We start from the raw sequence: 72,089 nt of genomic DNA, 5'->3' as shown, positions 1-72,089 counted from the left end.
CCTCGGAATCAATATCATGTAGTATCGGTGTTACACGGGCTGAAAATAGCCCTGGGCTATTCTTATAGCCTTGAGGTAAACAACAAAAGCGTTTCTGCAAGCCAAATGAGAATGCACTCAGGTCCCGACTTTCATGTGCTAAATTCTGGCAGAAGAATCCATTAGAGATGTCTAATGTTGTTTTATATTTTTTACGCACTATATTATTTATTAGTGCTGTGCTGTGTGACTTCTGTATAGCATATGTACGTGTATGACTATTTAAGTGTCTATAATCAATTACTATTCTATATGAATGGTCTGGCTTTGCAACGGGGAATAACGGATTATTCATTGCAGATGTACAGGGCTCAATTACTCCCTGGTACTCAAGTTCGGTGAGTATTTCCCTCACCGGAGCTTTCGCTTCATGTTTAACAGGATATTGTGGCTGCGGTTGGGGTGTCAACCTAACGGGAATAACATGACAAGGCGACTCCTTGTCCCAACCTACATGATTGCAGTATAACGCAGGTGCTTGCGCTAAAGCCCATTCAGAAGCATAGGCTTCTTTGTCTGCTTCCGGAACAAGATCGGAGAAAGAAGGCAAAATGACATCTTCCCCATGCAGGAGCTTGCGGACGTGTTCAGGTGGCCAGTCTCTTTCGGCCAATACGATATCACTAGTAAGTTCATCCCAAAATATCACACTAATAATGCGCTCCACGTCTCCTTCTATCTGAATTTTTAATTCATAAACCCTATCGGGGGAGTATGCGGCCATCCGCTGTTTCAACTGCGATGAAATCGCTAGTTGCTGTCAAATCCAGATGATCTTTCAGACTCTGGCGAAATGTTGTGACCTCTGCCGTGCTGTCTAACAGAGTCACTGCCCACGTCTTGTTCCTCAACAGTGTTCTCAAGTATACTGGCATTCTTAGCTGTCAGTGCTGCCACCTTCTTCTTTTTAAACTGTGGCTTTTGCCGAGGATTCTTTTCTTCTTTTTTAATGGTAGACTGCGGAGAAATCTTTATTTTCTTTCACGTATTCAGGACGTCGATCTTGACGGCCCCCTCTCTCGCTACATCTATCCGGTGCGTCCTGAAAGGAACGAGAGGGACGTGAATCAGTATATCTGTCTGGATTTTTAATGCTCTCCCTATTTCTAAGATTATGGGGGTCATTACAACCCTGGCGGTCGGTGTTAAAGCGGCGGTAAATCCGGCAACAGGCCGGCGGTAAAAAAAATTGAATCACGACTGTGGCGAAAACCGCCAACATAGACAGCCACTTTAACACTCCGACCGCCACGGCGGTACAAACAAACACCGTGGCGGTAACCGCCAACAGACAGACGGAACACAATGTACCGCCCACACTATTGCAACCCACCAATCCGCCACATTTTCCGGGGCGGATTCACCGCGAACAAAAACTCGGCAGAAGCAGGAATTGGAAGGCAAATCGCTCACCTCTACACACCCCACGAGGAATCAGGACGCCATGGAGCCCGAGCTCCAGATTCTGCCAGCCTTTATCTTCCTGCTCCTCTCCCAGGAGCACTAACGCTGGCGGCAAAGACAACGGTGAGTACTGCACCTACGACACAGGAGAGGGGGGAGGGAAAAAACAGTGACACACACACGCAACATGCAACACCCCCACCCCCCCTCTCACCCACTACAACACACACACAAATACATATTGACACATAACAGTTACACCCCCAATCCCCTCTTGAAGAATGCAAGGACAAAAGGAAATGAGTCGAATAATTGTGATATATTCAATTACATACATCAAAAATATTTACAAATATATACATTTATACTATATACAATTATATACACCAAGAACACAAGTCCAAGGGATTCCACCATCATAGTCCGTGGATCACTGGGCCCAAAAGGCATGGGCGAGGCACACACCCAATACCCGAACAAGACGGACAGACACTGCAGGGGCATCAGATAGAAATAAAACAGGTACCTCAGGGGGAAGGGGGGGCACCTCAGCCCGTTTAGTGCACGATACCAGATCCACGAGGGGGCTCCATGCCCACTGTTCAATCCTGGGGAGTGCAAAGCCACAGTCTCTCAAGTCTCTACAGTGGGTGGGTTGGCCACTGTTCAATCCTGGGGAGTGCAAAGCCACAGTCTCTCAAGTCTCTATAGTGGGTGGGTTGCCCACTGTTCAATCCTGGGGAGTGCAAAGCCACAGTCTCTCAAGTCTCTACAGCGGGTGGGTTGCCCACTGTTCAATCCTGGGGAGTGCAAAGCCACAGTCTCTCAAGTCTCTCCAGTGGGTGGTTTGCCCACTGTCCAATCCTGGGGAGTGGAAAGCCAGAGTCTCTCAAGTGGATAACATTCTCCACTGGTTTCTGGAGGGGGCCTTGTGCCCAGAGTGCTTCATCCTGCCAAGGTCTGAGGTAGTGGATGTACCTCTCCACTGGTTCTGGAGGGGGCTTTGTGCCCAGAGTGCTTCATCCTGCCAAGGACTGAGGTAGTGGATGTATCTCTCCACTGGTTCTGGAGGGGGCCTTGTGCCCAGAGTGCTTCATCCTGCCCGTGGCGGACTCAGTAGCGTCGGAATCATTGGCGCTCACTGGCCTGCGGTGCTGCTTGCGGCGTTGTCCTGGGCAGCGGTTCAGCTGGTGGCGGTCTTGTCCTGGCTGCGGTGCTGCTGGCGGCGGTGTCCTGGGCAGCGGTTCAGCTGGTGGCGGTGTCCTAGGCAGCGGTTCAGCTGCTGGCGGTTGCCTTCTGGGCAGCGGGGCTGCTGCTGGCGGTCCTGTCTTTGGCAGCGGGGCTGCTGCTGGCGGTCCTGTCTTTGGCAGCAGGGCTGCTGGCGGTCGCCTCCTGGGCAGCTGGGCTGCTGCTGGCGGTCCTGTCTTTGGCAGTAGGGCTGCTGCCGGTCCTGTCTTTGGCAGCGGGGCTGCTGGCGGTCATCTCCTGGGCAGCGGGGCTGCTGCTGGCGCTCCTGCCTTTAGCAGCGGGGCTGCTGGCAGGCCTGTCTTTGGCAGCGGGGCTGCTGGCGGTCATCTCCTGGGCAGCGGAGCTGCTGCTGGCGGTCCTGTCTTTGGCAGCGGGGCTGCTGGAGGTCGTCACCTGGACAGCGGGGCTGCTGCTGGAGGGCCTGTCTTTGGCAGTGAGGCTGCTGGCGGGCCTGTCTTTGGCAGCGGGGCTGCTGGCAGTCGTCTCCTGGGCAGCGGGGCTGCTGCTGGCGGTCCTGTCTTTGGCAGCGGGACTGCTGCTGGCGGTCTTCCCCTGGGCAGTGGGGCTGCTGGTGGTCTTGTCCGCCGTGCTGATCTTCCCAGACTTCCCAGTTTTACTGTGCCCCTTCCCCACCTTGGATGGTGTCGCAGCTGTCTCCACACTCCCAACTGGACCCCTGGGAGCGGATTTGGTGGCTGATTTCTTTCCCCTCTCCCGCCGGGCACTGGCCAAATTTTGATGCTTGACAGGTGGGGGACTGTCTGTGCTGTGGCTCCTTGCCACACTGGCTGCCCTGCTGCCTGGTGCACTCCATAATCCGGTGAATACTGGCACAACTGGTCCCGCCGATGTTGTGGCTGAGGTGCTAGGTTGGGACCTGGAGAGTCGGGCCCTAGGAGACTGAAGGGGTGGGGGAGGTGAGGGACAGAGGTCAAGGCTGGCCAGAAAAAGTTTCTTAGGAACACTGTGATGGGTATCTGGAGGGGGTTTGGGAGTGGAGGAAGAGGTAGTGGTTATAGGAGGTGTACGTTTGCTGACTTTGGGTGAAAGTGCATGGGCTGGAGGCTGTCGTGAGGTGGATGGCTGTTGGGTGGGTGTGTGGCTGCATTTGTGTACCTTGGGAGGTGGCCTCACAGACACACTGGGAGCGGACACAGGGGATGTGTGAATGGTAGTGGGGGTGGTGACTGCACGTGAGCAGGGTGTGGTGGTGTGTGTGTGCTGGTGATGGACGTAGTGGCTGAGGATGTAGTGCATGCAGGTGTGAGTGGAGACGAGACAGGGAGGGAGGAGGGAGACGAGGTGGAGGGGGACACAGTGGAGGCAGTGGATGTTGGTGTGTCTGCATGTGTGTGATGCTTGCGTGAATGCCTGTGGGATGTGTGGTGCTTATATTTGCCAGAGCTTCCCTTGTGTGTTGAGGTGTGTGCATGCTGGTCTGATGGTGTGCTTGGGATAGGCTGAGGTACAGGGGTGTGGGTCTGGGTGGAGAAAGTTGGAGGGGTGAGGCTAGAGACAGGGACAATGGCTGCCATCAGTGCTGAGGCCAGAGTTTGAAAAGCTTGCTGAAGGGCTGCCTGACCAGAGTGAATGCCCTCCAGGTATGCATTGGTTTGTTGCAACTGCCTCTCTACACCCTGGATGGCATTCAAAATGGTAGACTGCCCAACAGTGAGGGACCTGAGGAGGTCAATGGCCTCCTCGCTGAGGGCAGCAGAGGTGACTAGGGCAGGACCTGAGGTGCCTGGGGCAAAGGTGATGGGGAAAAAGCTGAGGGGCTGCTGGGTGGGTGGTGCTGGTAGGGGTGGTGGCGGCTGTACCTGTAGATGCGGGGGCAGAAATAGGGCCGCCACCTCAAAGGAGCCCCCATCAGAGGAGGAGTCCGTCTCGCTTGTCTCAGCTCCTGTCCCTGCCATGGAGCTCCCCTCGCCCTCAGTCCCACTGGTGAATTCGGAGTCCATAGTCTCGCCCTCCAGGGCCATGTGGGATGCAGCTCCCTCCTGCTCCGGTGCCACTGCTCCTCCGCCTGATGATGCTAATACACACAAGAATAGGGAGACCACAAAAAGGGGGGGAAGACAGAGGAAAGACATGTTCAGTGCATGCAATACCGCTACCGTTGGTGGACACGACAGACACAGAAGCCCCCTGCACTACGCTGTGCACTTGGGGTCCACTATTCAATCCCTGGGACATGGCTTACAAGGCTATGGCCGATTTCTGCACACATGGATGTCACAGGAGCCTGATTGGGTGTAGTTGGCACTGTACACAGGTGGGGTGGGGTGCCACAGGGCCTGCCTGAAGAAGGGAACTTAACTACCAAACTCGCCCTGGCCTTAGGGAACCCACAGCCCACCTCCCTGACCCAGACACCTACAATGCACGCTGAATCAGCAGAATGAGAGTGTACGCACCCCGTTGTTGCTGCTGTGATGCCCTCAAGCACCCATCCAACTCCGGGTACGCCAATGCCAGGATCCTGAACATCAGGGGGGTCATGGTGTGACGGGCATCCCTCCCACGTTGGAAGGCCATCCCCAACTGTCCTCCCATCTTTTCCGGCAGTGGGTGCTCTGTCTGTGGTAGACCCCCAGAGTCCGTACTTCCTTGGCGATGGCACGCCAGATGTCCTTCTGGTGGGCACTGACCTACAGGAATTGTACAGGGCAAAAAGAGTAGTAATTACCAACTGCACCGTCACAGTCATTGGCCTGCATCCCTACCCTTGCCATGACGCACATGCCCTCACTGTCGTTTCATGCACGCCTCATTCTCACCCCCCCCCTAACTTTCATCCACCCCACTCCACACAGGCATTGCCCATACAGCATGCTCACAGTGTACTTACCTGTTTGTCTGGAGGACAGTAGAGTAGCGTGTACTGGGGGAGGACCCCATCCACGAGTTTCTCCAACTCTTCTGTGCTGATGGCAGGGGCCCTTTCCCCAGACACACAAGCCATTGTCTCTTCCAGACTGAGGTCACAGCAGCACTTGCAGTGTAGATCCTCTCCTGTCGCAGATCAGGTATCGAGTGATTGAACAGAGAGAAAATGGCGGTCACGTCGGTGGAGGTGCGTACCGTCACCGCCGGCATACATCGTTATTGGCTCCTGGGACCCATAGGGTCCAATGTTAACCAATGCAGAATTGCGCCGCGGTCTTGGACCGCCTACTGCGACACTGTACAACGCCAGCGCAGTTACCTCATATCCCCTTGTCCCACCTTACAGGTCAGGCAGCTGCCATTTCATGGGCCCACATGGCTTTATTTTTGACTGCTTCACACATGCCTACGCCTTGCCTAAACACTATTACAGGGAAAATTAGATTTATGAATATTTTCAGAGTAAGCTGTGTTTACGTACCTCAGAGTTGGTTGACTCTCTGCTCGCTGTTCTCTCCCATAGGCACCGTCCGCTGGGGCATGTGAGGAGATGGCAGCATCCTCCGGTGTACTGACCGCTGGTGGACCTGTCGACAATGGAGGAAAGACATGTGATCATCACCTACAGGCTTGATCGTGCCACAATCCAGGAACTGTGTGCCCAGTTGGAGCCAGACCTGATGTCAGCTATCCACCATCCCACAGGAATCTCCCCTCAAGGGCAGGTGTTGTCAGTACTCCATTTCCTAGCAAGTGGGACTTTTGAAACAACAGTGGCCATAGCATCAGGGATGTCCCAGCCTATGTTTTCCAACGTGTTGTCCAGAGTGTTGTCTGCCCTGCTGAAACACATGTGGAGCTACATCATTTTCCCTCAGGTGGAGGATTTTCCTACAGTGAAAGGTGATTTCTATGCCCTGGGACATATCCCCAACATCATAGGTGCCATTGATGGGACACATGTGGCCTTGGTCCCTCCACGCAGGAGTGAACAGGTGTACAGAAACCGGAAGAGTTACCATTCCATGAATGTGCAGATGGCGTGTTTGCCAGACCAGTACATCTCCCATGTTAATGAAAAATTTCCTGGCTCAGTGCATGACGCTTACATCCTGTGGAATAGCAGCATCCCTTATGTGATGGGGCAACTCCAGAGGCACCGGGTGTGGCTATTAGGTGAGCACATGGACCCAAATCAGTGGGAATAGTTGTCAGGTTCTGTGGATGTCACTCTGAGTTAGTGTTTGTCTAACAGTTGTCCCTTGCCATTTGCAGGTGACTCTGGTTACCCCAACCTATCATTGCTACTGACCCCAGTGAGGAATCCCAGGACAAGGGCAGAGGAACGCTACAATGAGGCCCATGGGTGAACTAGGAGGATTATAGAGCGGCCCTTCGGCCTCCTGAAGGCCAGGTTCCGGTGCCTCCCTATGACAGGTGGTTCCCTATTCTACTCACCAAAGAAGGTATGCCAGATCATCGTGGGCTGCTGTATGCTTCACAACTTGGCTTTGCGACGACAGGTGCTTTTTCTGCAGGAGGATGGTCCAGATGGAGGTGTTGTGGTAGCTGTGGAGCCTGTGGACAGTGAAGACGAGGAAGCAGAAGAAGAGGACATCGACAACAGGAACACGGTGATCCTGCAATACTTCCAGTGAGACACAGATAAGAAGACAAACCTGCCTGCTACATCTAATTTAAATTTAATACCTCTCTACTGTCTGTCATTTTCACCCAGTGTATGGTCACTGAGTTGTCACTTTCCCTTACGATTTCACAGATGTGGGTCCCACTGCGTGATATCTGCTTTGTTTCCTCATGGACTTGAGCTGTGTGACATAGGTATGTTGACATTACATTTGAAAGAGCATTTTGGCACTGTAATTGCTAATACACTATTTCGAAATCACAGACAGACTCCAGATTGTTTTGTGCTGTACGGGTGTTTATTTAAGTGCTCAATATTGGAGGGAGTTGTAAAATGGTCAGTGGTGATGGTGGAGGAATGTCCATGGCAGAGTCCAGTCTATTAGTCTCACAGGTGCATTGTCCAAAGGGGCATAGGAAGTGGAGCTGGGCAGTTAAAGGATAGACAGGGTAACAAGGTGGGACAAATGGATGACAATCAGGGTGTTCTCATTTCTTGGTGGGGTTCTTGGCATCGTTCTTTGTCTTTGTCCTGGATCTCAGGGACCGTTTGCGGGGTGGTTCTCCCTCTGCAGGGGGTGGGGTGCTGGTGTGGTGGTCCTGTGGCGGTGCCTCCTTTCCACTAGCGCCGGCGGAGGTGGTGGGCAGTTCATCATCCAGGCTAGTGTCAGGGGCCCCTTGTTGTGCCACAGTGTCCCTCCTGGTGTTGACGAGTTCCTTCAGCACCCCTACAATGGTGCCCAGGGTGGAATTGATGGATTTGAGTTCCTCCCTGAAGCCCCAATACTGTTCCTCCTGCAGCAGCTGGGTCTCCTGAAACTTGGGAAGTACAGTTGCCATTGTCTCCTGGGAATGGTGGTAGGCTCCCATGATGTTGGATAGGGCCTCGTGGAGACTGGGTTCCCTGGGCCTGTCCTCCCCCTGTCGCACAGCATACCTCCCAGTTCCCCTGTGTTCCTGGGCCTCTGTCCCCTGAACCGTGTGCCCACTGCCACTGCCCCCAGGTCCCTGTTGTTGTTGGGGTGGTGGGTTAGCCTGGGTTACCTGTAGTGGTGGACACACTGCTGATTGGCGTGTCCTGGGGACAGAGGTATGGGCCCGCTGGGTGGGTGCTGTGCTGGTGTTTCCAGAGGGGGAAAGCCCTGTAGTGGCTTGTGCCAGTGTGAGCGGAACCGACTTTCCCGAGGTCCCAAATGTGCCGGGCTTGTCTTCTTGATCCAGTTGGACAGAGCTGCTGTCATCACAGTGGGCCTCTTCTGTGGGTGGACATGTCTGGACCCTCCTGTCCGGTGACATTGGGTAGGGGTCCTGCAGGGGTGTAAAAGCATGATTATTGCATCTGTGTGTGCCATGGTGTGCAATGGGTGGGTGACCGTGTACCCCAGTGCTTGCATTCCTGTGTAGGACCTTGTGTGATGATGGTTTAGGGGGGTGTATGGGTATGTGCAGTGGCCATGCTTTGGTGATGGGTGTCCCTACTTTGGTGTTGCATGCAGGGCTTGGGTTTGAGATGGGTGGTTTGTGATATTGGGACATGTGTGAGGAGTAGGAGTGATGCAGGTAGGGTGGGGGATATAGTATTAAAGATTTGACTTACCAGAGTCCATTCCTCCAGCTACTCCTGCGAGGCCCTCAGAATGCAGAATAGCCAACACCTGCTTCTCCCATGTTGTTAGTTGTGGGGGAGGAGGTGGGGGGTCCGCCGCCAGTCCTCTGTACCGTGATGTGGTGTTTTGAGACCACGGAACGCACCTTCCCCTGTAGGTCGTTTCACCTCTTCCTGATGTCATCCCGTGTTCTTGGGTGCTGTCCCACTGCGTTGACCCTGTCCATGATTCTTCGCCATAGATCCATCTTCCTAGCTATGGAGGTGTGCTGCACCTGTGATCCGAATCGCTGTGGCTCTATCCGAATGATTTCCTCCACCATGACCCTGAGCTCCTCCTCAGTGAACCTGGGGTGTCTTTGCGGTGCCATGGGGTGGTGTGTGAGGTGGTGTGTGTTGTGATGTTTGGGGTGATATTTAGTGGTGTGTTGTGTGAGGTGTGTGGATGTTATGTGTGTGATGGTGTTGAGTGCCTGTGGATGCTCGTTTATAGATGGTGGTGTCTCTCTCTGGCCGTCAGTCGCAACTGTTGTTGTAGGGGTTTGTGGGTGATGTGGGTGTGTGTTTTATATTGTATTGGGTGTGTGGGAGTGGTGTGTGTATGTGTATCAGGTGTGTGTATTTCGAATTGTGCAATGTGGATGTGTTTTGTATATGTGTGTGTATTTTGAGCACGCTTGGATTCGTGGGTCGTGATAGTGTGGGCGTATTCTTGTTGGCGTGACGGTGGAGGATTTCTTATCGCCAGTTTATCACTGACCTTTGTTGTGGCGGACTTGTGTGGGTGTCTAGATTTTAGCGGATTCCAGCCTTTGGGTCATAATGGCCGTGACGGAATTCCGCGGCCTTGGCGGTGTGTTGGCGGTCTTCTGCACGGTGGTAAGCGGCTTTTACCACCAATGTTGTAATGACCACCTATATCTCCTTTCGGAGTTCACCGGGTGTGGAGAATCAGCTCTCTTATTCCTTCTTTCTTTAAAATCTTTTTGTTTGTCCCAGCATTTCATAGAGCCTTCTTGTACCTGCTTTGTACCCTCATTATGGGCAGTACCTTGTCATTCTAATTTCTTTGGTTTGGCTCCCAAAACTATCCCGTCCTATACTGGTATAGGTATCAGAAATATTTTTCGGTAGCTGTCTCTCTTGTTCCTGGTGTGGAGTTTCCCAGAGACACTGGCGAATTGCCAGTTCTACCGCTTCCCCTTTAATGTTACTGAGTATTATCGAGGACACGGCGTCAAAGTTACGCATTAATTTCATCCCCAAGTCCAGGGCTGGTGCATCCCCATGCTCATTTTGTATTTGTTTTAACACTTCTGGTAAAGTGGCAAGTGTCGGGGAACCATGTGTGGTAGTATATATGGCAGCGAAGACTGTACCACATGTGGCACAGTCATCCACTGAGGGAACCATACCAAATGGCAAGCACATAGTGAGCAGTCTATGTTTTTCCTGTGGTCCCGTTTGGGGAAATACAGCTTCCATCTGATTAGTTTTCTGGGCAATCCAGAACGGTATTTTTTCCTGTTCCGCGGGTACTTTACCCATAATAATATGTACTGTTTGTGGATTAATCCCAGTAGCCAATTGATAATCACCAGGTGCTGGCGGTGCTGGACGCGCTCATGTTGTGTTCAATGTTCGCATTACGAACTGAACTAATCGTCTGTATAATGTTACTAATTCATTAAATAAATCTTGCAGATCTGCTAGTGGCATATTCTGTATGCCTGGGTGAGGTGTGTATGTGGCAAACATAGGCCATGTAGGAACGTTGTTACTTAAGGGACCTAACCTCACTCTTTGTAGTACATGTGGTAGGGCGCCTTCGAACCAGTTCTGAAGCTCTTGGTATGTGCGTGACATTTCATGATACTGGTATGCTCGGTACCGTGGAGGTACGTTTGCAATTTCATATGTGTGGAATGTACGTGTTCTTTGGTCGACCTCAGGAAAGGTGACCCAACAGTAAAATGTTTCTGTTTGGTATGCTTCATTAGCTTCTATTATAAGAGTAACATCCCCACCCTCATCTGTAAGGCCATGCATTCATAAATGTTGTGTTAGTGCTTGTCTAGCATTTTCAGGAATGTCAATGGCGTTAGCCATATTTGTTTAGAAAAACAGAACACCAAAAAATGGGGAGTAAAGTCCTTTTATGAGTTCGAGCTCGAACAACCTACAGCTTAATCAGGTGTTATCTTTTGGGCTGAGGAGGATTTTCCCAAAGACCACGAACCTCTCTGTATAATGGTACTCAGGGTACCTGTTTTCTGTGAGACAGTGATAGTCGGGGTATCCGTAAATCAGTGCCTAAACACCATCATTGGTGGCGCCATGTCGTAGTTTGGACTCTTGCTCTAGGCAAGACTGCTGGTTAAAGGATGACACTACTTTTGTTTGTAGGCGACCACGTCTTTCCTACAACAAGTCGCAACTGTTGTCCCAACCTTAACGGCTCACTAGCAGCACCTCACCAGAAACACAATAATAAAAGGTGATTTGTGGCAGCCTTATGCATGGACTCAAGACTAAGACATCTCAGGGAGTGTTGTGGTTAAATGGAGATTACCCCTTTCTCACAGATATATCATGTCTCATACAAACACAGGCAATGACAAAGATGCAGTAGTTTCAATAGTTTTTATTCAATATAACTGCAATTTGTGATAAGTTGCATGGGCTGCTATGACTAGGATAATGAATAATGCAAGTAACAGAATTGTGAAGACGAGAGTCATTATTACAAAGACCCCCACCATCTTGCATTGCATAGAAAAGACATACGAGATGTAATATGCCCTAATACCCTAATGTGAAAGGCCTAACCTCCTACCTAAAGGAGAGCTGCGATTTTTAAACCTAATCTGCCAATGCCATGTCCATGAGAGGAGCCCCCAACCCTTGTTACCTTAGAATGAGGTCTCTATCTCAGACTCCGCAGGGACACGAAGACTGGGTCAGCGTCAAGACGACTGCAGCATCGATATCAGCGATGGTGGCGATGCCCGCTGGTCGGAATCCCTCTGATTATCTGTCTAAAGTGCGATATATTTATACAGATCTTCAAGGACCCCTGACGTAGGTGTGTTCCCAAACAATAGATAGCAGACATGCTTGGGACGGCAATTAATATAAACAATCCCTCGAAAGTATGGAGAGGGAAAATCCCTAAGTGTGAACACCTACTGTTTGTTTGTCTTTGGTGCTTGTTCTTGACGCCTTTGTGCGGTGACACTGATAATGTAACTCATAACAAGTGGCCTAACTCTAAACAAGGCAGCCATTTTAGAATAAATAAATAATTAAATGTGCAAAGACAGAGCAAGCTAAGTAGGTTAAAAGTCACTAGGTGACGGGGGCACGAGTCTGAAGCCAAAGGCTAAGCTAACTCCTGTTATCCCATTAAAATGAAGTAGGATTCACTACACATGCTGTACCAATGCATGGACACCCCTCCCAGCCCTACATGGACACTGATCACCAAAGCATGGTCAGCATAGGGAAACTATCAGAACCACTATACACCAACACACACAAGCAAAAGCTGGCAGGGGAACAACAATCATAGAGGGGAAGCTACAGAAGTACAAATGCCAGACACCTGAAGCATATTACATAATTTACATCCCCACAGGTACCCCAGACAATGTCACTAGAGAGGAGGTGCCACCACTATCCAGTCCCCCAACAGAAGAGGCCCACAGTGATGACAGTAACTCTGGACTTCTACCTGGCCCATCAGGGACCACTGGACAGCCGGTCACCCAAGCCCAGTGACAGACCACCACAGAGCCTCCTCCATCAGGAACCAACACCACATCACCCACCTAGCATACCCACACCTCTGTCCCCAAGACACGTTAATCAGCAGTGTGCCCACCTGTACAGGGACCCCAGGCCACACCTCGCCCCCAAGACAATCAGGGACCTGGGATCAGTGGCAGTGGCACACTGTTTAGGGGACAGAGGCACAGGCCAACAGGGACACTGGGAGGACTGCTGGGTTCCAGGGGGAGGACATGGCCAGGGCATTGACTGCCTTGGAGGCACTCTCCGAGATCCTGGGAGCCCACCAACATTCCCAGGACACGATGGGACAGATCCTAGACAACGTGCAGGAGAACAGGCAGCTGCAGGAAGGACAGTATCAGGGGATCAGGGAGGACTTGCAGGCCATCAAAAACACCCTGATCTCCATAGCAGGGGTGCTGGCAAACATGGACAACATCATGATAGAGGCAGTGTCACACCAGTGGGCCCCTACCACTAGCCAGCCTACTGACCAGCCCTCCACTTTAGCTGCCGCTAGTGGGCAGGAGGCCCGGCCACAGGACCCACAGACCACCAGCACCCCTCCCCCTGCAGAAGGTGAACTACCCTGCAAGCATTCCCTGCGAACCAGACAGAAGCCAGAGACACTTGTCAAGACCACTGCCAGAAAATTATACTCTCCTGATTGTCCCCCTTGTGTCCCACTCAGTCACCTTGTCTACCTTGAACTGCCATTGCTCTCCTTCCTATGTCACCATGGAGAATGCACCTGTGTTACAAACAGACTGGAACAACACCCTGGACTTTCCTCCATCATCAACCCATTCCATTGCACTTTACCCTCTATATATTAGCACAACAATGAACACACTTGGATACAACTCGACTACTAGTATTTCATGTATTGCAAATTTGTATTGATTGAAACAGCTACAACCATTGCAAATGAACTGTACAAAGAATGAGCATAGAATGAATGACCTGTAGCTGGCTGTTGTGAGCACACCAGGAGAATGATGTCATATCACCAACATCTTCAAAATGAATATCCATAGGTAACAGTAAGTAGTAGAAAAGAAGTGGGTAATGCTAGCATGGCAATGTTACATAGAGCACACCAATACTCATAGAAATGTGAAGTCTCACCTGTGTGTCATTAGAGGTACTGACGTATCACTGATGTTCTGTTGTCCACATCCTCATCCTCCTCATCCTCACTGTCCTCAGGGTCCACTTAGGCCACAGGGGCATCTCCAGTCTCCTCCTTCCGCAGAAAAGGTACATGCCCTCTGAGGGTCAGGTTGTGCTACATGCAGCATACCAATAACTCTCTGGCAGACCTTCTTAGGTGAGTAGCACATGGATTCACCTGTAAGATGGAGACGCCTGAACCTGGCCTTCAGGAGGCCAAAGGTCCTTTCAATGATCCTTGTGGTTCGCCCATGTGCCTCATGCCCCAACGTTCTTCTGCCCTTGTCCTGGCATTCCTCACAGGGGTCAGCAGCCATGGTAGGTTTTGGTAACCAGAGTCACCTGCAAATATTGAGGGACAACATTTATCCACACACTATCCTATATGGCCAACATCATAGGCATACACCAACATATAGTGGGTTGGAACACTAACATATACTGGGTGGGAACCAGGGCTCACCTATTAGCCACACCCTGTGCCTCTGTAGTTGGACCATCACATTTGGGATGCTGCTATTCCTCAGGACAAAGGCATCATGCACCAACCCAGGATAATTAGCATTGACGCGGGAGATGTACTGCTCCGCCAAGCACACCATCTGGACATTCATGGAGTGGAAACTCTTACGATTCCTGAACACCTGTTCATTCTTACGTGGGGGGTACAAATGCAATATGTGTTCCGTCAATCGCCCCAATTATATTGGGGATAGGTCCCATTGCATAAAACCCGGCCTTCACAGTGGCCAAATCCTCAACTTGGGGTAAAGCAATGTAGCTGCATATGTTTTTTATCAGGGCAGACAAGACTCTTGTTAGCAGGATTGAGAACATTGGCTGTGACATTCCTGCTGCCAAGCCCACTGTCATTGCAGTTGCAGGAAATGGAGCACTGATAGCACTTGCACAAGAGGGGGGATCCCAGTGGGGTGACGGATAGCAGATATCAGGTCAGGCTCCAAGTGGGCACACAGCTCTGTGATTGTGGCCCTGTCGAGTCTATAGGTGAGTATAATGTGCCTGTCCTCCACTGCAGCCACGTCACCTGGGTTCTGTACACGGAGGTATGTCTCCATCTCCTATTCAACCACAGTGGTAGGTATCTAAGGGACACAAAAGTGAGTAGGCTGTCGCAAACTGAACAATGGAGCTACAACAGTAGTCCACAATGTGCAAACATGTTATGGGACAGTGTAATTTGTGAAGTATGTGCATATTTTTTCTGTGATGCAACAATTATCGATAGGCCTGTTCACCCCCCCTGAAATGGCGACCACCTGTCCTGTGTGGAGGGACAGGTGGAAATGAGGTAATGCCGCCGACGCTGTGTGCCATGGCGGTAGGCGGTCGTGAAATGTTGTGCAATTCTTCATTGGTTAATATTGGGCCCTATGGGGTACAGTGGCCAATGGGGATCTACACCAGCAGTGACGGCATGCACCGCTGTGGACGTGACTGCCGTTTTCTATCTGATTCCTCACTTGTTTCATGACCTTCCATAGGAGAGGACCTACACTGTATGTGCTGCTGTGACCTGTGTCTGGAACCTACCATAGCCCGTTTGACTGTGGAAAGGGCCCCAGCCTTCACTTCAGAGGAGTTGGAGCGACTGGTGGATGGAGTCCTACCCCAGAACGGACTGCTGTATGGGCCTCCAGACCAACAGGTGAGTACACTGTGGGCACGATGCATATGGCATGAATACATGGAGTTGTGGGTGAAGGCCTCGTGTCGGGGGGAGGGTGGATGTGCTCTTGACGGTGTACCTGTTGTGGGCTGGGTTATGTGTGTGCCAATGGTGATGCATACAGGTATGATGGGCCATTTGTGTGACAGAGAGGACTGTTAGTCTAATGGTGTTCTCCTGTCTGCATTGCCTCTGCAGGTCAGCGCCCATCAAAAGAAGGGGATATGGCATGCCATCGCCAAGGAGGTGCGGACCCTGGGGGTCTATGGCAGGCGTAGCACCCACTGTCGGAAACAGTGGGAGGACCTGGAACACTGGGCACAGAAGGCCGCGGAGGCCCAGCAGGGGATGAGCTCCCAATGAGGAGGGGGTGCCCATTGGACCCTGACCCCCCTGATGGCCCGCATACTGGCAGTGGCCTACCCTGAGCTGGATGGTCGCTTGAGGGCACCACAGCAGCCTAAAGGGGGTGAGTACAGTGGCTATCATTACATCTTACGGCTGGTGGGGTGGTATCCGGGTGGTGGCTGTGTGTCCTTGGGTGACCATAGTCCAGGCCAGACAGAGCAGCGTAGGTCCTCTGGTGGCTAAGGGTTTGAATGTGAAATACTGCTTACCTAACTTGTTAATATTCACTTCTGGGAATGGCTGCATGGGTTCCAGATGTGCTGCAGTTGGCAGTGTGTGCCCCTCCTCATTCCTTGGTGACTAGACATTTCAATGGTAATGCCATGCATAGTGCGTAGGTCTGTTCCCTGTGGGTGAGGGTGCTGTGTACGCCAACAGTGGTGTTGGTGCAGTCATTGACCCTGTATATCCTTTGTCTCTCTCCCCCCTTTCTTGTTTTGTCATCCTGTCCTTATGTGCATTAGCATCACCTGGCAGAGGAGCAGAGGCACCGGCAACAGAGGGAACTGCATCCCACAGGACCCTGGAGGCAGAGTCCACTGAAGCTGAGGACACCAGTGGGACAGAGGGAGAGGGCAGTACCACGGCGGAGACTGGAGGGGACAACACAGACTCTGACACTTTCTCCGATGGGAGCTCCCTGGTGGTGGTGGACACCTCTGTGACCACCCCAGCAGCCCCTCAGAGAGTTGCCTGTGCCCGCTAACCCAGGAGGGTGGGCATCTCCTTCGCCCCAGGCACCTCAGGCCCTGCCCCAAAGAGCCCTGCTGCCCTGAGTGAGGAGGATATTGACCTCCTGAGATTCATCTCTGTAGGGCAATCAACCATTGTGAATGCCATCCAGGGGCTGGCATCTCAGATGCAGCATTGCAATGCATTACTGGAGGGCATTACGGTGGATTGACGGCCCAACAGAGATCGATTCAGGCTCTGGCCTCCACTTTGATGGCAGCCATTTTCTCTGTTTCAGCTGTCCTCCCTCCAACTTCCACTTCCCAGTCCGATTCTCCTCAACCCCAACCCATCCCAAGCACACAGCCAGACAAGCATGCACACAAAACAACACCCAAGAGTGGTACAGGCAAACACAAGCACCACACTTCATCCCACAGGCACTCACACAAACACCACTCAGTTGCAGACACGACAACATCCACTGTCCACCCCTCCTCCTCCACCTCCCACCCAGTTACGTCTACACTCACATCTGCATGCACTACATCAATATCCACTACGAGCATCATCACCACACCAAGCAAAACATTCACCTCACTGGCAGCCAGACCAACAAACAATACTGAAGAGGAATGAGCCTGCACCAGCTGCGAAGAAGGGGAAGGAGCCTGCACCAGCTAGAGGGAAGGAGAAGGAGCCTGCACCAACAGGCAGAGGTGGGAAGAGCCCATCCACCCCTGTCAGGAAGGGTAAGAGATCCCCAACCCATGAGAAGGAGGAAAGGAACACATCTACGCCAGAGGAAGCTGTCAGCCAAACACCGCCACCACCAGCAGCTGTAACAGGGCCCCCACCGCCAGCCGTGGTTGTGCAGCCATCACACAGTGCAGGGGTTGACCATGAGCCTCCCCCAACCACCACCACAGTGCAGCCATCATAGAGTGCAGGGGATGACCAGGAGCCTCCCCCAACCACCACCACAGTGCGGCCATCACCGCCGGCAGACGCCATGTAGTCCAGCCTCCAGGATCTACTGTCCGGCCTGCCCCCTCCAAAACCAGGGGGCAAGATACCCACTTGAGAGACTGTGGCCTTGCATCCCCAGGACAAAAGCACAGGACATGTTGCTCCCTCCAGAACCAGTGGGCAAGACACCCACTTGAGAGACTGTGGCCTTGCACTCCCCAGGACAAAGCACAGGGCATGTTGCCCCCTCCAGAACCAGTGGGCTTGTTCCCACATCCGGCTGAGGTGCCCCCCTCCCCCTGAGGTGCCTGCCTATTTTACAACTCATGCCCCTGCAATTTTCTATCCAGATTGGTGCAGGATTTGAGTGGGCCTTGGATTGTGCCCTGTGGCCATGTAGGCCGTTTGAACTGTGGACTGGGCAGTGTTCCTTTTTTATACAAGTGTACATATCTGTTGCATGGCCAAATCAGATTGTTGATTTTAGTTGGACTGATTACAATTACTTTAGTCAATTCCTGTTGTCCTGGCATTGTTCTGCAGATTTTCGGGGTCAAATTGTTTTTGTAATGCATCTGGTTGTGTGTATGGCGTGTGTATGTCGGGTGTGTGTGGTGTGTGTGTGTGTGTTACTCTCGTTTTCCTCCCACCTTCCCTTGTGTGCAAGGCGGCTGCACTCACCGCCGTCGTCTTCGCCAACGTTGGTATTCCAGGTGGAGCATAACATAGAAGATCATCTGGAAGACTTGCAGTTCAGGTTCCATGGCGGTGTGGTTCTTCCCTGAGTCTCCAATGGTGAGTCCTTTGACTTTTGTGCTTTGTTTCCGCCAGACTTTCCCCGGGAAAGGTGGTGGATTGCAGGGTCTTAATATGGTGGGTGATACTTTGTCTTCCGCCTGGCTGTCGCCACGGTCATAATTTGGTGGTAATTACCGCCAGCCTGTTGGCGGTTTTACCGCCACTTTATCATCCACCGCCAGGGTTGTAATGAGGGCCATATTCTGCAGCTGTGGGTGAGTACTCCTCACAAATACACCCATACGGAAGCACAGCAGAGCCACATTAATGTCCTAAACATGTTCTGGTATATTGTGGAGGGGACTTCCAGAGTACACAAGTACTACTTCATGAGTCAGGATATGTTTGGGGAGCAATTACTCAGTTCATCATCAATGGTCACTAAATTAATAACAGAGTGCTGCATATTGCATAATATCTGTGCATGACCAAGTATCCCATGGCCCGATGACAATGAGGATAATGAAAAACTGGATGATGAGGAAGATGAGGAGCAATCTCAAAATGTACCATCAGTAATAGCAACGTGGCTGATGTACCATACATTAGAAAATCCACATGTGTGAATTACTTTAACAATGTCAAAAGTTTATGACAAAAATAATCTTTGTACCTATGTAAAAGAACACATATAAGCACAACCAGTATGTAGGCAACTTACCTGCCTAATAACAGTGTGTGAAAGTCATCCTTTGAGCATGTTCACCCCAATTTATATGAATGATACTATAGTAACTGACCCTGACGGTATCCTGGGTCTGCTAACAAGGCCAAGGGCCAGTACTCTGAATAAAAGGTTTATGATAAAGTGGTACAATGACAATTACTAATGACAGACTTATGTAAGGCCCTAGCATAAAATAGGGCAGGAAAGTTTCTAGGCACAGTGGATTTCCTGTACTGGAGTGTGCACCACTGTGTTGCCTGCTGTCCTTTTTGAAGGCAGCCCTGCCTTGCAGACTGTCTTCAAAAAGTTAAATGTGTGGCAAATCTACTTTGGAAGAAATTGTACTTTAAAAGTGTTATCCTACCTCATTTTTATGTATATGTCACCCCGAGGTCCCCCCTAGGTACCCAAGGGGGAGGGTGCCATGTAACTATAAGCAGGGATATTTAAAAAAATGTTTGATATGACATGGTGAGGGGAAAACTACACATTAAATGTTATTCTCATTGTAGGCACATAGCTACACAGGCTAACATGGGAATATATGGCATACGCTTACGTTTTGCTAGGAATTAGCTAAATGTGTCATGAAATGATTCCAGAAATCCAACAACCTGCCAATGTTATATTTATCATAACTAATACTGGAAAAAATGATTGAGATTCCTATTGTGGAAGCCAAATTCCAACCTGCTACTGGTTTCCCCTAGGATGGCAAGTCATACAGCTATGAGCCTAGGTACCCCAAGCCGATGACACTGGTGTCACCTCTCCCATGGACTATCTAGTGGCACAAGTCTCTCAAGAATATCCATGTGGCTACGCATAGTCAAGCTCTGTGACTCATCATGGACTCCTAGCTATGTAGTAATTGACTGCACCTGAAGAGGCTCACAAGTGTCATACAGTGTAATTGATGTGGATGACCAATGTAAACATTTGGATGTCAACATGGGGCTGTAGAAGAGGCTCACATATCCACACAATCTGCTGTCATTTTGCATCACAGTTCACTCAACACCTTCATGCACTTGTGCCATCCATGGTCCAATCCAGCATGGCCAATGTGAGCTACATAATGCAGGAGACATTGAAACAGATGGGTCAAGGTCACATCAATTGATACATCCTTGTTTATGCTCTACTGGGGATGTCTGACAAGATTGGGACTGAGCCTTCTCCACATGAGTCTTGTTACCTTTCACAGTTTTAAACTACATAGGTATTGCATGTGCACAACCACTTTTATGCACATGCAACAACACTTTAGTATAAAGTGTAGTAACAGTTTGATGTAGGCTGCCATGCTGTCCTTAGCATGTCATCAGTCACACAAAGGCATCCAGACCAAGTTCTGTGTGGTATAAGTACTGAAGGTGCACAATGGCCCTTTGCACCACTTTTTGGTCCCCCAGGGTCCCTGCAAATGCCTGAAGGTGTTACACCTGTATGTGCTGACATTCATAACAAAGCTCTAGCTTAAGGAGACTCACAGTGGCATCAACAGAGGGTGCACCCTCTTGTGCAGGGGTGCATGGGCACCTGTCAATTACAACCCCACTCTGATTTGGACTGTACACTGCATGTAAGATGTTGGGCCAGGGGCAAAGTCAATCTCATGAAGTGAACTGGCAGTTCATCCCCATATGGGAGCTCCTTGGAGGGGGGAATATGGTCAACTAGCACCATCCATACATCCCTTTACATGTGTGTACAGGCTATGCCAACACTTGCCTGTATAGGAGACTGTAACCCCCCCCCATGTTTTCTAATAATCTCCTGCCTGCACCTTGGGACACAGTATAGACTGGCAGATGTCTGCGCTCTCCTAGATGTGGTTGTGCTGACCCCATTCCAGGGTACGTTTACGGCATCCCTGGGGGTAATTGAACCAATGAAATCAGGTGCCAACACATAGTTAGCACATGAGGCAACCATTCTAAGGTATGCCGCTACACAAACATAGGGATTGTGCCCTATGCATAGTCTGATCCCAGTAATGCATGCACTTTCACATATGTACACTCCCAACACACACATTGGACACATAGAAAGACAGGAAGCAGGCAAACCCAACCATTCTTAGGCAACACAGCAATCCCAATGACGTTTTACATGCATTCCACATCACAACATACATAAATCCATATATTTTACTCATTATGTCAAAAAATAGACGCATCAGTTCAAAGCATGTTTTTTCAGCCATCACACCAGCCAAAAATGACGCTTCTTATCCAACACATCAGTATTGATCATGGTGCTTTAGCATGCCTGCTGTGAAATCCACACATTGATGTGAAGCATCAAAACAACCAACACATTACCTGAAAACTTTGCAGCATCCCCCCAGGAAGTGATGCAATGGATCGACCATGCTGCAAACCAGAAACTGTGAAGCTACTTTCACTTTCTCTTCAAATTACAGTCCTTGTGTCTGTGCTTGTACGAGGTTGTGTTGTGCTGTTGGTGGAGAGAGGAGTGATGTTTTTGTGGTCTGTTGTGCTGTCTGCTGTCCCTGTTGTGATCTTCATGTCTCAATTGTATTTGTAATTTGTGCTGTATTTTACTGTGTATTATTGGGTGTTTGTCTTTGGGGTACTATAGGTATTAGAGGTAGTTGAATGTAGTTTGGGGTTCCTTTTTATGTGGGTTGTTCATTGTGTGTTTGGGGTGGGACATGTTGGGAAAGGGAAGGGTGAAAAACATGAGTGCCCAGGGGTTTGGAGTGTTCCTCTAGCTGGTGACCCACTACCTGCCAAACATGGTGGCCATGGGAGGACATATCATCCAGGGCTATAAGATAGAGGCATATAAGCTGGGGTGGGAGAAAGTCTGTTTCCAAATACAGTGGATATTCTAGGTGGAGCGGACAACCCACTGTTCTGATAGTGACAAACAGCCTATTTGGTTTCTCACTGCTGTGAGTGCGGCCATCTCATAGAATTGCATTAGAAATGCCCTGCCTTTTGTGTAGGGGGTTTTGTCTGATTTATGAGGGGTAGTGTAGGCATGTTTATTATGGTTGTATTGGTAGTGAGAAATGCTGCTTACTGGTGTAAGTGGATTTTGTTTATTATTATTACAGAAATGCCACTTCTAGAAAGATAGCATTTCTCTGAGCTTATGACTCTGGTGTTTTGCAGCTTGACTCCAATCCACTTCTGGTCAGAGTGACAGTTGGGCTTTGTGCATACTTTTCAGACAGCCTGTACACAGGGAGGGAGGAGGTGTCACAGAGGTGCACCTGCATGCTGAATAGTCTTCCTGGGCTGAGAGAAGTGAGAGACGCAGCACACCTGCCTTTGTAAAGGCTGTGCTCTGGCCTCGTTTACCCCCAACTGATCTTTGGAGCCTGTGCTGGAGGAGGGAGGGGGCACTCCCAGAACCAGTTGTAACTGTTTGGTACCTCCTCTCCCCTTCCTTTGTAACACACTGTAAAAATGAGTATAAGTACAGGGGAGTTCTCCCAATAATTTGGGAACTCTTGGAACTTACCTGGAACTGGACACAGACTGCTGGAGGGACTCCCCAGGAAACGCTATAGACTGCTGCTGCTGTGCTGACCTGTGACCTGCTGGGTCACTGGGAGGAACTGCCACTGACTGCAACCCTTTGTGCTGGCCTGCTGCGGAGCCCTACCACCTGTGCTCCTTTTCCTCCTTGGCTTTGTCCCCCAGGGGCTGGGTGCCGTGGCCCTGGACCCCTGCAAACATCTGCATAGCGCCTGGAGAGAGCTTTGCTGTCATGATCTAGTGCCTGGGGGAGCACTCATTTATTAATTTACAAAGCGCTCTGAAAGCGTGGTCTAATAGCTAAAGAACTGCCCGAGCGCTTGAAAGCACTTTTCTGCCCCCAGGATTCATCGCCGCGACCCGGGCGTTACGCTTAGTAATGCACGTGTTTTGGATCACCACCGCGACCCAGGCGCTATCACTTTCAAGCGCAATGAAAGCGCGCTGTCCCAGGTGCCCCTGGGGCACAAAGGAAAACAACTTGGAGTGAGCGCGCTCCTATCGGTGCCCCAGAGGCGAAGCATGCTCAGAGGAGCGCCGCCGGGCACCAACCAGCCCTCACTTAGGGCTGGTCATCACTGCGGCCCAGGGAATCCGTGTTTTGAGCCGGGCAGGGAAGGAAGCCTCAACGGAGGCTCCCTTCCCTGTCAGGTCCCTTGTGTTTTCTGATGTTGGATGGCCAGAGGGGAAGGAAGGCTCATCGTAGGCTCCCCCTGCCCCCGGGGAACCCTTGTGTGGGCCGCAGGTCTCCCGTTGTGGCTCCCAGTGATCATGGGCCCCAGGAGGGTCCAGATACAAATATCTCGATGCGGCGTTGGGGTGCGAGCCTCATTGGAGGCTCCCCACGCAGCCAGGCCATACTATTGGTCTTTGGGGACATTGTTAAGGGGATATTATCTTTGCCCTTGGCAATGATTTCTGCTGGTTCTGGAGGATAATTTGGGAATTCTACCCACACCTTAGCACCAGGGTGTTTGTCAGTTGAACCAAAACCTCCCTCACCGTGTACTGTGAGAAGGGATGGGGAAGTCCCCTTTTTCACTATTCCTCCACACATTGGAATAATTACCATCAGAGCAATTCTGTCGCCAGATTGTATTATCAAATCGGTGTCTCCACTATTCAGGAGAATAGTTTTAATTTCTCCTTGGTAGTCTGCATCAATCCCTACCTCCAAGACCTGAATACCTTTGAGTGCCAACCCAGATCTGGCAGCTAGCAATCCAGAATGATCCAGGGGGGCATGTGACATGTCTCTTGGTTTCAATGTGTAAGCTTTTAAAGCAGATTCTGGTGTGGTTTAGTAAGGAGCCAAGGCTCCTTGTATTATTTCCCAATACAGGATGCTGTTGTTGCTACATGGGGTTGTATCTGTAATGCTGGGGTTAACATTATCATCAATGGAGGCGCTGTATTTGTCAGTGGTCCATTGTTCATAATTTGGAGGGCTTCATTTAAATACTCTTCAATTTTTCAAAGTTCCATCTGATAGTTTTCATATTTGGGCTTAAAGCAAATTCTCTCAAACAGTCCTGCAGCTTGTGGATAATAAGGAATGTTATAAATCCACTCAATATTTTGTTGTTAACAATAGTCTTGTACCAATTTCCTTTTGAAATGTTACACATTGTGACCCTGGACTGGGAGTGGGACTCCCTAATTTAAAATTAACAAGTCCAGTCTTCATAGTGTTGTACTGCATGGCACGTTTGCAAGGGATGGCAATCAGGTAACTAGAATAAGTGTCCAATACCGTAGAACTCTATTAAATACACAACTAATTGGTAGTGGCCCAATGCAATCAATTTGCCATATCCGGCAATTTCCCCCTCCCCAACTGACCTTTGACTGTTTGAGGGATAGATCTCTGTTATGTGTATGTTGACAAGTAGGAAATTGCTTGATCACAGTTTTTATCAAGTATAGGGGTATGTGCATCTCTACAATCTGTGCCCAACTATAAGTGGCTTGCTCTCCCAGGTGTCTACATTTTTGGTGTGCCCATTTAGCCATCTCCACCAAGTCAGCGTTCTGTGTGGGCACCCCGCCACTGAAATTTTGGCTTTGTCATCTGGAAGGGAATTGAACCAGTGTTCTTTGCTCTAGCATTTCCAAAATTTCCTGCCGAAACTCTTCGACCTACACCTCCTTTGATGTATTTGTCAGTTATGTGCATGGCATGTGGTAAGTCAGGTGGCTAACCCATTGAAGGTGGACCAAGAACCAGTATAAATGTGACAAGTCCCAGGTAATTCTTGTTTCATCGCCTGACACACAGGGTACAATTCTGCATATTGACTACTCTTCTATTTTCCTGTAGTAGTTAGCAACGTCTTGGTGATTGGGTTGCATGACACTGCTATCCAATGTCTTTTAGCCCCCACATACTTGGCTGAACCATCGGTAAACGATACATGCTTCCTTTCCTCAGGGGACAAGGCTTCAAATGGCTCACCCCATTTCAATGGTGTCTCTTTTATCTGTGGTACCTCCTGCACCTTCTCATCGTCCTGCACGGGGCTTGTGACACTTGTTCATGTAGAGCTGCAGTCCCTGCAGGTCCCACTCGGGCCCTGTCCTGTATGTACCATTTCCAATGTATGATATTAGCTTCTTGTGCATGTCCTATGGGGTGAGTTTTAGAGGAACTCATCACTCAGTGGATTATTGGAATCTCATGACTCAGAATCACATTATGACCTAGGGTCATTTGCTCAGTTTCCACTACAGCCCAGTAACAAGCAAGTAATTGTTTCTGAAAAGGAGTATATCACTCTCCAGCATCAGGTAGCTTTTTAGTCTAAAAACCCTGGGGCACTCTCGTTAATCCCTGTTTTTGCCAAATGCTCCAATTTGCATATTGGCCCTGAACAGTTACATGCAGCTCAATGTCTCCTTGCTGTACTGGCCATATGTCTAAAGCCTGTGAATCACCTCTTTTGCCAAATCAAGCACACACTGCTGCTATTCCCCATTCAAACTCATGCTTCTTTCTTGTCATATTGTACAAAGGAGCCAAAATCTCACTCTAATGAGGGGGATGCTGTCTCCAAAAACCAATCAATCCAATGAATCACTGTGTCTCCTGTTTAGTGTGGGGAGTTGCAAACTCTAAAATCTTTTGTTTTGCCTGTGGCAACACCTCTCTTTGTCCCTGATCCCACTGAATTCCTAGAAACTTCACGTTTTGAGAGGGTCACTCTGTCTTGACTGGATTAATCATTTACCCTTTACTATGCAAGAGTTCTACAACCCGCTTCAACTGAGTCTGCACCTGTACTTGTGTCTTTCCTTGAATCATGACATCATCAATGTAATGGGTCAGTTGCACCACTGCAATGACAGATACTTCGTCCAGGTGCTCTGCCACCAGCCAGTGACAGATGGAGGAGCTATGTATATACCCCTTAGGCAAAGATTGCATCTTAACTTGTCTGCCACAATGTGGGAAAGCAAATTGTTCCTGACACTCATGGGCCAATGGTATTGAAAACAAAGCATTGGCAATATCAATGATAGCATACCAGGCCCCTATATGTTTTTGTATTCTTTCAAAGTGATGGTGTTGGGGACTCTGGCCGTCAAAGGGGGTATATATTTATTCAGCTTGCGGTAATCAACCGTCATTCTTTAGCGCCGATCAGATTGATGAACGGGCCACAGAGGACTATTCCATTCAGTGGTGGTTGGAGCTATCGCACCAGCCTTAATCAATTCTTGTACAGTTTTACTTATTTTCTCCTGCCCTCCTGGAATGCAGTATGGCTTCAAGTGAATTACCTTGGTTGCTGGGGGCACTTTCACTGAGGGTATTTTCAGATGGCCTACCTTCATGGCTGCCACCGAAATTTATCTCTTTGATCCAAATTGATAACAACCATCATCCATATATAAAGTCATCCCCTTTAAAATGTCAATTCCTAATATATATTCTAGAAGGGGCACAATCAGAATAGTATATACTCTTTTTGGTGTTCTTCCTATTTTCATCTGAACAGTAGTCTGCATGGCAGGGGTTTGTTTTCCACTCAACCTGATGATGGTGTAGTACTGACCGGTGAACTGTTTTTGATGTCCATAAATTGAAGAGGCCTCACCTCTGGTGTCAACTAATGCTCAGACTCATTGAACATTTCGTGGGTCCAGTGTATTTCTAAATCAACATGGGGTCTGTTATGTTTACGACCCCATCCCTGTACCGGAGCCTGTCAACTTTTGCCCAAGTCAGGTCTGGATATATGCTTTCATATCTGTGAGCAGATTCTCTTCCTTCGCTGCTCTCATCAGTTAACCACTCACTGTCCAGATCTTCCTCCTCTTTCCCTCATGAAGAAACATTTTTCTGCCTTTCCTTTCCGTCCTCCTGCATCTGTGGCTGATCCTGATTCAAACATTTCTTATCTTGTTAGTTAACCCTACTGCTACCCTCTTTTTGGTACAGCCCTCTTTTACAGTACATCTCCCATAAGCTTTTGGTATCTATCCCATCAATCGGCTCCTTGTTGACACCATCCTTCAGTAATGCCATAAACATATCTTTTCTAGATACTCTCTTGTTATCTGTGCGAACCGCAGATCTCGAGGCTCTCTCTGGTTTACTCCAGTGTCCAAGCTCTCCTAGCTTGCAAACTGTCTCCAGCACCTCTTTTATCCTCTGTCCTGTTTGATTCATTAGGCGAGTCTTTTTTACTTGCTTTTAAGCTGGAGGGGCAAGGCAAATTATTTTATTTCGTACTGAAATGGTCAGTGGAGCCTCTAACAAATTGTGAGCTTCATCTAATAGAATAGTAGTTTTCATAGTTTCTTCTTTAATTATTTGCATAACATCTCCCAATGTGTGCTAAGACTTATCATTTGACGCCCAATCTGATTCAGTATGATATTTTTGATTACATCCCGTGACTGCCAATTGAAACAAATTGGTTGCTCCTTGATTCCCATAACTCCTAAATTGCTCTTGTATTATGGGGTCAGTTCTAAGTGTAAAAGACTTTCTTGAATCTCCCACATCTAATGGCACTTCTGAAGCACCTATGTCAACCAACCTGACTATCCACGTAAACAATGCTTCCCAGATTCCTGTTTAACCCTTTTGCTGCCAGGCCTTTTCCCCCTCAGGTGCCAAACCTTTTTTGGATGTTTAGGGCAGTTCAAGCTTAGGCACTCATAACGTTTTGTTCACATAAGCTACCCATGCCAAATTTGCGTCCTTTTTTTCCAGCATCCTTGGGATTTTAGAGGTACCCAGACTTTGTGTGTTCCCCTGAAGGAGACCAAGAAATTAGCTAAAATATAGCAAACATTTTTTCTTTTTTTAAAGAAATTGGAAAAAGGGCTGCAGAAGAAGTCTTGTGTTTTTTTTCCTGAAAATGGCATCAACAATAGGTTTGCAGTGCTAAAATCACCATCTCCCCAGCTTTCAGGAACAGGCAGACTTGAATCAGAAAACCCAATTTTTCAACACAATTTTGGCATTTTACTGGGACATACCCCATTTTTACTAGTTTTTGTGCTTTCAGCCTCCTTCCAGTTAGAGACAGAAATAGGTATGAAACCAATGCTGGATCCCAGAAAGTTCAACATTCCTGAAATGTAGACACAATTCTGAATTCAGCAAGGGGTAATTTGTGTAGATCCTACAAGGGTTTCATACAGAAAATAACAGCTGAAATAAATAAATATTGAAATTGAGGTGAAAAAAACTGTCATTTTTTCAATGTTTCACTATGTAACTTTTTCCTGCGATGCCAGATTTTTTAAAGCAATATACCGTTATGTCTGCTGGACTCCTCTGGTTGCGGGGATATAAAGGGCTTGTAGGTTCATCAAGGTTCATCAAGAACCCTAGGTACCCAGAGCCAATAAATGAGCTGCACCTCGCAATGGGTTTTCATTCTATACCGGGTATACAGAAATTAATTTGCTGAAATATAAAGAGTAAAAAATAGGTATCAGGAAACCTTTGTATTTCCGAAATGGGCACAAGATAAGGTGTTGAGAAGCAGTGGTTATTTGTACATCTCTGAATTACAGGATGCCCATACTAGCATGTGAATTACAGGGCATTTCTCAATTAGGAAAAATGAAGAGAAAGACAAGGGGCAATCACACTTGTTTTGCTATTCTGTCTTCCCCTAAGTCTTCCAATAAAAATGGTACCTCACTTGTGTGGGTAGGCCTAATGCTCGCGAAAGGAAACGCAACATGGACACATCACATTTTTACATTGAATTCTGACGTGTTTTTAGCAAAGTGCCTAGCAGTAGATTTTGGCCTCTAGCTCAGCCGGCACCAAAGCAAACCTGCCAAACCTGTGCATATTTTAAAACTAGACACATTTAGGGTAATCCAAGATGAGGTGACTTGTGTGACTCTCAGCAGGTTCTGTTACCCAGAATCCTTTGCAAACCTCAAAATTTGGCTAAAAAATCCTTTTTCCCCACATTTCGGTGACAGAAAGTTCTGGAATCTGAGAGGAGCAACAAATTTCCTTCCACTCAGCATTCCCCCAAGTCTCCCGATAAAAATGATACCTCACTTGTGTGGGTAGGCCTAGTGCCCGCAACAGGAAATGCCCCAAAACACAATGTGGACACATCACATTTTTCCAAAGAAAACAGAGGTGTTTTTTGCAAAGTGCCTACCTGTGGATTTTGGCCTCTAGCTCAGCCGGCACCTCGGGACACCTACCAAACCTGTGCATTGTTGAAAACTAGACACCTAGGGGAATCCAAGATGGGGTGACTTGTGGGGCTCTCACTAGGTGTCGTTACCCAGAATGCAAACCTCAAAATTTGGCTAGAAAAGCACTTTCTCCTCACATTTCAGTGACAGAAAGTTCTGGAATTTGAGAGGAGCCACAAATTTCCTTCCACTCAGCGTTCCCCCAAGTCTCCCGATCAAAATGATACCTCACTTGTGTGGGTAGGCCTAGTGCCCGTGACAGGAAATGCCCCAAAACACAACGTGGACACATCACATTTTACCAAAGAAAACAGAGGTGTGTTTTGCAAAGTGCCTTCCTATGGATTTTGCCCTATAGCTCAGCTGGCACCTAGGGAAACCTACCAAACCTGTGCATTTTTTAAAGCTAGACACCTACGGGAATCCAAGATGGGGTGACTTGCGGGGCTCTCACCAGGTTTTGTTACCCAGAATCCTTTGCGAACCTCAAAATTTGGTTAAAAAACACTTTCTCCTCACATTTTGGTGACAGAAAGTTCTGGAATCTGAGAGGAGTCAGAAATGTCCTTCTACCCAGCGTTTCCCCAAGTCTCCCAATAAAAATGATACCTCACTTGTGTGGGTAGGCCTAGTGCCCACAACAGGAAATGCCCCAAACACAACATGGACACATCACATTTTCCCAAAGAAGACAGAGGTGTTTTTTGCAAAGTGCCTACCTGCTGATTTTGGCCTCTAGCTCAGCCGGCACCTAGGGAAACCTACCAAACCTGTGCATTTTTTAAAACTAGACACCTACAGAAATCCAAGATGGGGTGACTTGTGGGGCTTTCACCAGGTTTTGTTACCCAGAATCCTTTGCGAACCTCAAAATTTGGCTAGAAAAGCACTTTCTCCTCAAATTTTGGTGACAGAAAGTTCTGGAATCTGAGAGGATCCACAAATTTCCTTCCACCCAGCATTCCTCCAAGTCTCCCGATAAAAATGATACCTCACTTGTGTTGGTAAGCCTAGTGCCCACGACAAGAAATGCCCCAAAACACAACGTGGACACATCACATTTTCTCAAAGAAAACAGAGGTGTGTTTTGCAAAGTGCCTACCTATGGATTTTGTCCTCTAGCTCAGCTGGCACCTAGGGAAACCTACCAAACCTGTGCATTTTTGATAGCTAGACACCTACGGGAATCCAAGATGGGGTGACTTGCTGGGCTCTCACCAGGCTTCGTTACCCAGAATCCTTTGCAAACCTCAAAATTTGGTTAAAAAAACACTTTATCCTCACATTTTGGTGACAGAAAGTTCTGGAATCTGAGAGGAGTCAAGAATTATCTTCTACCCAGCGTTTCCCCAAATCTCCCGATAAAAATGATACCTCACTTGTGTGGGTAGGCCGAGTGCCCGTGACAGGAAACGCCCCAAAACACAATGTGGACACATCACATTTTCCAAAAGAAAACAGAGGTGTTTCTTGCAAAGTGCCTTCCTATGGATTTTGCCCTCTAGCTCAACTGGCACCTAGGGAAACCTACCAAACCTGAGCATTTTTTAAAGCTAGACACCTACGGGAATCCAAGATGGGGTGACTTGCGGGGCTCTCACCAGGTTTTGTTACACCAGAATCCTTTGCAAACCTCAAAATTTGGCTAGAAAAGCACTTTCTCCTCAAATTTTGGTGACAGAAAGTTCTCGAAAATGAGAGGATCCACAAATTTCCTTCCACCCAGCGTTCCTCTAAGTCTCCAAATAAAAATGATACCTCACTTGTGTGGGTAAGCCTAGTGCCCGAGACAGGAAATGCCCCAAAACACAACGTGGACACATCACATTTTCCCAAAGAAAACAGAGGTGTGTTTTGCAAAGTGCCTACCTATGGATTTTGGCCTCTAGCTCAGCCGGCACCTAGGGAAACCTACCAAACCTGTGCATTTTTGATAGCTAGACACCTACGGGAATCCAAGATGGGGTGACTTGCGGGGCTCTCACCAGGTTTTGTTTCCCAGAATCCTTTGCAAACCTCACAATTTGGCTAAAAAAACACTTTCTCCTCACATTTGGTGACAGAAAGTTCTGGAATCTGAGAGGAGTCAAGAATTACCTTCTACCCAGCGTTTCCCCAGGTCTCCCGATAAAAATGATACCTCACTTGTGTGGGTAGGCCTAGTGCCCGTGACAGGAAATGCCCCAAAACACAATGTGGACACATCACATTTTCCCTAAGAAAACAGAGGTGTTTCTTGCAAAGTGCCTACCTGTGGATTTTGGCCTCTAGCTCAGCCAGCACCTAGGGAAACCTACCAAACCTGTGCATTTTGTATAGCTAGTCACTAGGGGAATCCAAGATGGGGTGACTTATGGGGCTCTCACCAGGTTTGTTACCCAGAATCCTTTGCAAACCTCAAAATTTGGCTAAAAAAACACTTTCTCCTCAAATTTCGGTGATAGAAAGTTCTGGAATCTGAGATGAGCCACAAATTTCCTTCCACCCAGCTTTCCCCCAAGTCTTCCGATAAAAATGATACCTCACTTGTGTGTGTGGCCCAGGTGCCTGCAACAGAAAAATGGCAATAACCTGTAGAGATTGGGGGGTTAGCACAGCGAATACTTGGCCACCAACCATTTTTAAATTTTCCCTTGTGTCTAGATTATCTGCTTGGGGGCAGATGGTCCTAAAAAATAATAGGCCAATCTGCCCCCAGCGGGGGGCGGAAATGCCATAGAGTATAGTGACCCCTATGGGGGGTGGCCCTTGCCCAAGGGGCCACCCCACACACAGAGCACACACATGATCCCTGGCACTAAGTGGATTCTGCCTCCCTTGGGGGCAGATGGGCCTAAAACAAAAAAAAATGGCCGATCTGCCTCCGAGGGGGGCAGAACTGCCAATACTGCTTTTTGCCCCTTCAGGGTGACCTTTGCCCAGGTGGGCACCCCCCAACACAAAAAAAAAAAAAAGAAAGAAAAAAAATCCCTGGCGTCTTCGTGGTTTCATCCCCTCCTGGGGGCAGAAGGACCTTAAAAAAATAAGCCAATGTGCCCCCAATGGGGGCAGAAATGGCCTAGATTATATTACCCCCTTTGGGAGGTGACCCTTGCCCAAGGGGCCACCCCCACACACAAAGCACACACACACACAAGATCCCTGGTGCTAAGTGGATTCTGCCCCACTTGGAGGCAGAAGGGCCTAAAAACAAATAGGCCGATCTGCCCCCAAGGGGGGCAGAACTGCCAATAGTGCTTTTTGCCCCTTGGGGGTGACCCTTGCCCAAGGGGGCACCCCCAACACAAAAAAACAAAAGAAAGAAAAAAAGATCCCTGGCGTCTTCATGGTTTCTGCCCCAACTGGGGGCAGAAGGACCTAAAAAAATAGGCCAATCTGCTCCCAACGGGGGCAGAAATAGCCTAGATTATATTGCCCTGTTTGGGGGGCGACCCTTGCCCAAGGAGCAACCCCCCACACAAAGCACACACACACATGATCCCTGGCACTAAGTGGATTCTTCCCCCTTGGGGGTAGATGGGCCTAAATAAAATAGGCCGATCTGCCCCCAAGAGGGGCACAACTGCCCAATACCACTTTATGCCCATTGGGGGCGACCCTTGCCCAAGGGCCCCCCCCCATCACAAAACAAACAAAAGAAAAGAAAGAAAAAAATCCCTGGCATCTGAATGGTTTCTACAAAAAATAGGCCAATCTGCCCCCGGGGGCAGAAATGTCCAAGATTATATTGCCCCCTTTGGGGGGTGACTTTTGCCCAATGGGCCACCCCCCCACACAAAGAACACACACATGATCCCTGGGGCTAAGTTGATTCTGCCCCACTTGGGGGCAGAAACGCCTAAATAAATAGGCTGATCTGCCCCCAAAAGGGGTCAGAACTACCCAATAGTGCTTTTTGCCCCTTGGGGGCGACCCTTGCCCAAGGGGCCGCCCCCTAACACAAAAAAATGAGCAAAAAAAACAATCCACGGTTTCTAGTGGCTTTCTGTCCCTCTTGGGGACAGATCGGACTAAAATAAGGCCAAACTGCCCCAAGGGGTTCAAAAGTGGTGAAAAATGCATTGCCCCCAAAAGGGGAGTGACCCTTGCCCAAGGGGTCGCTCTCCCATGCAATAATAACACACACAGACATTAATTCACTGGTGTCTAGTGGGCATTCCTGCTGCCAGTTCGCACTGCGATCGGGCAGCAGGAATACTCAAAGAGACATCAAGGGAAAGGAAAACCCTTTCCTTTCCCTCAATGCTTCTTTCAGAGGGATCCCTCCCACCCGGAGGTAAAACTTACATCCTTCCTGGTCGACTCGCTTGAAGCAAATGGCCTCCAGCACGACTTTGCACCCTTTTATGATGTTGCGCTGATGTCATGGGGGGCCGGGGTGGAAGGGGAAGCGATTCCCCTTCCAAATCTGACTTGAGGGGAGGGGGATGGCCCTCTGGGGGAGTGCTAGCGCTTCCCCCGAGCGCCGGTAATCGGACTAAATGGTTACATCCGTGGCGCCCAAGAGGCGCAGCCATGGACGTAAGCATTATGTCCATGGCCTGCAAGGGGTTAAATCTGTCCATAATACCATTAACGTCTTGCTCGGTGTATCTAGAGAATGTATTTCAACTCCTCCTGGGTTCTGTGGAGTGCCCTGTATTTTCTGTCTAAATATTGGCTGTGCGTGAACCACTTTTGGCTCATCTAGCTCAAACTGGCCCCGCCTTTTTTAACCTATTCATCACTGGAATTTGAAAAATCGGTACTCTCCCAAACATTCATATCCCATTAGTCGGGATTCCAGTCTAACCCAGGTTTAGCAATTGCTAAATGAATTTTCTATTGATTTATTGTACCCCTACATTTCCAAAATCTATTGTGAGCGACTTTGACAGCTGCTTTCTATGCCATGGAGTGATAGGTATCAGCCTTATCTTGCAATAGCTTATTCTGACAAGACAGCATGGTTACAGTATTTTTAGTTTCAACAAGCTGCCTCTCTAATAGCTGTTTTTTATGTTCCAGCTGCTTACAGTTTTCAAGCATTTTTATACAAGCAACTAGCAACACACATCCCCACTGACCTAAAATAGATAAATTACAACCCCATTCAAGAGGTACTTTTTGTAAACATATGAGCACATCTTTCGGCTCACCTTCATGAAGACATTCATCCCAGTACTCTCAAAGCTCCGCACAACAAGATCACTTGTTTGCCAAGACATTAGAAGGTTCTTTGATCCACCCTAGAATCTCACATGAAACTTGAGAAAAGGTTTGCGAAGATACTTTTGACTTTGTTGTGCTCTACTTCAGACTGAGAGGAAAACGAAGTGAATGGAATGAAAGAATGCAGCACTCTTAGTCTGAGTAATGAATTTATTAAAGCACTTCTCAAGTTTCATGCACAGAAAGAAGAACGTAAGCTTTTATTTCAAATGCAGCAACACATGTGTAATTCTTAAACTAATCACAGCAGTAGAATAATAATGATTACTGAAACAGAGAGAATGCAAAACTTCAACAGTGAATTTTCAAATATACATATGTAGTGACTAAGTATTCATGTATGCACACCACAAAGATAAAAATAAGAATTAAAAATGCATCACCATGGGGCTTGACACTGATATCATCCCTTCGTCTGCCAGCTTCAGGACCTGGAACCCTGGATACCGAGGCAGAGGGAGACCACTACCCATAATGGGATTATCTTCTGAGCAAAGCGTCCCCCCTCAGAATGAGTTCCTTCTAGTCTCGGTTGTCAAGCTTTCTCCCCTTATATACTTTAAACAAACTGGAGAGGAGAATTCTAGGAACCTCCCCTCCCATCGAGTAAGTTATTGTTCAAATGCTGGCTGTACCAGGTCAGTGTTGAAAAGACCAAGCTAGAGACTGGCCAACTCTCATTGGGTTTTTCCAAGACTGAGCTGTGCCCTGCTTTACCACAAAGATTCTCAGCCTGGTGCATCTTATCATTTCTACTCCCTCATGTTATGTGCCTGTCCTCAGTGAGAAAGAGTGAAAGCACGTTGCACAAGCTGTGAGCAGAAACATACCAGCGCCACCAATGTGACAGTGTGCGAAGCTAAGGCGAGCACAGAAAAATGGAGTCAGTGGTCAAGATGGAACTGGTGGTTAAATACAGATAGCATTACAGATAGACATGTACATGTGATGAAAATAGTATGGAAGGGCTGTTGCTAGTCCTGTCTGGGTGTGTTCATTTAGGCAGAATGCCATTAAACTAACCTATCCTTGCGAAATCTTGGTGCAGTGAGTCATTTGAAATGCTTCAACAATGTGCCAAAGCCATTTTTGTGTAGGTTCATCATATGTGTATACATGTCATCCTACCCTACAAAAGTATGTCATGGAGCCATGTCAAATGAGCCATTTAAGTTACTACAACCAGAAGGGTTCCATGGCCATTTGCAAGTCATATGTAATGTTCAATATTTGACTACAGTGATACTTTTCAAAAATGACAGTGCTATGTCTCATGTCATGTCTTGCAGGTAGACCTGAGCCTTACACCACTGAAGAGGGTGAGAGCTTCAGTGACCCAGATGCTACCAGTGAGTGTCATCCTGTATGTCTAATGGGTAGTGCAAGGATTGTGGGTGATGCTGTATGCAATGTCATGTTCAAAGTGCAGGTATTCAAAATCAAACTACACTTGTACATGTATATGGACAGTAAGGTAGAGGTTATGTCCAGAATGTCTATTTGCCTCTGACATGTCAAGGAGTATCTGATTGCTGTCACTGAAGGCCCACATGTTCGCTGGTATGACCAAAGAGCAATGGCCACAGTGCAAGGATCTGTGAACATATGTGGTGGTTGATTCATAGGTGAACATGGCAGGGGATGGAATACCTAATTAATGAATTTCAGATGCACAGATAGGACTCACAGTGCAATCTAGGTCCAATGCGTAGGGCTAGCCCACACATGGGGGATGAGTCGCACCACAGTGATGACACTAAGGACATGTGCCAGAATTGCAGGGCCCCAAAAAGTCATAGAGGGTCACATCATGTAGTTTACAAATTATGTTTCTGCTGTTTGTGCCACGGGAATATCTAAAAAAAAATGTTCTTTCGGGACTGAGGGACTTGTGAATAAGGTCCTAAGTATAGCAGGACAGAGGTCAACATTCCACACTTGGAGACTGCAGTTGAAGTGTCCACTTGTGTGGTGTGATGCCCCATACTCAGTGTCAAATGGGGCAACACTGCTATCCCCTTTCATCTTCCCAGATCTGGCAATGTGTGTTGGACCAGAGGAATGTCTGCACAGCATTGTCATGTAACATGCTAACGCCCATCCATCTTCAGATAGTGCTGTCCATTGTAGTCTCCAAAATGTACTGCAAACAGAATCACACTATGAACAGCATTAGCCATTGCCGTCCCAATATCCCTGTGCAGATGAGATGTGGGGCATGCATGCACACATCCATCAAATGGTTGTGGTGAGTCCCGGTATGCAGCAAGGTGACATGAATATCAGACACATATGTACAGGCAATAGGCTGTGTAGTGGGACACATGTAGTTACTTGGGGAGTATGCAAGTAGGTGTGGCACAACCCACCATGTACTAACAGGAGTTGATATAGGAGTTTTTTCATCCATCTCTGTGTGATGTGTGTGATCTATCCACCCTCCATTAGCACATATGATACCTAGCACAGATAGATTCGATGTAGTAATGTGTCCAAATATGTGTCCTTGTCATATCAGCCACCCAGTGTTGTGACAAAATACATGTTACTTGCAGTCTTTCCTCAATTTACTTTGGCTAATGTTAATGGTATCAAGTGCATTGCAGGATGCAGGAGGGACAGTGATGATCAATACGACATGAAGAGAATGCCATACCATGGTCACAAAACAGAATTGTTCCTAAGCATACTCAATTTTGGCATGGTAATGCTAAGATGTTTAAAGATGGTCTATTGCTATTATGCAAAATTAGTTTAACCTTGGTATCTTTGACCATGGTAAAAAGGGAGATACTAGATATTGTGCAGATGTATGATCACTTTGACCTTCCAAATGTATTTGGGACTTGTGACATGCAACCTGTGATGTTGGAAGGTAGTATTTACATGGCATGGTTAATGTTCATTTACCAAGTTAACTTTTGTATGACATGTTTTCTTTATGTTTACACAGGGAACATGATCCCAGCCCAGAAAAAACAACACCAGCTGAGGTAGGAATGGTATAGACACATTGGACAAGTGTGCAAGGCCTCCAAAAAGAAGGGCAAGACCTTCGAGACTGTAAAGGCATTGGGGTCCTGTAGGGCCTTTCCCCATGGTGTACCTATGATGGGACCTGCTACCACCAGCAAGGCTTGGGTGGAGAAAAGGGTGAGTCTGCAAGAGCAGGACCAGCCACCTCTCCAGCAGTCACATGGCCCAAACAGTCTCCCTTGGTCCACCCCAAGTACTGTTGAGTGACTTTGAGATGGACATGTGCAAGGAAGTTGCAGACTTAGGGGGTCATTCCAACCCTGGCGGTCGGTGTTAAAGCGGCGGCCAACCCGCCAACAGGCAGGCGGTGCAAAAAATGGAATTCTGACCCTGGCGGAAACCGCCAACAGAGACCGCCACTTTAACACTCCGACCGCCACGGCGGGACAAACAAACAGCGCGGCGGTCACCGCCAACAGACAGGCGGGAGACAATGTACCGCCCACCCTATCACAACTCACCAATCCGCCACCTTTTCCGGGGCGGGAGCCCCGCTGATAAAAACACGGGGGAAACAGACTACGAACGGGAAAACGCTCACCTCTACACACTCCACGAGGAATCTGGACAGCATGGAACCTGAATTACACATCCTACCAGCTATTGTCTACCTGCTCCTCTACCAGGAGCACGAACGCCGCCGCAGGAGACAACGGTGAGTACTGCACCTACGACACAGGGGAGGGGGGAGGAGAAAAGATTACGGGCACACACATACCCGACACACCCACCCTCACCCACAACTACCTACACATCAATGCAGAGCAACAACACAGAGTGACACCCCCCAAACCCCCCAGAAGAATGCAAAGACAAAATAAAATGATCATGAAATGCAAAATATATTGTAAGGCTACGTAAAACTTTTTTTCAAACATCTATAACTATATACACATATGTAAATTGTCCTGTCCAAATTGGGTTTCAGTCATTGTACGTGGGCCGATGGGCCTCAACACATGGGCAAAGCCCACACAGGAGACCCGAAGCCATTGGAGAGAACACTGCAGGGGCATCAGATAGAAAAACTACAGGCACCTCAGGGGGAAGGGAAGGGGAGGCACCTCAGCCAGATGAGTCCACGACGCCAGATCCACGAGGGGCCTCCATGCCCACTGTGCCATCCTGGGGAGTGCAAAGCCACAGTCTCACAAGTCTCTGCAAAGCCACAGTCTCACAAGTCTCTACAGAGGGTGGATTGCCCACTGTGCCATCCTGGGGAGTGCAAAGCCACAGTCTCACAAGTCTCTACAGTGGGTGGATTGCCCACTGTGCCATCCTGGGGAGTGCAAAGCCACAGTCTCACAAGTCTCTACAGTGGGTGGATTGCCCACTGTGCCATCCTGGGGAGTGCAAAGCCACAGTCTCTCAAGTGGATTACAGACTCCACTGGTACTGGAGGAGGAATGGTGCCCAGAGTGCATTGTGCAGCCCTGCCCGACACAGATCCGGGCCTGCCCCTTCTGCCAATGGGCCAGCGGTGCTTGAGACGGCGGTGCCCAGCGGAGCGGTGCTTGAGATGAAGGGCCCAGCGGAGCGGTGCTTGAGATGAAGGGCCCAGTGGAGCGGTGCTTGAGATGAAGGGCCCAGCGGAGCGGTGCTTGAGACGGCGGTGCCCAGCGGAGCGGTGCTTGAGATGAAGGGCCCAGCGGAGCGGTGCTTGAGATGAAGGGCCCAGCGGAGCGGTGCTTGTCTTGAAGGGCCCTGTTCAGCGGTTCTTGACACGGCGGTGGCCTGTTCAGCTGTGCTTGTCTTGAAGGGCCCTGTTCAGCCGTGCTTGTCTTGAAGGGCCCTGTTCAGCGGTTCTTGACACGGCGGTGGCCTGTTCAGCGGTGCTTGTCTTGAAGGGCCCTGTTCAGCGGTGCTTGTCTTGAAGGGCCCTGTTCAGCGGTTCTTGACACAGCGGTGGCCTGTTCAGCGGTGCTTGTCTTGAAGGGCCCTGTTCAGCGGTGCTTGTCTTGAAGGGCCCTGTTCAGAGGTGCTTGTCTTGAAGAGCCCTGTTCAGCAGTGCTTGTCTTGAAGGGCCCTGTTCAGCGGTGCTTGTCTTGAAGGGCCCTGTTCAGCGGTTCTTGACATGTATCTCCAGGGCACCATATCCGGCCAGTACATGGAGTTCACTCGCCATCCGACTTCTCGCTTCCGGGGCCCTCCTGTGCTGGAGTCCCGGGCCCGTGGGTGTCCTCCTTCACACCCGGAATGGGGCTGGTGGGGCCCTCCTGGGCAGCTCGCCTGCTGCCGGACTTGTCAGCCGTGCTGCCCTTGCCATCCTTCCGTGATTCTCTGTGGCCCTTGCCTCCCTTTGTAGATGTGCCAGGTGGCACCCCACATCCTGACGGTGCCAGGGTAGTGCCTTTGGAGGCTGCCGTCTCTGGCCTCTCGCGCCGGGCCTTGCCTTTCTTGGTTTTCTTCCCAGGGGGTGGGCTGGCTGTCCCTTTACTGCTGGCCGATGTTGCTGCCCTTGAAGGTGGTGGACTCCAATATCCCTGTACTATGGACCTTGTTGGTCCAGGGGTTGTGGTGGCTGAGGTGCTGATTGGACTCTTACGAGATGGAGGGGGTGGGTCAGGTGATGGAAAGAGGTTAATTTTGGACAGGAAAAACTTTTTAGGAGCAGTGGGAAGGGTAGGTGCAGTGGGTATGGGAGTGGAGGAAGAGGATGTGGTTGTAGGAGAGTCAAGTGTGGTGTCTTTGGGTGCAGGTGCTTGTGACGGAGGCTGTCGTGAGGTGGATGGCTGTTGGGTGGGTGGCTGCCTGCGTTTGTGTGGTTTGGAAGAGGTGGTGACAGACACACTGGGAGAGGACACAGGGGACGTGTAAATGGCAGTGGGGGTGGTGACTACACGTGTGCGGAGTGTTCTGGTGGGTGTGCTGGTGATGGACCTAGTGGCTGATGATGTTGTGCATGCAAGTGTGAGTGGAGACGTCACAGGGAGGGAGGAGGGAGACGAGGAGGAGGGGGACACAGAGGAGGCAGTGGCTGTTGGTATGTCTGCATGTGGCTGTTGCTTGTGTGAATGCTTGTGTGATTTGTGGTGCTTATGTCTGGATGAGCTAGCCTTGGGTGTTGAGGTGTGTGCAGGCTGGTCTGTAGGTGTGTCTGGGATAGGCAGAGGAACAGGGGAGTGGGACTTGGTGGAGGAAGTTGGAGGAGGGAGGCAGGAGACAGGGACAATGGCTGCCGTCAGTGCTGAGGCCAGAGCGTTGAACGATCCCTGATGGGCAGCCTGACCCGAATGAATGCCCTCCAGGTATGCATTGCTCCGGTGCACCTCCCTTTCTACCCCCTGGATGGCATTCAAAAGGGTAGACTGCCCAACAATGACATCCTGAGGAGGTCAATGACCTCCTCACTGAGGGCAGCAGGGGTCACTAGGGCAGGGCCTGAGGTGCCTGGGGCGAAGGAGATGCCCGCCTTTGTGTGCGAGGGGGCACGGGGCGATCGCAGAGGGGCTGCTGGGAGGGCGGAGCTGGTGCGCTGGGTGGCGGCTGTACCTGTTGTTGCGGTGGGCACGGATGTTGCCGCCACCACAAGGGAGCTCCGTTCCGAGGACGTGTCTGTGTCGCTGATGTCTCCACGTGTCCCCGTTGTGGAGCTCCTCTCGCCCTCCGTCTCACTGGTGAACTCAGAGTCGGTTGCATGCCCTCCAGGGCCATGTGAGATGCAGCTCCCTCGTGCTCCGATGCCACTTCTCCTCCGCCTGATGATGCTAATGCACACATGAACAGGAAGAGCAGCAAAAAAGGGGGGGGGGAAATGAACACATGTTGAGTGCATCCATTGGCAGCACAGTTGGCGGAGAGGACAGACACAGAAGCCCCCTGCACTACGCCGCGCACTTGGGGTACACTACTCAATCATTGGGACTTGGCCTACAAGCCTATGGACGACAACTGCACACATAGGTGACACAGGGCCATGGATAGCTGTACTTGGCACCCTACAGAGGTGGGCGGCGGGGGCACAGGGCCATGCCTTACTGAACGGGCCAAGCCTACAGAAATCGCCCTGGCCTAGGGATACCCACAGCCCTCCTCCCCCACCAAGACACCTCCACTGCACGCTAAGATAGCAGAATGTGCTGGTACTCACCCCCTTGTGTCTGCTGTGATGTCCTCACGCGCCCATCCAAATCTGGGTAGGCCACCGCCAGGATCCGAGACATCAGGGGGGTCAATTGACGAGTGGCACCCCTCCTACGTTGGGAGGCCATCCCCAGCAGAGCCTCCGCGGTCTTGCTGCTCCCGCAGCGGATGTCCTCCCACCTCTTGCGGCAGTGGGTGCCCCGTCTGTTGTGGACCCCCAGGGTCCGGACGTCCTTGGCGATGGCACGCCAAATGTCGATTTCCTGATGGGCGCTGACCTATGTGACATGTACAGGGGGAGAAAAAACATTATTATGATTTTCTGCATGCTCGATGTGAGTGGCGCCCCATCCCCACCCTTGCCACGTGGCACATGCTCTCATCCGTCCTTTGATGCATGCCTCAATCGCTCCCCTCCCCACCATCTTTGATCCACCCGACTCAACACAGGCATTGCCCCCAAAGCATGCTCCCAGTGTACTTACCTGTTGGTCTGGAGGACCGTAGAGTAGCGTATACTGGGGGAGGACCCCATCCACGAGTGTCTCCAATTCTTCAGAAGTGAAGGCAGGGGCCCTTTCCCCAGTCGCAGCAGCCATTGTATCTTCCAGACCGAGCTCACAGCAGCACTTGCAGTATAGGTTCTCTCCTGTGGATGATCAGGTCTCGAGTGATTAAGCAGATAGAAAATGGCGGTCACGTCTGCGGCGGTGCGTACCGCGGCGGTGCGTCCCGAGACCGCCGGCGCACTTCGTCATTGCCTCCTGAAACGCATAGGGTTCAATGTTAACCAATGCGGCTTTGCGCCGCGGTCTTCGACCGCCTACCGCCACGGTGTGCCACGCCAGCGCATTGACCTTACATCCCATTGTCGCACTTCACAGGTCAGGCAGCCACCATTTCAAGGGCCCACATGGCTTAATTTCTACTGCGTCACACATGCCTAGGCCTTGCATCGACACTCATACAAGCCATTCAATGCATAGAGAATCGTGTACTGTGCAAGCTGTGGGAACTTACCTGTGGGTTGATTGACTCTGTGCTCGCTGTTGTCCTTCCTAGGCACCGTCCGCTGGGACTTGCGAGGAGATGGAGGAATGTTCCCGTGTACAGACCGCTGGTGGACCTGTCGACGATGGAGGAACGACATGTCATTCTGACATACAGGCTTGACCGAGCCACTATACATGAACTGTGTGCCCAGCTGGAGGCAGACCTGATGTCACCCATCCGCCAACCCACAGGGATCCCCCCTCTAGTGCAGGTGCTGTCAGTACTCCATTTCTTAGCAAGTGGGTCCTTTCAAACAACAGTGGCCATTTCATCAGGGATGTCTCAGCCTATGTTTTCCAAGGTGTTGTCCAGAGTGTTGTCTACCCTGCTCAAACACATGCGGAGATACATCGTTTTCCCTGAGGTGGGGGATTTGCCTACAGTGAAGGGTGATTTCTATGCCCTTGGACATATTCCCAACATCCTTGGTGCCATTGATGGGACACATGTGGCTTTGGTACCCCCCAGTGAAAGTGAACAGGTGTACAGGAACAGAAAAAGTTATCATTCCATGAATGTCCAGGTGGTCTGTTTGGCTGACCAGTACATCTCCCATGTAAATGCCAAGTTCCCTGGGTCAGTGCATGACGCGTACATCATGCGAAATAGCAGCATCCCTTATGTGATGGAACAACTACGGAGACATCGTGTGTGGCTAATTGGTGACTCAGGTTACCCCAACCTGTCGTGGTTACTGACCCCAGTGAGGAATCCCAGGACAAGGGCAGAGGAACGCTACAATGAGGCCCATGGGCGAACTAGGAGGATTATAGAAAGAACCTTCGGCCTCCTGAAGGCCAGGTTTAGGTGCCTGCATATGACAGGTGGATCTCTAATGTACTCACCAAAGAAGGTGCCAGATCATCGTGGCCTGCTGTATGCTTCACAACCTGGCATTGCAACGCCAGGTGCCTTTTCTGCAGGAGGATGGTCCAGATGGTGTTGTTGAAGCAGCTGTGGAGCCTGCGGAGAGTGAAGAGGAGGAAGACGAAGAGGACGACACAGACAACAGGGACACAGTGATACAGCAGTATTTTCAATAACACACAGGTAAGAATCAACACCAGCATTTTACATTTACTTACAGTCTCCTGCCTCTCTACTGTCTGTCCTTTTCACCCAGTGGATGCTAACAGAGTTGTGACTTTCCCTTCCAATTTCAGAGATGTGGGCCCCACTGCGTGACCTCTGCTTTGTTTGCCCATGGACTACAGCTGTGTGACAGTGGTATGTTGTCATCACAATGTAACTGGTCATTTTTGCACGTTTATGTCTAATACATATTTTCAACAAAAAAAGGCAGACTCCAGATTATTTGTGTGCAATAAGTGTGTTTATTAAAGTGCTAATTTGTGGGACATGGTTGAAAATCGGTGATGGGTGATGGTGGAGGAATGTCCATGGCAGAGTCCAGATTCTCAGTCTCACAGGTGCATTGTCCATATGCCTGTGGAAGGTGGAGCAGGGGCAGATTAAGGTTGGACAGGGTGACAATGTGGGACAGTGGGATGACATCAGGGGGTATCCTTTCCTGGCAGGGGTCTTGGCATCCTACTCTGTCTTCTTCCTAGATCTCAGGCCCCGCTTGCGGGGTGGTTCTTCTGCAGGAGGTGGGGTTCTGGTGGCAGGTTGTTGCTGTGTCGGGGCCTCCTGTCCACTAGCGCAGGCGGAGGTGGTAGGCTGTTCCTGGTCCATGCTAGTGACAGGGGCCCTTTGTGGTGCCACATGGTCCCGCAATGTGGTGACAATCTGGTTGAGAGCCACAACGATGGTGCCCATTGCGAACTAATGTTTCTCAGTTCTTCCCTGAACCCCATAAACTGTTCCTCCTGCAGTACCTGGATCTCCTGGAACCTGGCCAGGACCGTCGCCATCGTCTCCTGGGAGTGGTGGTATGCTCCCATGATGGAGGTGAGGGCCTCGTGGAGAGTGGGTTCCCTGGGCCTGTCCCCCCCTGTCGCACAGCAGCCCTCCCAGTTCCCCTGTTTCCCTGGGCCTCTGTCCCCTGGACCGTCTGCCCACTACCACTGCCCCCAGGTCCTTGTTGTTGTTGGGTTGGTGGGTTAACCTGGGTGCCCTGTAGTGATGGACACACCGCTGATTGACGTGTCCTGGAGACAGAGGCATGGGCCCGCTGGGTGGGTGCTGTGCTGGTGTTCCCAGAGGGGGGTAGGTCTGCTGTAGCCTGTGGCTGTCTGAGGGGAACCGACTGTCCCGAGGTCCCCGATTTGCCGGGCTGGTCATCTGGGTCCAGGGATACAGAGCTGCTGTCATCACTGGGGGCCTCTTCTGGGGGTGTGATGGACATTTCTGGACCCTCCTGGGCGGTGTGGTGGCGTTCGGGTCCTGCAGGGGTATAAGAGTATGGTTATTGCTTCTGTGTGTGCCATTTCGTGCAATGGGTGGGTGCCCGTGTACCCCAGTGCTGGCACTCCTTTGTGGGGGCTGTTGTGATGGCGGTTTGTGGGGGAGATGGGTATGTGCAGTGGGCATGCTTAGGTGATGGCTGTCGATGGTTTGGGGTGGCATGCAGGGTTTGGTGTTGGGATGGGTGGGTTGTGATGGTGAGACATTAGCAATGAGGATGTGGATTGGGGTGGGGGGAGGGTATGATTTGGCATGCCGGTGGGTGGGGGGATGAAGTCGTTGAGATTCGACTTACCAGAGTCCATTCCTCCGCCTACTCCTGCGAGGCCCTCAGGATGCAGGATGTTCAAGACCTGTTCCTCCCATGTTGTAAATTCTGGGGGTTGAGGTGGGGGTCCGCCGCCAGTCCGCTGCACCGCGATGTTGTGCCTGGATACCATGGAACGCACCTTCCCCCGTAGGTCGTTCCACCGCTTCCTGATGTCGTCCCGATTTCGTGGATGCTGTCCCACAGCGTTGACCCTGTCCACTATTCTTTTCCATAGCTCCATCTTCCTGGCAATGGTGGTGTGCTGCACCTGTGTCCCGAAAAGCTGGGGCTCTACCCGGACTATTTCCTCCACCATGACCCTGAGTTCTGCGTCTGAGAACCTGGGGTGTCTTTGGGGTGTCATGGGTGGTGTGGATGAGGTGTGGGGTGGTGTTTGCGGTGATGAGTGTGGTGAGTGTAGTGGTGTGTGGTGTTTTGTGCGTGGTTGTTGTGTGGGTGATGGTGTAGTGTGCTTCTGTGTGATGGTGTTCTCTATTCTGTGCTGTCTCTCTCTGGGCTTCTTCTCTGATTTGTGGTCGTAGGGGTTTGTGGGTGATGTGGGTGTGTGTTTTATAGGTAATTGGGTGTGTGGGAGTGCTGTGTGTATGTGTCTCAGGTGTGTGTATTTCAAATTGTCCAATGTGGCTGTGTTTTGGAGCTGTATGTGTATTTTGAGCACGGCAGTGTGTACCGCCAATGGAATACCGCGGTTGAAAGACCGCCGCGTGGATTCGTGGGTCGTAATGGCGTGGACGTTTTTCTGTTGGCGTGACGGTGGAGGTTTGGTCTTCGCCAGTTTAACGCTGGCCGTTGGTGTGGCGGACATTTGTTGATGTCGGGTTTTTGGCGGTTTGCCTCTTGTGGGTTAGAATGACCGTGGCGGTTTACCGTGACCGCAGCGGTGTTGTGGCGGCCTTCTGACCGGCGGTAAGCGCCTTTTACCGCCGAGGTCAGAATGACTCCCTTAAAGTTTTGTGTTGCCAGCCTGGAGCATAAAATGGACAGCATGCTTACCCTGCTCCGGGAAATAAAGCAGGTCATGCAGAGACAATGAGGGGCACAACCTTTTTGTCCCTTCCCTTTGTAGATAGTTGTTTTTATTGTTGGGGTTTTTAGATCGTTTTTTTAGCTTAGTTCAGGTAAGTTAGTGTAGTGTAGGTTACGCTTGGTACTTTGTAGTTTTCATTAGGGTTGGTTACATTTTTTAGGGTTTGGTTTTATTAGATGTTTTTAGTGAACAGGGGTTTGATGTTTAAGGTATGTGTTCATAACAAATTTAAAGTACAACAAAATGAAAAACAATTAAGAATTCAAAAATATATATCTTTGTTTAGGCCTAGATGTTTAGTTAATTTATGTATACGTGTTGTTACTGTTGCCCTTATCTGCAGATATGTTTTAAGTGGGGTGGGGGTTGTTGTTTATAATGTGGCATTAACTGTATAGTATAAGTAAGGTTAAGTTAAGATAGTTGTAGGCATTATTTAGTATAAAAGTGTGGTTAGGTTAGGATAGCTACGTTTGATAGTTTAGGTAGTTTTGTGACATATATTTATGATTTTGTTGTTTGCTACGTTAGAGTTTCCATTATGTTTACTGTGTAGGAGATAGCATGTCTGCTCAGGTAATGTTAAGTACATGCCTTTTGCTTTGCTAGCAGTATTTGGCTACATGTGTGACTAGGTGAATTCCCTATGGGTGTCTGTCAGGTAGGCAATGGAATCACATAACCCATCTACAAACACCATTGAGCAGTGCATCTGGCAATATGGATCCCAAAAAAGGTACTCATATACAGTTGATCTGTGTAGGTTAGTTATTGGACATACATTGATGGAATTGTGTTAATATTGCACTCACCCTAATTCAAGGATTTGTTACTCAGACACTGATGCCTTCCCCTCACAGACTCACAATTGCATCATTTGGCTGTCACAGCAACGTTGTTCTTTTGCTAATATCCATACTTAGACCAGCCACCTGTGATGTGACTTACATCAGCTTTCACAATGACTGCATGAGGCATGTTGCACTGCAAGTTTGTGAACCTGAGAATCTGCTTGATAGTCAATATACATATCATATTCATCAAATATGTTTCACTCCGCCTATGTGGCTTTGTCTTCACCTCCAATCCACACATGTTCCTTTTGCAAGTAGTCAGTGTATTTGCTTCACACAATGCAACATGGTCAAATTGGTCCTGTTTCAGAAAAACATACAACACAGGATGTAGTTAGTAGTTTTATTTACAGGTGCAAAATTCTGTGATGTACTGATGTACATTTCAAGAGAGAACAACCCCAACAGATGTATCAAACCATTGGATGTCCAGAAAGAGTCCATGGGGGGAACATGTCAAGGGACATGTGTAGGATAGGAGTGCTCCAGAGAGGAGGAGGACCACATTGCCATTAGGGTAGATTGGACATAGTGACAGTCCACATATGTGAGAGGTCAACAGAGAGCTAGTCAGTGAGGACAGTGCCAGTTGTTCAGACACTGGCATGATCTTAAGCACAGAGCAAAGGAGAAAGTGAGCATGTGCCACAGAGAAATGCTACTGAGCAGTTTTTCTGCTGAAAGATATGCCTTCCACATCCTCTTCCTCTGATGTATGTGGTGTGTGGTAGGTGTTGAAGTAGAGGAAGGCACACACACATCAGGGGCTGAAGATATGGATCCCGTGTCCACGGCAGCTATCATCTGTAGCAACACATAAGGCAGCACAGCAGCAAGGAGGATTTGCTGGTTTTGCATTACAGCAGCAAAATCGCAGTTGCAAGCACCCATGGTGGCAATGAGGGAGTCCTGCTTCCGTTTCCTGGAATCCAAGACATTTTGGATTGCCCCCACTTGTTGTCAGCTCGTTGGTACCACTTTGGCAGGGCATTTACTCATGCCTCTGCCTCATGACACTAGCGATATCAGCAAGGGACTGCTTGAGGCCACGGTGCCTTGAATGGCAGCCAAGTTGTCCTTATTCTGACTGAGGCACCTATGGACTGCCTCTAGGGTGCCCGCCATGGTCTCCATCTTCACCCACACCTGTTCTGCCAGCTCCCACTGGACTCCTACCGCAGTATTTTTGGAACGTAAGTTCTGGGTCCTGGGAGTCCAGGGCTCTGGTTGGGCTGGCAGGTGGTGTATGTTGGATTTTGAACAGATCATCTGGAGACCCTGCAATGCTGTTAAGCCTCCCTACAACCGGAGATAGTGTGTGGATGGTGCCCATAATTTGCTATAGGGTGTCAGGATGTATGGTTTGCAGGTCGTCATCCATATCATCAGAAATGTCTAGGACAGTCAGCAGGCCAGGAGGTATGGGTTCCTCCTCTCCAATGAGATAGAGATATATTAAGGGTGATCTCTGCTAGATGTTGACATGAGTAATCAGGCTGACATTCAAGGTTTCAGATGTAGCACTTTCAGTGTCTCATTTACAAGGCCCTAGTGGCAAACTGCACAACCAGAGTGTCATTGTTAATGATGCTCCAGTGGCACAGTGCATCGGCCCATATTTACAAGGCCATACAAAGCCACCTTGTGTGGATTTTCTTGGCACTGTGAAAATGGACTGTTAGAGATGGGGACTCTGATTGGCAGTCAGTTTTCACTCTGTCCAAGCAGAAACCCTCACTCTAGTCAGTACAAGGGGAGTTACACTCCTCAGACAAACCCTGCTCACCCTATTGGTAGCTTGGCACAAGCAGCCAGGCTTATCTTAGAGGCAATATATAAATTAAACAACACACACAGTAATACAGGAAACACACTACGAAAGAGACACCACACCAGTTTAGAAATATAGCCAATATTTATCTAAATCAAATCAGTGCTGCATGCCCACTAGTAGCATTTGTTTTACAGGCCCCGGGTACCTCTAATGCACTTTACTAGGGACTTACTAGTAAATCAAATATGCCAATCAGGGATAACCAATCATAAGCACAATTTACACAGGAAGCACTTCCACTTTAGCACTGGTTAGCAGTGGTAAAGTGCCCAGAGTACCTAAAACCAGCAAAATAAAGTCCAGCACACAGTCAAAAACACAGGAAGCAGAGGCAAAAAGGCAGGGGAAACTGCGCCAGGTCTAACATGGACCCGTTTCACGCATTACACTTCATGAAGGGTGCGTTCCATGGGTTTTGCTGTGGGTGCTCCTGCACAACACCCATTAAATCCAAAGGAATCTGACACATTCCAAGATTTACAAATCTGGGGGTGCATCAGATTCCTACACCACTTTAGGGGTGGCATTAAAATGGTGCAATGGAAAGAAATAACATGTGTCTCCCCGTTTTTTCCTCTTTCTATGTGTGCTGCAGATTGCAGCACATATAAAAAGAGGAAGACACCATTAATGATTGTTTATGTGCAGAAAAGTGTCCCTTACTGCACATAAAGATGTATCCCTCCAACTCAGGGACCCTTGCACCATAGTGCAAGGGTACTTGTGTTAGCACTAGGCAGCAGTTTTTGCACCAGCCCTGAGGAAAGTACAAGGATGAATTGTATTTTGGTAAATACAACTCATCCCTGCACTTTCAAAATGATACCGCACAACACAGCAAGCTGCCTTGCAGCACCACAATGCTTGATTTCCTTATACGTGAGGTCCTCAGTTCAACAGTGATGTGTAGTACACCTGTTAGGCATAGGTATTGATGAGCACTTTGACAGTATTTCCATTACAAATGGCAGTATCTCTGCATTGTTCTCACATGCCCTGTGTGCCTACTCTGAGGGGACGGGTAGTTTAGCTCACTAGCATTCCCCTCATATCAGCATGATCTGAGTTGTTTATCTGCAGAGTGTCACACATCATGCGACTCATGCCCACTCCATTGTATTTGTACATACGTCCTCTGATTACCCACCTTTGGGTCCTGGTACATTGGTAAGTGCCATACATTTATTCCACCCAGCTCAAACACTCATTCTCACATGCCTATGACATGAGGATTATGCATGACCCTATCCAGTGGTCCTATATGTTAGTTTGTTATAGAAAGCTATTGGTGGGGCCTCACCTCACATTAAAGTAGTGGAGTAGTTAGTGGCAAGTACCTACATCTGAATTCCATATCAGTACTCCCACCAACTTCAGCATGGGTTCTTCCATGGGTCCTAACATTTGTGATGGCTAAGTGGTTTTTGGTATCCCTTGTCAAGTCCATGTTTGACATCCTCAATCTTTCACATGTGACATTGTGAGACAATTTTGCATCAGACTCCCTCCTGGCACATACTACATGTCCCCCCCACAGTCCACATGATATGTAGGTTGTAGTCCTGAATGGGCTGTTCTCTGCCATCCCTTCCTAGGTGTGCCACATGTGTTGCACAGTCAGACCCAGTAGTGCATGTGTATTTGTATAGCTACAATGCAGTACACATGTCCATTCCCACCTTCCCAGTATGCAAGTCTTCCCATTCAAACCAAGTGTCATTTTACCATGCACAATTAGCACATGCAGAGCAGTAGTAGTGGTCCAGCATGCCCACACATCATCATTAGTTTGCACACACATGGTCCTCTGGTATGCAACTCTTACATTTCCCCCCTCCAATGTATTATTTGCAAGGAGTTCCTGTGGTCCCTTCCATTGCAGCTGACACCTGTGTGTACTCAGCCTGCCCACCATGTCAGCTGGGAGCAATATAGTTTAATGCAGGGTACTATGCCTATAGATATGTCTCTTGCCATGTCCCTATGTATGGATACCTCCCATTGCCGACTTCTGGCCCCCCTCTCAGACGAGCTGTTTCTTCTATGACACCGCCATTCCATTCTGAGGATTTAAATTCTAGATTGGTGTGCATAGGCCCAAGTGAGACTGAGTAGCTACATGGTGCAAGGTGTCCTACATTGTTACACTCAGGTTGCGCACGGTAGCAGTGTGAATGCTTGGTGTATTGTTCCAATTCATGTTTTATTGCTGTGTATTCTGGACATTGTAGTTGTGATGAGTGCTGTTGTGCTTGCACTGCAGGTGCCAAACTACAAAGGCCCTCATTACGACCCTAGCGGTCAGTGATAAAGTGCTGGTAATACCACAAACAGGACAGCGGTAATTACTGCCAAATTATGACCATGGCAGAAAGATCTCCGAAAGACAGCCAATGTACCACACTGACCACCAGGACGGAAACAACAACCACCATGGCGGTAGCCACCTACAGCCAGACTGAGGTCAATGTTCCACCCAACATATTACAACAACACAATCCACCACCTTTTCCGGGGTGGTACCAAAGACATCAAAAGCCTGGAGGAAACTGAGCTAAGAAGTGAAAGTACTCACCATTGGAGACAAAGGCAACAACCACGCCACCATGGAACCCGAACTGCATGTATTTCTGATGATATTCTACGTTCTGCTCTACCACCAATGCCGGTGAAGATGAAGATGGTGAGTACTGCTGCCTAGCACACAAGGGAGGGGGGAGGAAAAAGAGAGTGACACACACATGCACAACACACATCCCATACACACACGCCATAGACACAACCAGATGCACAAGAAAGCTTAGTTAATCCCCCTAAATCAGCTGAATAATGCAAGGACAAAAATAATTTACCAAAGTGAGTGTAATAATATCAATACAGTAAAAGAAAATAAGTTAGACAATGTAACAGTTATTTACAAATGTACAGAACAAGGGACACTGCCCAGTCCTCAGTTTGCGTCTGCCACATGGCCACAGGCCAAAGTCCAAGGCCCGACTTGTCACCTGCATCAACACGGAGAGGGGGGGGCACCTCAGCCGGGAGTGGAAACAAGCCCACTAGTTCTGGAGGGGGCAACATGCCCTGTGCTTGGTCCTGGGGAGTGATAGGCCACAGTCTCTGGAGTGGGTGACTTGCCCACTGGTTCTGGAGGGGGTAACATGCCCTGTGATTGGTCCTGGGGAGTGCAAAGCCACAGTCTCTGGAGTGGTATACCCCACTGGTTCTGGAGTGGACAGGCCGCACAGCAGCCCATGAAGTCAGGATTACATTGCGTCCGCCGGCGGTGACTGCTGCACTGTGGTGGAGCTGGTTCTGGTGCTGGTGGTAGTGGGAGGCTCCTGCACATCCCCTGCACCCTCGGATGGATGCACTGTGGTGGTATTGTCGGTGGGGGGAGGCTCCTGCACATCCCCTGCACCCTCAGATGGATACACTGTGGTGGAGCTGGGGCTGGTGGTGGTGATGGGAGGCTCCTGCACATCCCCTGCACCCTCGGATGGATGCACTGTGGTGGTGCTGATGGTGGTGGGAGGCTCCTGCACATCCCCTGCACCGTTGGATGGATGCACAACCATGACAGCTGCTGGTGTAGGCTCCTGGTACTTCTTGCCTGCTACTGCAGGCTCCTTGCCCTTCTTGCCTCCTGGGCAGGCTTCTTGCCCTTTCGGGTAGCAGGTGCAGGACCCTTGCCCTTCTTGCCTGCCAGTGCAGGCTACTTCCCCTTTAGGCTGGCTGGTGCAGGTTCCTTCCCCTTCATTAAATGTGGCGGGGATTCCTTTCCACCACAAGTAGGTGCGGATGGAACTGGGCCTGTGAACTCTGTGGCTGAGGGGCGTGGCTGGGGTCATGATACCCAGTGCATACGTGCAGGACAGAGTGGAAGGGGTAGGGAAGAGGTCAATGGTGGATAGGAAAAGTTTCTTAGGGACATTGGGGTGGGAAGAGGGAGAAGGAATGGAAGTGGAGGATGAGGGAGTGGTTGTTGGAGGTGTTTGTCTGCTGGATTTGGGTGCAGGTGCATGGGTTGTATGCTGTTGTGAGGTGGATAGCTGTTGGGTGTCTGACTGCTTGCATTTGTACACCTTAGGAGGTGGGGACAGATACAGTGGGAGAGGACACAGGGGACGTGTGCATGGCTGTTGTTTAGGTGTCTGCCAGTGAGGTGTGTGTTCTGCTTGGTGTGGTAATGATGCTGGTAGTGAATGATGATGTAGTGCATGCAGGTGTGAGTGTGGATGGGGCTGGGAGGGAGGTGGTGGAGGTGGAGGGCGAGACAGTGAAAATAGTGGCTGTTGTAGTGCCTACAAATGAATGTTGTTTGCGTGAGTGCCTGTGGGAGGAAGTGCGGTGCTTGTGTTTGCTTGTGCCACTCTTGGGTGTTGTCTTGTGTGCATACTCATCTCTATGTGTGCCTGGGATTGGTTGGGGTTGAGGAGAATGGGACTGGGACTGAGAAGTGGAAGTTGGAAGGGGGGACGGTAGAAACAGGGATAATGGCTGCCATCAGAGAGGAGGCCAGAGCCTGAATCGATCTCTGTTGGCCCGTCAATCCAGTGTGAATGCCCTCCAGGAATGCATTAGATTGTTGCATCTGGGCTGCCAGTTCCTGGATGGCATTCACAATGGTTGACTGCCCTACGGAGATGGATCTCAGTTGGTCAATAGCCTCCTCACTCAGGGCATCAGAGCTCACTGGGGCAGGGTCTGAGTTGCCTGGGGCGAAGGAGATGCCCACCCTCCAGGGTGAGCAGGCACGGGCAACTCAATGAGGGGCTGCTGGGAGGGTGGTGCTGGTACGGGGGTGGCGGCTGTACCTGTAGCTGGGGTGGTCACAGAAGTGTCTGCCACCACCAGGGAGTTTCCATTGGAGGAGGTATCTGTGTCTGAAGTGTCCCCTCCAGTCTCCGCCATGGTGCTCCCCTCGCCCTCTGTCCCACTGGTGCCATCAGCGTCGGTGGACTCTGCCTCCAGGGTCCTGTAGGATGCAGCTCCCCTGTCGCCGGTGCCTCTGCTCCTCTGCCAGATGATGCTAATGAACACAAGGACAGGAAGACAAAACAAGAAAGGGGGGAGAAAGCCAAAGGATACACTGGGTGAATGGCTGCACCAACACCACCGTTGGCGTACACAGCACCCTCACACACTGGGAACTGGCCTACGCACTATGCATTGCACCACCACTGATATCGCTACCCAGCAAGGCATGAGGAGGGGCACACACTGCCAACTGCAGCACACCTGGGACCCACGCAGCCCTGATCAGTAGTGGATGCTTACAAGTTAGGTAGGCAGGATGTTCCCTTCAGAACCCTAGCCACCAGAGGACCTATGCTGCTATGTCAGGCCTGGTCTAGGGGCACCCACTGACACACATCCACCACCAGGATATCACCCACCAGGCATAAGTTGTGATGATAGTCACTGTACTCACCCCCTTGTGGCTGCTGTGATGCACTCAAGCGGCCATCCAGCTCTGGATAGGCCACTGCCAGTATGTGGCCCTCAGGGGGTCAGGGTTCGACAAGCACCCCTTCTTCATTGGGAGGCCAACCCCAGCTGGGCCTCCACCATCTTCTGTGCCCAGCATCTCAGGTCCTCCCACCGTTTGCGACAGTGGGATCTCCCCCTGCCATAGACTCCCAGGGTCCGCACCTCCTTGGTGATGGCATGCCAATATTCTTCTATTGATGGGCGCTGACCTGCAGAGGTAATACATACAGGAAAATACCATTAGACAAACAGTCCAGCCTGTTACACATTTGGCCCACCATACCCGTTCCCATCACCATTGGCACACACATAGCCCAGCACACAAGACGTACACCGCAAAGAGGACATCCACCCACCCCGCTTACATGAGGACTTCACACACACCACTCAATGCATTCATGCCACGTCCATCGTACCCACAGTGTACTCGCCTGTCAGTCTGGAGGCCCATACAGCAGTCTGTATTGGGGTAGGACTCCATCCACCAGTCTCTCCAACTCCTCCTAAATGAAGGCTGGGACCCTTACTCTGGTCACACAGGCCATGGTAGATTCCAGACACAAGTCACAGCAGAACATGCAGTGTAGGTCCTCTCCTATGGAAGGTCAGGTAGCAAGTAAGAAATCAGAGAGAAAATGGCTGTCACGTCCGTGGTGGTGCATACCGTCACCACCGGCATAGATTACTATTGGCCACTGTACCCCATAGGGGCCAATATTAACCAATGAGGAGTTGCACAGCGGTTCCCGACTGCCTCCCGCCACGGCGCACAATGTCAGCGGAATTACCTCACTTCCACCTGTCCCTCCACACAGGACAGGAGGACTCCATTTCAGGGGGTCAGCACTACGGATTCATGCTGCGTCACAGGAGAAATAGGTACAAAATGGACAAATCAAACTGACCCATTACAAGTTTACAGATTGAAAACTTCTGTTGTGGCTCAAATGTTCAGTTTGTGACAGCCTCCTCACTCTTGTGTCCCTTAGATACCTACCACTGCAGATAAATAGGAGATGGAGACATAACCCTGTGTACTGACCCCTGGTGGACTTGGCAAAACTGGAGGACAGGCACGTTATCCTCACCTATAGACGGGACAGGGCCACAATCACAGAGCTGTGTGCCCAATTGGAGCCTGACCTGATATCTGCTATCCGTCACCCCACTGGGATCCCCTCTCTTGTGCAAGTGTTATTAGTGCTCCATTTCCTGGCAACTGGTTCTTTCCAAGTGACAGTGGGCTTGGCAGCAGGAATGTCACAGCCAATGTTCTCAAACGTGCTGATAAGAGTGTTGTCTGCCCTGATAAAACCCATGTGCAGCTACATTGTTTTCCCCCAGATTGAGGTTTTGGCCACAGTGAAGGCCGAGTTTTATGCAATGGGACATATCCCCAACATTATTGGGGTGATTGAAGGAACACATATTGCATTTGTCCCCACGTGGCAGAATGAACAGATTTTCAGGAATCGTAAGAGTTTCCACTCTACGAATGTGCAGATGGTGTGCTTGGCAGACAAGTACATTTCAGACGTCAGTGATAAGTATCCTGGGTCGGTGCATGATGCCTTTGCCCTGAGGAATAGCAGCATCCCAAATGTGATGGCCCAACTACCGAGGCACAGGGTGTGGCTACTAGCTGAGCCCTCGTTCCCACCCATATGTTGTTATATGGGTATCGTGTGGGCCATATAGAATAGTGTGTGGCTAAATGTGGTCCCGCAATATTTGCAGGTGATTCTGGTTACCCAAACCTATCATGGCTGCTGACCCCTGTGAGAAATGCCAAGACAAAGGCAGAAGAATGTTATAATGAGGCACATGGACCAACAAGAAGCATCATTGAAAGGGCCTTTGGCCTCCTGAAGGCCAGGTTCCGGTGCCTCCATCTAACAGGTGGATCCCTGTGCTACTCACCCAAGAAGGTCTGAGAGATAGTAGTGGCATGTTGCATGTTTCACAACCTGGCCCTCAGATGCCATGTCCCTTTGCTGTAGGAGAAGGAGACTGGAGATGCCCGTGTGGCAGCAGTAGACCATGTGGACAGTGAGGATGAGGAGGCAGAGGATGAGGATGAGGATGAGGAGAACATCAGTTAATCGACAATACTTCCAATGACACACAGGTAGGACAGTGTAACTTTACATTTCAATGCCTTTTGTTGTAATCTGTGTGACAATAGCATGCTGATATTTCCCACTTCTATGCCCACTTATTGTTCCCTCTGGCTATTCATTTTGCAGATGTTGGTGAATTGACATATACTCCTGGTGTGATCACTACAGCCAGCTACAGGTCATTAATCTATGCTCATTCTATGTACAGTTAAATTGCAATGTTTGTACCTGTTTCATTCAATACATATTTGATATACATAACATACTCCAAATGGATTTTTTTCAAAGGGTGTTTAGTGAAGTGCTAACATATAGGGGGCAAGTGCAATGGGATGGGGTGATGATGGAGGAAAGTCCAGGGTATTGTTCCAGTCTTATTTGTAGCACCAGTGCATTGTACAAGGGGACATAGGAAGGGAAGCAATGGCAGTTCGAGGTGGACAGAGTGACTGAGTGGGACACAAGGGTGACAATTAGAGTCTCATTTCCTGGTGGGGGTCTTGGCAAGTGTCTCTGGCTTCTGTCTGGATCACAGGGAATGTTTGCAGGGTGGTTAACCTTCTGCAGGGGGAGGGGTGCTGGTGGCCTGTGAGTCCTGTGGCGGGGCCTCCTGGCCACTAGCGGCAACAGAAGTGGAAGGCTGTTCAGATGTCTGGCTAGTAGCAGGGGCCCGCTGGTGTGAGACTGCCTCCCTCATAATGTTGGCCATGTCTGCCAGCACCCCTGCTATGGAGATCATGGTGTTGTTGATGGTCTGCAAGTCCTCCCTGATCCCCTGGTACTGTCCCTCCTGCAGCCGCCTGTTCTACTGCACGGTGTCCAGGATCTGGCCCATCGTGTCCTGGGAATGTTTATAGGCTCCCAGGATCTCGGCGAGTGCCTCCTGGAGAGTCGGTTCCCTAGACCTGTCCTCCCCCTGGCACACAGCAGTCCTCCCAGTTTCCCTGTTGGCCTGTGCCTCTGTCCCCTGAACCGTGTGCCGACTGCCACTGACCCCAGGCCCCTGATTGTCTTGGGTGCAAGGTGTGGTCTGGGGTCTCTGTAGAGATGGGCACACTGCTGATTTACGTGTCCTGGGGACAGTTGTGTGGGTACGCTGGGTGGGTGCTGTTGTGGTGTTTCCAGATGGGGGAGGCTCTGTGGTGGTGTGTGACTGAGCCTGGGTAACCGGCTGTCCAGTGGTCCCTGATGGGCCAGGTAAGTCATCCAGATCCTGAAGACCAGAGTTGCTGTAACCACTGTGGGCCTCTTCAGTTGGGGGACTGGATAGTGCTGGCACCTCTTCTCCGCTAATATCTCCTGGGGTACCTGTGTGAATGTAAATGATGTGTTATGATTAATGTGTCTGACATATTTTACTACTGTGGCTTCCCCTCTATGGCTGGGTTTGCCCTGCCAGCTTTCACTTGTGTATGTTAGTGTATGGTGGGACTGTTAGTTCTCTCTGCTATGCATGCTTTAGTGATGAGCGTCCATGCAGGGCTGTGAGGGGTGTCCATGCATGGGTACCGCATGCAGGACTTGGCATTGGGATGAGTGACATGTGATGGTGGGGTTTGTGGGATGTAGTGGAGTGATGAGGGTGAGGGTGTGTGATGGCGTGAAGGTAGGGGTTGATAATAGTAGAAAATTGACTTTCCAGAGTCCAGTCCTCCACCGACTCCGGCCAGGCCCTCAGGATGCAGTATTGCCAAGACTTGCTCCTCCCATGCTGTGAGTTGTGGGGGAGGAGGTGAGGGTCCACCGCCAGTCCTCTGGATAGCGAGCTGGTTTCTTGCTAAAGTGGAACGTACCTTGCCCCGTAAGTTGTTCCACCTTTTCCTGATGTCATCCCTAGTTCTTGGGTGCTGTCCCACGGCGTTGACCCTGTCCACGATTCTCCACCATAGCTCCATCTTCCTGGCTATTGATATCTGCTACACCTGTGCTCCAAATAGCTGTGGCTCTACCCTGACGATTTCCTCCACCATGACCCTCAGCTCCTCCTCTGTGAAACAGGGTTGTCTTTGTGGTGCCATGGGTGTTATGTGAGGTGTGTTGGTGAGGGTGTGTTGGTAAATTTGTTGGGGTGTGTGATGTGGAGTGTGTGAGTGGTGTATTGGTGTGTGTAGTGTATGGCTCTGTTTGCGTCAGTTGTCTTGGTGTCTCTCTGTTGGCAATGCTTTGTAGTCGTAAAGGGTTGTGGGTACTGTAGGTGTATGTGTTTTATAGTGGTGTGGGTGTGATGTGTATATGGGTGTCAGGTGTGTGTTGTTTTAATTGTCCAATGTGGTGTTGTTTTGTCTGTGGGTGTCCATTGTGAGGGCAGTGATATGTACCGCCAATGGTTTACCGCCGTTGAATATCCGCTGTGGTGATTCGTGGGTCATAATGTGGTGGGCGTAGTTCTGTTGGCTTAGCGGTGTGGGTTTTGATACCACCAGTTTATCACTGACCATTGGTCTGGCAGATTTGTGTGTGTGGCTAAATTCTGTCGGATTGGTGTGTGTGTGTGTCATAATATGGTGAACGGATATCCGCCGCCACGGTGGTATGTTGGTGGCCGTCAGCGTGGCAGTAAGTGGGATTTACCGCCAATGTCATAATGAGGGCCAAATTAAGGTCATTGTTAACTGATGTTGCAATTCACACATAGAAGAGAGTGAGGTGGCGGTTCTGGGCTGGGCTGTCCAAATTGTGGGAGGTCAGTGAACATAACATGTCTTTGCTGTTCAACCATAAGTGTGCCAGCATATTACCCATATGCCTGCAAACAGGGCATTTTAGCGCTGTGACATACCTGCCTGCGCCTTATGACATTACCTAGTTGCCACATTGCCCCACACTGCAAATTACCCTGTGCTTTTTGTTGTTAGTCATATGTATATCTGTCATGTCTGGGACTTCTGCCACCAACTTCTCAGGGATGATGGCTGCCACCATCTGTCCAACTCATCCAGCTGCTCCTAGGGCACAAAACTTCCATCTCCGTTCTGCAATGCTGCCTTGTGGTTGCTGGCCAGTTTCTCCTTTATTCTGCGCTGGCAATTGTGCAGGTGCTTCATACAGTTGATGATTGTCCTGTTTATTTCTGCCACACTGTTGGCTTTGTCCGCAATGGAGGCCTCTTTCCTCACTAATGGCAATTTTAAGGTGACAAAGGCCTGGTACCCTGTAATCTCAGTGATCAGCGTGCTATTCTCCTAACTAAACTTGCACTTTCTCTTCACCTTCTCCTGGGAGTCTGTCTGGACATCCTGGCTGGTATTGGGGCTGATGGGGTTGCCCTGGGGTCTCTGGTGTTCTGGGTTCTCCATGTTTGCTTCTGGAGTCACCTGTTGTGTTTTTTTTGCAATGCACCGTTTTTTAACTGTGTTTTTGATGCTTTAGGCACTCAAAAATGATGCTAGGACCGCATTCATCAAATTATGTGCTGCAATTCAGCCTAGCATCACCTTTGCAGCAGTAGTGTAATTTTCACTGATGAGGCAGCCCATATCGTAACTCCATGGTGTGCTGTTTTGTAAATTTGAACCAAGCATAGCGTTAGGATCTGTTGTACTGCATCATTAAAAATTTTTACACATTGCTGTGTTGCAGCAGCGATGCGTCGTTTCTTGTGAAGGAAGCACCTTATTTCCTCCATTGTGAATAGCACATTCACCCTGTGAACTATTACTAGACACCTCTACCGTTCTGATGGCAGTAGTATTTGGACATCTAGAACTATGGATTAATTCACCATGAATTACTTATTCACTTATCAGTTTTCTAGTTTGGTTTTCACAATGTTTCTTTTCTCCTTATATATTTAAATAATTCCAATAGTCAGCAATGTATTGCCTGCTGTAGCATATCTCACATCTAGCATTGTATATATGTTTTTCCATATGGATTTTATAATGGTAAAAATGTCTACTTGTGTAAGCATGGATATGTTGGATGCACACGTTTAGCTCAAGATCACAACAATGTGCCACCAAAACGTATATGTGTGTTCTCATATACCTTCTTTATTCTGTTGTACCAACAATAGCCTGGCATATCAGAAATATAGCAACTCATACACAACATCAATCATCTGTGCCAGTGGTCACATTTTCATTTACAGACCTTAGCAACTTAGAAGCAGGAGATAGATCTGACAATTCTCTATTGACTAGGCAAAATTAAATTGGTACATATCATCAGCTGGGGCCATATTGCCTAGCACATAAAGGGAATCCCACATCAATCACGCCAAGAAACAAACACATGGCAGTTCAATATTTTCTGGTCATGGGATCATTCCAATTGATTGTTCCAGTATCTGGTGGAATGTCACCAACAAATGTTTGTGGTGTGCACAAGCACTTTGCCCAACAATGATGAGACACATCAACTGTTACATACACTTTATACACAATGAGGATTTAGGAAATGTGAAGGGAAATAGCATGATTTGGTTCCATAACAACATTTTGTTGGATCACATTATGGCACATATTGCATTAGGACCACCACATGACAAGGAACAAGTCCAATGGTGTCCTCATAACTTCCATCCTACCACTGTGCAAGCTATCTTGGTGCAGGATTTGTACACCCAAATCTTGTGTCCGTCACACCTAGGAACAACCATGTCCCCATTGTGCTTCTAAACAGCATCATATACCAGAAGATGTCACAACTCTTAAATTTCCAAATGAAGATGACATGGCGAATGTTCCTAAAACAGACCAAAACAAGACAATTACCTATCAAACCATACATAGAAGACAATTCACATAGTCAACTCCACTACAAAAACCTGAGCGAAACAAAGCAACACAAACACAATGACCATGTGTCATAACCTTGTTCAACGACACCTTTCAGCTGGATTACCTGGAGCTTGCCCTCCCTAATATGTTTCTCTCACATACTCCTCTTATCATAACAACAGTTGCTACAATAGTCAAAGTTATTACATTTAACAAAAATACTTACACTTACGAGAAGAAGTTGTTGATCAGCTCTTGACACATGTCAGCTCCTTCCTCTTCACCCCTATCATCATCATTTGGCATTCCAGGAATCTCACCCGGTGGCACTCCATGGTCTCCATCCTCAGCAATACAAGGAATGTTCCATTGCAGGGCTAGGTTGTGGAGCATGCAGCAGGCTACGGTGATCTGACACATCTTCATAGGTGAATAGAATAGGGCTCCCACAGTTTTGTCCAGCCATCTAAATCTGGCTTTCAGGAGCCCAACATCCTGCTCCACTGGACACCTTGTACTTCCATGGGCCTCATTGCAGTGACTTACCCTGGTGTTGTTGGATTCCTCAGCAGGGCCAACAACCATTGCGGTTTGCGATAGGCTGAGTCTCCTAGATGGATGAGAAACATAAGTGCAACATATAGTTACACTCTTCCTGATTATACTACATGACATTTTCCACACAAAGTTAGGACGGATCATACTTACCAACAAGCCAGAACCTCTCTGGTAGTATTTGTGACATCAGCTGGGGTACAGTGCAGTTCTACATGACAAAGGAATCATGGGCTGATCCAGGAACAGGGCACAGATGATTGAGATATACAAATCGGGGAAACAGACAACTTGCGTGTTCACAGAATGGGAGTTCTTCCTGTTCCAGTAAACTTGTTCCCTGGCTTGCTGTGATACTAAGACAAAATGGGTACCATCAATGGCTCCAACAACATGTGGTAGCCAAGTAAATCCATAGAATCCAACCTTCACATTGGCTAAATCCTCACACTTGGGGAACTGGATGGAGCTGTCAATGTGTCCCATCATTGCCAAAAGTACATCTTTTAGTACACAACAGAATACTGTGACATACCACCACACATTGCCACTGTGTATTGAAAGGAACCTGTGGCCCGAAATTGCAATACTGCCATAAGTGTCACAGTTGGTGTGATACATCTGGGATTAGTGTTTTGAGGCAGGATATCAGGTTCCAGCTGATGACATAGATCCAGTATGATTTGCTTATTCAAACAAAACTGCTGGACGATATCCCTTTCTTTCATGGTGTGAAGGCCTGGAAATGAGCAGTAAACTGGAGGCTGTCTTCTCCCTCTCCCTCAGTACCTGTGTGAAATGAAAATTGTTCACAATGTCCACAGTCAGAATTGTGAAGAGAAAGCCAAAACTCATGCAACAGTTTCATATTGCAATATACACATATTACTTTTAAAGACTGTATTGTGCAACATCCATCACCCACACCATTGCGACCTCCAAATGTGTCTTGACTATTACTGTCTAAATAATACACCTTGGATGTGTTATTTGCACCTTTTTTTTTTTATAAACATTAGTTTTATGGCAAAATACCATCAATGGTGGTGTACACTGCACTGCGCTAATATAACCTACATGCACACTAACGCACTAGACAAATGAATAGTGGAGTCAAATGTAAATCTCACTGAATTTGTACATATTTAAACAGGTAACCCCTCATTTGGAGTGGTGGTGGTGCAGTTAACAGTCACCAATGCAATACTTTCAACCACTAAAATGGTGGTTGCCTGACCTCGCATCAGTCGCCTCTGCGGCAGTCAACCGTGCAGTGAGCAATTGAATCTACGAAGGACACTGCCACAGGCTAACGTTGGTGGTTGTGTTGGTGGAGGGCCAGTGGCTGTATCTATATACGCTGTTTACCATGTACATTGCATACATGCACGCTGCGGTTTGAAAAATAACTTACTTGCCTCCTGACACTGCTGCTATCAACACCTCCTCCATTTTTAGCTGCTATTTGTCACCTCTTGGAGCAATCATGGCAGGCTAAGCACGTGGGAGGGTCTGTGCCTTCTCAGCAGATGAGCTGGAGCCTCTGGCTGAAGAGTCCTTTCCCTGTATGGTGAGATCTATGGCTCATCAGAGGAACATACATATGTTACTCTGTTTAACTCCATAATTTTCACTCCCACAGGCTACAATGTGCCTTTGCGTTAATGTGTTAAGTCTGATTACTTTTGTAAAGTTGTGTGGTCCCTACATAGGACAATAATGTCTCCAGCACTATTCATTGTGTACTTAAGATCGCAATAGGGATGTGTGAGGTGTGAAAAGCCTGCGGATCAGATTTACAAGGCCCTATCAATTCCGGAGCGTCACGTTTTGAGACACTCCAGTGGGGCAATGGCCTGTAACATATTTACAAGGTGGCATTAAGCCACTTTTTGAGGCTAAATGCCAACTTGTAAATACAGCCCCTTGACACGCAGCAATGGGTTTTGCTGTGGTGTAATGGGTGTTTCTGTGAGTGTGCCACAGCAAAACCCATTGCCTTTTGATACTGCCTTAGATTTACGATATTTTGCAAACCTGAGGTAGTGCCAAAATTTAACGTCACCCCAGGGGTGGCATTAGAGTGGTTCAATGAGGAGAAATGCTTTCATTTCTCCTCATTCTTTGCTCTTTCTATGTGTGCTGCATTGTGCATAGAAAGACCAAATCGCCATATAAGATTGTTCTTGTGCAGGAAGGTGCCTCCTCCTGCACAACACAATCTCCCCCTCATTGCAGTCGTCTGTGGTGCAAGTAAAGTACAATCTCCTCATGTTGTTTGATGTTTTGTGTGACAGTTGTACTTAACAGGGCACTTGTCTTCAATGTGTCAGGAGTGATGCTCCCTCACTACTGTGTCTCATGTGATGGTAGCCCTATTACATGGGATATAGCAGATAGTGCACTTTTGCTACAGTGGCTGGACAAATCTTTCCATTGGTAAGGTGGGATTCTGCAGTAACATGAGTGTGTTATTATCACTGGTGCCATCAGAATTAGTGCCAACATGTTGCCTAGTGTCTGTTTGCCTTTTGTTGTCTTATCTGCAATACTCTTTCAAGACTAATTCACTGACTTGTGACACATCAGGGAGTGTGATGTAGAAATGTAGGGATCAGATTTGGGTGTCTACAAGGCACTCGGCGTTTGTAATGCAAAATGTGGTGTGGTGTGCCATCTTATTATGACTGAAGTGATTACACCTCTTCATGTCACAGATATTCACTGAGACACAACAATCTTCAAAGATGTATTAGTTTTTAGGAATGCAGTCTAAGAATGCTGTTGTCACCAGTACCAAGCAGGACTGAAGATGTTCATAGGGATATATGTACTTTTATGATGTGTGCATATTTAGTGTATACCTCCCAATAATTTGGCCATGAAGTCTCTAGGCTACTTTTCTAAGCTACACATGGTATGTAGTTAAACTACTTCACTAAAGCTTTCATTTGAATATTTAGACAGTGGACATATGAGGTAGTTTCTGAGAAAAACGGATGTCAGTGTGAAATGAGCCTTCGTATGTGACATGGTTTCTTCGACAGCGCATATTGCAAGCTACATTGCTGTTTTATTCAACCATCATCACATCCTGATGTTGTTCAAGGTAAATGGGCATTTGCAGAGTTTAGTGGGTTATGTGGACACTGTAGAAATGTATTATTTGTAGCCATCCTATTTGGTGACCTCAGTTCACTATGGTATGCTACAAGGGCCAAACTATACAAGGTGAACAACTATGCTAATATATAACTGGAGTGTAGACACGTTTATTTATGGTACTGAGCTGTCTGGGGTTATGGCATCACTGTGACAAAGTAGCATGCATGCATGTGATCATGCTAATGTTGAAACCTATTTTGTGAACCATGATGCTGGAGTAACCTGTGCAATTTTCTAATGTTTGTGTTTAAATCTGATGGTCAGGTGTGTTCATGCAGATAGAAATAACCAATTTTGATGTGTCATTGTAATTCATCCTGGCAGGCATAGGAGAAAGGGCCAACACATTTGGGGAAGCAGCTGGCCACAGTGGTTCTAGTCAGGACAGAACTGACACAGAAGGACCCAGTGGCTGAGAGGTGTGGGGATTGACACAGAGGATGTAAGCTCTACTTCTGAGTCATCTTCCAGTGAACACTCCCAAATGCTGGCAGATCTCACAGGATCTGTTCCAACTTCATCCTTGTCTGCCACTACCAGTTCCATCTCCACCCTCCCTGTTGCTCCCCACCCAGTTGGCCGTGCCTGCTCCCCAAAGAAGTGAGCTGTCTTTTTGACTGTAGCACCTCAGCCCCTGCTCCCGTCCCCCCACTGTGCTGAGTGAGAAGGCTACTGACCTCCTGACAAACATATCTGTGAGTCAGACTGCAATTCTGAATGTGATCTAGGTGCAAGGCCGCCATCTGCGGCATGTGGTGGCCTACCTTAAAGCCATTCACAGTGCAATGTCTGGCCTACAGAGATCTTTTCAGGCTCTGGCCTCCTCCATCAGTACAACCTTACATCCCCCCAAATTTGTGTCCCTCCCACTGCCTCTTCCCCATACCAATACCCTATTCACCTGCCTGTCCAAAACACACACACACATTTCCACATGCACACCCATACAGACACAAGCAGCATATCAAACATATTCACAAACACAAAAAAACAACTTGGATTCAGAGAGACACTATACCTACAATCACACCCACAGACACCCCCCACTGCTATCACATCCACTAACACCACTGACAACACCGCACCCACATACTCACACCATCCCCATCACATCCCTACACAGCACAGATGAAATCACACACACATGCACACAGCACACCCCCACCACCACATCCACAGCTAGCACAGACAGCACCACCCCCACATGCACCTATCAAACCACTTCACATCCATACACAAACCCCACACAACCACATATACTGTCACTACCACATTAGCATCTACAACGGACACACCTAGCACTTCCACTGCAATAACGTTCACAGAACCACCATTCACATTATACACAACTAAGAAACACAGACGCATACAATCAAGCACCCAACGGACACCACAGCTACAGGACACCTTCATACTTGCAGCACATACACCTGACACACCTACACCTGCACCCACAACAGACCAAAGTACATCACACACAGTCACTCCCTCTCCCTCCAGTACCCCATTCCTTCCCATTCCCACTCCTAAGTACCCCACAGAAGATCCTTCCTTTTCCCTTGCCACCAACGCTTCCAAACCTCCAACCACCACTTCCAAGAAGGTTCCTACCCCTACCCCTCCCACACCCAAAACCACCCCTTCCACCTCCAAATCCACCTCTATTATCCACATATCTGCCACTTCCAGGTCCAAAGGCACCACTTCCACCCCATACACTTTCCAAAAACCCCTATTGATGGCAGGTCCTCCCCTTCCTCTGCCCAACCCACCACTTCCAAAACCAAGGACACCCCTTCCAAAACCAAATGTCCCCCTCCCAAATAACATCTTTGATGTACCTGTCCTGTCCAATAGGTGTCCCTTTGTGAGAAGGTTACCCTGACTGTGTCTCTTGAGGCAAGTTTGGCTGAACTGGCCATTGGCCTTTTGTTATATTTTACATTTTTTTCATGGCGAAATAGATTTCTTTTTGTTATTGTACACATTAGTCCTTGAATTAATTTTCCCTAGCTATTTTTGGGTTCCTAGCAATGTTGCATTGACTAGATTGTGACCTAATGTAATTGTGTTTACACAGTATACCATGTTATACTACATATATGTTTAGAATATACTTTGTTAGGTACATGCACATTTTGATGTGGTATGTGATGGTGATTAGCTTTTATGGGCAGGCATTCACCATAGTGATGAGCACTCGCACCACCTAATTGATATGATTGCATACATTGGGTGACTACAGGTGTGTTTGTTCCACCCTGATTGGTGATAAATATGACCAGGTTTGTATATTTGAAGCTTGGAACCAGGGCAGGACTTATACAAGACAAGGGGAATGTGCCATGGTTAGATATGTAGGATGTATCAAAAGTGGGCAACACATTGATTTGGGTGGTATTTCAAATGGTCACCATTTCAGCTTGTTTGGAGCAATGTCAACCTCATTTTTCTTGCACCTCCACCTATGAGGTTCATTGGATTTGTGTTAAATGTGTACAAGTGAGTTATTTGTTTATCGACACCTGGAGGGTGGTTAGTTATCACACCATTTTGTCTTCTTTTTTGGACATGTGTCCATTATTTATTGTGTACCATACACATACTTTAGTTGTAGGAGAAGAATGTTGTTAGTGATGTTTTTGCTTCAACATCTTCCACTTACACATTACACACATATGCAGGGTACTTGGTGATGCTTTTGGTTGTCCTTGATAGAGTTAAAACCAAAGGTCCTGTGGACAGGGATATTTTGAGGCATGCGCAAAGTGGGCTCTGGCCCAGGGACCAAGACTTTAATCGGGCTTCCTGATTGAGTCAACCCTGTTCTACAGAGAGCCTTTCCATGAAGACTCTGCAATACTTCTTATACAGAATGTTTTAAACTTCATTTTCTCAAAGCTACTTTTTAATGTGTGTGATGTTTGAGAGATTTTGCAGAGAAGGTGTGTTTCTGTTGCATGAGACACCTGTACTTAAGTTTATTTTCTCTCAATACAAGGAATTGGAGGGTGTTACCCAGATTATTTGTTGTAATGTTAGTGAGGAGATGCTTTTGTGTTACAATATTGTAAACACAGATGCATGTCCCTAAATATTAGTTGTGTATACATTTAGAATTTGGAAGAGTGTACCTGTGCAGTGTCAGTGACCTGACCAAAGAGGACATCAAAGAGTAGAATTTGAATCATACATTAAAAGCTGTTCCGAACAGGGACCCACAAAATAGGTTTGGCGCAGAACCCCCATACATCTGAAGATGTACCTTCATGTGCATCTGTTAAATTAAATGTCTATGGAAATGGGTAAGATTGTGGCTTAACACTAGTTGCATCCAAAACAGTGTGGATTTTGGACATTATCAAGCAGCAGCTGCAGGGCATGTATAATGTGCTCGATGGTGAGAGAGGATGTTCGCAGCTAAGTGCAGGTGAGTAGGCCGCCAGGAAAAATGGAGGTTCCCCCTCCAACTTAGGTATTGGCCAATCCTGCTGCTGTTGCGGTCAAGATATCCTAGTCTATGCACCCAATTGCTTCTTAATTGGGCAGGCGGAACGCCAAGTTGGAAGCTGGGGTCTCCAATGCTGTTTCAACAGTGGTACCCTTTTAAAAAAACTCGCAATCAGGCGCACGGTTGTTTTACAGAGCTGCTGAATGTGGTCACAAATTTTGTAACTCCTTATTTATTCAGATTACTATGCAATTCTTGCAACTACAGCTTTTGTGCCTCTTCTTGCATTGCATTCTCATTTTTTTGGAGTTTCAAAATTCAAACCAGTGTGAGACTTTAGTACATCAGGACTAGGGGCCAGATGTAGGAACCGTTTTGCATGTCACAAACTGCGAAAAACGCAGTTTGCGCCATGGGAAAACGGCCATCGCGATGCTGATTCACATTTTGTGAGTCGGTACCGACTTGCAAAATGTGAATCCGACTCACAAATTGGAAGGAGTGTTCCCTTCCTATTTGCGACTCGCACCGCGATGCAGAATTGCAATTCGCAGTTAACACCCACTTGAAGTGGGTGGTAACTCATTCGCTTTTGTGAATGTCGCAAAAAATATTTTTTCAGAGCAGGCAGTGGTCCAATGGACCACTGCCTACTCTGAAAAAATGAAACCAAATGGTTTCATTATTTTTTTGTATTGCAACTCGTTTTCCTTTAAGGAAAACGGGCTGCAATTCAAGAAAAAAAAACTGCTTTATTAAAAAAGCAGTCACAGACATGGAGGTTTGCTGTCTCCAGCAGGCCACCATCCCTGTGAGTGCATGGACTCGCTATGTGGTCGCAAAATGCGACCCACCTCATTAATATTCTTGAGGTGGGTCTTTGCGACCCCATAGCGAGTCGCAGAAGGTGTCTGAGAAACCTTTCTGCATACAATTTTGCGAGTTGCAAATTGCGAGTCGGTCTGACTCGCAATTTGCAACTCGCAAAATTTTCTTTTGCTACATCTGGCCCTAGGTTTGTATACCTTAAAGTTCCTGATTTCCTTGCCTGGGTGATTGACTTCCCATGAAAAAGTTATTTTTCTGTCCCAGTCTTAGTTTTTGGCTGCCTCTGATTTAGGGTGACCAGGCATACTGGATTTGCCGGGACAGTCTAAGTTAGAGTGTGTGTTTTCTTGCCCCCCTGTCTGTGCTTCCTTTACAGATGCTTTTGTTATCTATCCCATTGTTAATTTCCACTGTTCCTGAGTTTCTGGTTTCCTAGTTCATCATCCCTGCATTCTTGACTGAATTCCTGTTCATTTCTGTCCCCGTTACGTTGTCCTGTACCAATGTCCCTGGTTCCCCTATACCAGATTATGTACCGCAATGTAGTGCCAGTGCTTCTTTTTTTTGTCCAGGTGCTCTTGTCTCTCTTATGCTATTATTTATTTCTTCATCTCTCAGGGTTTCAGGTTTCCTTTCACAGTGTTTCTGTGTTTACAACTTCCTGCCCCATGGCTTCATCTTCCTCTCACAGTGTCCAAATCAACCTGTGCCACTAAGGGTGAGGAACATTGGCATAACACTGGTATTACTGCCTGGTGCTTATCTGCTAACCAAATGAAAAAATCTATGAAACCAGCAGTAGGTTATTTTTGGCAACCAAGGTGCTGGTGAAAAATTACCACCGCTTTCTGTTTACTTGGTTGTTCAGAAAGAGGCTGCTTGGAGTGATTGCCAGCAGCTACTCAGAATATTCTTACCACTCATCCCTATTGTGATTGGTTAAAAGGGCTCAGGCATGAGGACTATTCTGATTTCCTGCTTGCAGTGAATTTGTATCCTTCTGAGCAGCGCACACCTCCGAGACCACATTTTGTGGTCCAGGGAGCATGGCAGTTTAGACTCAGGCTTTTTTGTTTTCATCCACATAATGAATGTCATTTTTAGTCGGGCAGTTGGACATATTTTTCTCCCACATTCACACCACGAGTGAAATAAAAAAGAGGAGAATTTCTCATTCTTCTGTTTTTAGAAAATCATTATTCTCTGGAGTAGCTCCAGTGCTCTGCCCTTCATGTGCCAGTGTCTTTGATACCTATCCAATTGACATGCTCTTGCAGTTGTGAATTCCTGGCCCTGTGCATGTGTCTCATTCCAATTAATATTTTCTTTGCATCTCGGAATGTTTGTATATAGTTGTCTTTATCACTCTTTTTTTTTTTTAAATCTGTTTATTGGTCACAATAGAGATTGACCGAGCAAATGCTCACAATGCTTGCAAACTAAGTACACATACAGAAAATCATACATTGTAATAAACATGTAAAAATACTGTGAAAGCCACAAGAATTAACTATGCCACTCAACGTCAATTGGTGATGTTGCATTGTGTGTGGAGGGATGGGGGTTGCCTGCGCCCGATTCAAAGGGTACAATTGTATGATTACGGAGCGCACGGTAGTTACCAGTTGCAAACACCTAAATATGTGGGGCGATGATGCTAAGAAGGGTCAGCTTTGGCCATGATGTAACCGGCCGAATTGTGGGCAGGAAACATCCTAATCAGTATCAACCATATGTGGGAAACCTCGGCGACGTGGTGGTGTGTGTCGGGTGAGTCGTGTAGGCTATTCCAGCAGGGCATGAGCGACCCAAGATCAGGAAGGGACTATGGTGGTCATTACAACCCTGGCGGTCAGTGTTAAAGCGGCGGTAAGACCGCCAACAGACCGGCGGGAAAATAAATTGAATCACCACCGTGGCAGAATCCGCCAACATAGACAGCCACTTTAACACTCCGACCACCACGGCGGTACAAACAAATAGTGAGGCGGTCACCACCAACAGACAGGCGGAGGACAATGTACCGCCCACAGTATCACAACCTACCAATCCACCACCTTTTCCGGGGTGGATTCACCGCAAACAAAAACACGGCGGAAACAGGACTTCGAAGGTAAAACTCTCACCTCTTCACACCCCACGAGGAATCCAGACGCCATGGAACCCGAGCTCCAGATCCTGCCAGCCCTTATCTTCTTGCTCCTCTACCAGGAGCACGAACGCCGGCGGCGAAGACAACGGTGAGTACTGCACCTACGACACAAGGGAGGGGGGAAGGAAAAAACAGGGACACACACACGCAAAACGCAACACCCCCAGCCCCACCCTCACCCACGCCAACACACACACCAATACAGCATGATACATTACAGTTACACCCCACAACCCCCCCCCCGGAAGAATGCAAAGACCAAAGAAAATTTGTGTAACCATTGTAATATATTAAAATGCAGTACGCAAAATATATATATACACTATAAACAAAATATACACCAAGAATAGTAGTCCAGGTAGTGCTCCATTGAAGTCCGTGGAACACTGGGCCCACACGGTATGGGCGAGGCCCACACTCAATCCCCGAACATGACGGAGAGAACACTGCAGGGGCATCAGATAGCAAGAAAACAGGCACCTCAGGGGGAAGGGGAAGGGGGGCACCTCAGCCGGTTGAGTGCACGACGCCAAATCCACGAGGGGGCCACATGCCCACTGTTCCATCCTGGGGAGTGCAAAGCCACTGTCTCTCAGGTCTCTACAGT

Source organism: Pleurodeles waltl, chromosome 12, assembly GCF_031143425.1.
Source record: "Pleurodeles waltl isolate 20211129_DDA chromosome 12, aPleWal1.hap1.20221129, whole genome shotgun sequence".
NCBI classification, from domain to species: Eukaryota; Metazoa; Chordata; class Amphibia; order Caudata; family Salamandridae; genus Pleurodeles; species Pleurodeles waltl.
The sequence above is the reverse complement of the archived record's forward strand: the minus strand, read 5'-3'. Positions refer to the sequence as shown.